The sequence below is a fragment of the Heterocephalus glaber genome, unplaced genomic scaffold (assembly GCF_053883595.1).
Source record: "Heterocephalus glaber isolate CG9 unplaced genomic scaffold, H.glaber_assembly_v1.0 deba00001606, whole genome shotgun sequence".
In the NCBI taxonomy this organism is placed as follows: Eukaryota; Metazoa; Chordata; class Mammalia; order Rodentia; family Bathyergidae; genus Heterocephalus; species Heterocephalus glaber.
The window spans coordinates 14,409,352-14,481,440 of NW_028258377.1; the positions used below are offsets into that span (position 1 = coordinate 14,409,352).

General features: G+C 37.5%; 1 pseudogene; it reads left to right on the forward strand.

The window, feature by feature from the left end:
• Positions 1-24,453: 24,453 nt before the first annotated feature.
• LOC147822945 (solute carrier family 25 member 36 pseudogene) lies at positions 24,454-39,292 on the forward strand (annotated as a pseudogene).
• The last annotated feature ends 32,797 nt before the right edge of the window (positions 39,293-72,089 follow it).

The following is a 72,089-nucleotide window of genomic DNA, read 5'->3' on the forward strand; positions in this document are numbered from 1 at the left end:
CCTGGGCCTTTACCAGGGAATATTATTCAACAAAACTAATAATGAATTACTGATATGTATTAGAACATATGTACTTCAATGTAGTATGATAGGTAAAAGAAGATAGTCACAGAATTATATGATTCCATTAGTTTGGCAAATGTCCAGAATAGGAAAAGCTGTAGAGATGGAAAGCAGATTTAGTGATTTGTTTGGACTGGCAATGGGGCTAGGGTGAAGAAAAGTCCAGTAGGTCTGAAGTGTTTTTTAGAGGCTATCAAAGTGTTCTAAACCTAGATTGTGATGGTTGCAAATATCTGTAAATATACTTAAAAATTACAAAAATCTGTCAATATACTTAAAAATTACATTGTACACTTTAGATGGGTAAATTGTATGTTATAATTTATATATCAATAAAACAAATTTTTTACATTATAAACAAAGAGAAGAAAAGCCAATTAAAATGAAGCAATGACTTAGTAAATGGAAGGTTATAAGAATAAAAGGCAAACACAATAGCCTTCATCTAACAATAACTACTTAGAGAAGAAACAGAAGGCAAGGTCCCACAAATATCAAAAAGAAAAAAGTACTTAAAATTACACTTGGTATGGGTGATCAATTTACATTGGTATAGCAAAATACCTGAGAAAATCAACTTAAGGGAGGAGAGGTTTATTTTGGCTCATGGCTTCAGAGGTTTCAGTCAATAGTCAGCAGGCTCTATTGCTTTTAGGCTTGTGATGAATCATAAACATCATGGTAAAGGAAGGATGTGACAGAGGAAAGCTGCTTGCCTCATGGTAAACAGGAAAAAAAAGATGCATGGGAGGAAGGCAGAGAGGAATGGGCTGGGGCCAAGCTGCAGCTTCCAAGAGTATGTTCCCATGACCCACTCCCTTCAACTAGGTGCCAACTCCTAAATTTCCATCACCTTCCAATAATGCCATCAAATTATCTCATCAATGGAATAATCCACTGATGAAGTTAGAGCCTTCATGATGCAATCATCTTCCAAGGCCCTGCCTCTGCTGCATTGGGAACCTAGCAATCAACACATAAGCCTTTGAGGGACACTTCAGATCCAAATCATAACAGTATGAAATGTGCAAAGCTATGTTAGGAAAACAGGTTGAATGGATAAGGTGGGTATGATTAGAACTTGATATATTCATGTATGGAAATGTCACAGTTAAACCCATTAATATGTGTAATTAATTTATATTAGTAATCATAATAGGAAAAAAAGAAGTGTCAAGGTCTTGGGTAGAATAACTCAGCATCACAAAGATGCAAATTCTTACCAAGGTGACAGATCATTTAACAGTTCTGTTAACAGGTATAATAATATTTTTAATGGAGCCTGCCAAATTGATTTTAAAGTTTATAAAAGAAAATAGCCAGAAAAGTTCTGAAAAGGGGAGTAAATGAGTGCAACACATGATAGATAGATAGAGAAAATATAAGCTCTGTGTATTTGTTAGAGTGGAGTAGGAAATAAATCACACTCCAAATTAGAATAATTAAAAATAGTTTAATAAAAGGTCTATCATAAAATGTAGATAGGTTGTAGGGAAACCAAGGAATTGTGCAGTTTCCCTGATAGCTCTTAAATTGTTGAACATCAAAGAGGCTCCGAAGATGGGAGAGGAGGGAGTGGTTAGTTGGAACGAAAAAAGTGGACTGAGTGGCCACTAGAGGCCTGATGACCTCTGTCAAGAATTACAGACATGTTCATGAGCCCTCGGAGAGAGCCCAGGAGAATCAGTGCCTCACCTTTGGCCTCTTTCCTTTCCTGTCTTCTCCAGCACTCTCCAATAACCAGAAACAACCAAATTCCAAAGGCAAAAAAGACTGACTGAAGTTTTTTCATGCCATCTTCCTGGTGCTGAGGACTTAGGACAGAAAGCTGGGAAATGGACTCACAAGAATAAGTAGAAGGCATAGGATCCAATCTAAAGCAAAACAGTGCTGTTGTCACATGGATAGACAAAGCAAATGTGGACAGAATAGCAAATCCAGAAATAAGACCAAGTACACATGGAAATTTTATAATGGAAAGGAGATGTCTCAAATTACACCGGAAAAGATAGCTTTGCAATAAATGGTGCTGGCACAACTGAATAGACTTTTGGAAAAATGATACAATTGTGTTCATAACTCACACTACCCATCAGAACAAACTCCAAATGGGTCAGAAATTTAAACGTGAAAAACTAAACCATACAAAGATTAAAAAGAGTCATAGATAAATTCCTTTTAACCTGGGAGTGGCAAGAGGTTTTATTTTTTCCTGTGACTCACAATCCAGAAGTATTAAAAGGTTGATAAATTTAACCACATAAAATTTTTAAAGTTTTACATGACAAACCACCATAAGCAGCCAAAAATCAAAGGAAATGACAATGAAAAATATTTGCAACTTACATCATAAAGGGGTAATTATACTAGTACATTTTAAAACCCTCTAAACAGAGACAAAATAGGCAAATGACGTAAATAGATTATTGAATAATAAGGGTTTCTTACACATATGAAAATATGCTCAACTTCACTCACAGTAGGGAGAATGCAAGTTTAAACTACACTAAAATGCTATTTCTTATCAAATTGGAAGAAGTCCAAGAGTGTAGAAACAAATTGTTTGCAGCAAAACCATCGTTTTCATATGTTGCTGGTAGAAGTTTAAAGCGTTAAATCCCTATAAAGGGAAATTTTATAGCATTTAACAAAATCACGCATGTACTTAAACTTTGACCCAGAAAAGCTACTGCTAAAAATTTACCCTGAAGATGTACTTCCTTAAACAGAAAAACATATTCATTTTGACACTATTTCTGAGAGCAAAATGTCTGGAAACAACATCAATTTGCATCACTCAGAGAATGGTTGAAGAAACCAATCTATACTGTAAATTCCTGTGCAGCCCTAAACATAAAAAAAAAGAGCTCTAGGTACAGATTTCTAATGACTTTTTGGCATATTGTATTAGTAAAAAAGTAGATGTTAAATGTTGCTTATGATGTGTTACCTTTTTTGTCAACACCAATGGGAAATATGTATTATTTTTGCAAACAGAACACACTGGAGAGATACATCAGAAACTAAAATATGAGATGTGATTGAGAAATATGGTGAATGGTTAAATTTTTAAAAATTACAGTAAAAGACACACTGCCATTAATTCAGCTTGGGTAACTACGGGAAATAATTATTTAGTTTGTCTTTTAGAATACGTTATATTTCATCTGATTGATTTTTGAAAAGCTTTTCTTTATCAAATATGCCAGGTAATAACTGCAGGACAAATGAGAGAATTAGAAAATCCTAATTTTACAGCCCCGATGAGATAATTTTCTTACATATGGCTATAAAATTCTGCAGTAATACTGGAAATACAGTTAACAAAGGTAGATAACTGGAAAGGGAGTTTTAAGTATGTGGGGGAGTGGTGAGGGAGTGAGACAGTTTGCTCTATAATTTTTGCCCATCTGTCCTCTTTAAAATTTTCACCATAAGCACAATGCTTTTACAATGAAAATTTAGCTTTAAAATATATTGGAAGCTCACATTTTTTGCACATTATTACTTTTTCTAAAGGACTTGCTCAGCTGTTCCCTCCTTTAGGCAAACTTTTGAAGCCTTCCCAAGCACTTATTTGCTGATCTTAAATATTATACTTACCATGTTTTAAAAATAAAATTGATTATTTTTCTACAGATCTGTGCACTAACCTTCCACTAAACTATCAGTTTATTTCACTGCTTGTGGCCTCAGTTCCTGTTGCCTATTTGGCACATAGTAGAGTGCATTGAAAGCACAGTAGTTGCACAATAAACATTTGCTGAGTGTTTAAGAAATGAGCTATGAAAAGGGGTTTGGAATGCTGGTCATCACAACCAGTTCACAGCCTACATTCCACTGGATAAAAATTCTCCAATAAAAGAGATTTAATTGTATAGAATTCAACAAGTAGTTGTTAAATAAATTATGTAATTTCTTTGGACCTTTATTTTTGTTATTTAACAAGGTATGGGGGTGTGAGGAAGAGGAATGCAAGCTGTTGTTAGGAATTACTGGGAAGAAAATGTGCTGTTTGTTGAATGAATAAATGAGTAAATCATGGAATTAATAAATGAGTAAGATCCCTCCCACCACTTCCAGCACAGAGGAAAGGGCTTTTGGGCCACCTTCTGTTCCACCACTCCCGGCCCAGAGGAAAAGGCTTGCAGGCCACCATCCCACTGCTCCTGGTCCAGAGGAAGAGGCTTCCCAGCCACCATACCTCCCGCCACCACAGCCCAGAGGAAGGGGCTTCTGGGCCACCATCCCTACCACTGCTCTTAGTCCATGTCCCACCTCTCTCAGCTCAGAGGAGGTGAGCTGTGCAGGCACCAACAGCATCCCCCTGCCCCCCCCCCAGTCAAAATGAAAAAACACATAAAAAAGTCTCAAAACCAGACTTCCAGATCACCTACAGCAACCCCAAAGGGAAATGACATGGAACACTCTGATACTCAACCACCTGGACCCACTGAACTGGCAACAAAAGGGGATCTGGAAAAAATGAAATCAGAAATAATTTCTCAGATAACAGGAAAAATTGTGCTCCTAGTGCAAGACATGATTAATAAATCTAGAGAGGAGCTCAGGAACATGATGGAATCCCAACATAGAAAACAAATGGAATCCATAAAACAGATGCAAATAGATTTCCAGGAGATGAAAAACTTCACTGAAAGTCTACACAGCAGAATGTGCCAATGTGAGGACAGAATTTCAGATATAGAAGATATGATTGCAACTAATAACCAGGAAAAGAAAAATTGCTTCAAAATTCTAAGGGAACATGAGAAATCAATCCAGCAGCTGCTAGACGATGCAAAGAAGAATAACATAAGACTGACTGGGCTCAATGAAGAAACCAGGAGAGAGTGCAGATGACATAAAAAAACTCTTCACAGAAGTAATGGCAGAAAACTTCCCAAGCAGGGGAAAAGAACTTGACATACAGATAAGTGAGGCACATAGGACTCCAAATAGCCTTGATCAAAAAAAATCTACACATAGGCATATAATTGTTAAGATTCCAGAGACTCAACAGAAGAATAAAGTTCTACAAGCAGTTAGAGAAAAGAAACAAATCACATAAAAAGGAAAGCAAATCAGAATCACAGCAGACTTCTCAACACAAAAAATCAAGGCAAGAAGAGCTTGGAGTGACATATTCCAAGCCCTAAAAGAAAACAGCCTCCAACCCAGATTGATGTACCCTGCAAAACTATTTTTCAAAATTGATGGAGAAATAAGATATTTTCATGACAAAGAACACATTAGGAACTTCGTGAATACCAACCAGCACTCCAAAAATTTTTATACAATATCCTAGGAATAGACATTGAGGATCACAACTCCAGGAAGCAAAGCAGAATGAATCCATCTGTCACAACAAGAAATTAAATGTAAAGGGGGAGAACCCAACAAAAAGAAAAATTCATGGCAATGACAAGTCAATACGTTTCAGTTATAACCATCAACGTTAATGGTCTCAATTCACCAATCAAAAGAAATGGACCTGCAGAATGGGGCAAGAAGCAAAATCCAACAATATGCTGCATACAAGAAACACACTTAATTTGAAATGAAACTCATAGACTGAAAGTTAAAGGGTAGAAAACAATACTCTATGTGACAGGAACCTGAAAAAAAGCAGGAGTAGTTATTCTCTTTGCAGATCAAGTAGATTTCAAACCAACACTGATTAAGAGAGATGAAGAAGGACACTACATTCTTGTAAAGGGAATAATCCAAGAGGAAGAGATGATAACCATAAATATCTATGCACCAAACACTAGTGTGCCCAACTATATAAAAGAAATACTAATGGACATGAAAAATCCTATATGCACTAAAGCAACTACAGTGGAGGACCTCAACCCCACTGTCACAAATAGATAGATCAACAAGACAAAAACTAAGTAATAAAATACTAGAACTCAATCGAACTCTTGAACAAATCAACTTAACAGATGTTTATAGAGTTTTCCACTCCACACAATCAGAATACACATTCTTCTCAGCTGCACATGGGTCATTCTCCAAAATAGACCACATACTCACACATAGAACATGTTTAAGTAAGTGCAAAGGAATTGAAGTTGTCCCCTGTATATTATCAGACCATAGTGGGATGAAATTGGAGATCCATAGCAAAAGAAACTGGAGAAATTTCATAAACGCGTGGAAATTGAACAACACACTTCTGAATAACCAATGGGTCACAGAGGAAATTAAAGAAGAAATCAGACAGTTCCTTCAATTAAATGACAATGACAATACAACATATCAGAATCTATGGGACACAATGGAAGCAGTATTTTGAGGGAAATTCATAGCAGTGAATATGCATATTAGGAAAACAGAATGAGCCCAATTAACCTGATGCTGAACCTCAAGCTTCTAGAAAAAGAAGAGCAGGACAACCCCAGAGCTCATACAAGGGAGGAAATTATAAAGATCAGAGGAGAAATCAATGCAATGGAGACTAAGAGAATGATACAAAAAAATTGATGAAGCCAAGAGTTGGTTCTTCGAAAGAATCAACAAAATTGACAAACCCTTAGCCAACCTTATCAGAAAAAGGAAAGGAAAGGCCAAATCCATGCAATTAGGAATGAAAAGGGTGAAATTAACAACAGACGCAGAAGCAATCCATCTATACCTACTTCCAGAACCTATACATCAATAAGATGGAAAACACAGAAGAAATGGACAGATTCCTAGATACATATGAATTACCAAAGTTGAACGAAGAAGAACTAAAAATTCTGAACAACCCAATATCAACCAATGAAATTGAAAATGTAATTAAAAACTTGTCAACTAAGAAAAGCCCGGGCCCTGATGGCTTCACTGGTGAATTCTACAAGACATTTAGAGAGGAACTGCTGCCACTACTGTTTAAACTCTTCAATGAAATTGAAAGGGAAGCAATACTCCCCAAATCATTCCTGGAAACAAGCATCACCTTGATCCCCAAAGCATAGAAATACCCAAGCGAAAAGGAGAACCATAGGCCAATCTCACTAATGATCATAGATGCAAAAATCCTTAATAAGATAATAGCAAATAGAATGCAGAAGACCATCAAGAAGATGATACACCTTGATCAAGTGGGACTCATACCTGGGATGCAGGGATGGTTCAACATAAGCAAATCAATCAATGTAATACACTATATTAATAGAGCCAAGGGCAAAAACCATATGATTATCTCCATAGACACAGAAAAAGCATTTAACAAAATCCAACATGCATATATGATAAAAGCCCTACAAAAATTTGGAAAACATGGTCTCTACCTCAAACTGATAGAAGCCATCTATGAAAAACCAACAGCCAGTATCATACTACATGGTCAAAACCTGAAATCTTTCACACTAAAATCAGGAACAAGACAAGGATGTCCATTATCACCATTCTTGTTCAATATAGTTCTAGAAACATTAGCCATGGCAATTAGACAAGAGAAAGAAATAAAAGGAATAAAAATAGGCAATGAAGAAGTCAAATTGTCATTATTTGCAGATGATATGAAACTCTATATAGAAGACCCCAAGAACTTCACCAAAAGTCTTCTAGACTTAATAACCAGATTCAGTCAAGTACCTGGTTACAAGGTCAACACACAAAAATCAGTAGCTTTCCTCTACATGAATGACAGACTCACTGAGACAGAAATGGGGCAAATAATTCCTTTCACAATAGCATCCAAAAAACTGAAATATCTAGGAATCAACCTAACAAAAGAAATCAAAGACCTGTTCTCTGGAAACTATAGCACTCTGAAAAGAGAGATTGAAGATGCACAGACATCCCCTGCTCCTGGGTAGGAAGGATTAATATAGTGAAAATGGCCATACTTCCAAAAGTGCTATATAGATTCAATGCAATTCCAACTGAGATCCCAGCAGCATACTTCATGGACCTTGAGAAAACAATCCACAAATTCATTTGGAACAAGAAGAGACCCAGAATAGCAAAAGCATTCTAGGTAACAGAGACATGGCAGGAGGTATCACAATCCCCAACCTGCAACTCCAGTACAAATCTACTGTGATAAAAACAGCATGGTACTGGCAAAGAAACAGACCTGAGGACCAGTGGAACAGATTAGAAATGCAAAACAATTGCAGACACACTCAGCCATCTCATCTTCGATAAAGGAGCCAAACACTCTCACTTGGGGAAGACAGTCTCTTTAATAAATGGTGCTGGAAAATTTGGGTTTCAACTTGTCAAAGATTAAAACTAGACCTCTATCTCTCACCATGAACTAAACAAAAGTCGAAATAAATTAAAGATCTAAATATTAAAATAGAAACTCTGAACCAGTTGGAACAGAGGTTAGGTAGAACTCTTGATGACATTGGTGTAGGAAAAGATTTTGTGAACAAAACCTCAGTTGCATGTGAACTAGCACAAACAATGAACAAGTGAGATCTCTTATTAAAAAGCTTCTGCACAGCAAGAGAAACCACCAGGAGTGTGAAGAGACAATTCACAATGTGGGAAAAAATCTTCACCTGCTCTTCCTCAGACAAAGGTCTACTATCTCAAATCTATAAAGAACTTTAAAAATTCAGACTCCCAAATTTAAAGACCCAATCTGAAAATAGGCATCTGAAATGAACAGACATTTCTTAGGCAAAGAAGTAGAAATAGCAAATAAATACATGAAAAAATGTTCAACATCACTGGTCATTGGAAAGATGCAAATGGAAACAACACTGAGATTCCACCTCATTCCAGAAAGAATGGCTGCTATCATGAAATCAACCAATGACAAATGCTCACAGGCCTGTGGGGAAAGAGGAACCCTGTTCCACTGCTGGTGGCAGTGTAGATTGGTGCAACCATTGTGGAAATCAGTATGGAGATACCTCAAAGAACTAGGACTGGAAGTCCCATTTGACCCTGCTATTCCACTGCTGGGGATCTTCCCCAAAGAATTAAAAGAATCATACCACAGTGATATATGTGCACCCATGTTCATAGCAGCATAGTTTGTAATAGCTAAAACTTGGAAACAGCCCAAATGCCCATCAACTGGAGACTGGATAAAGAAAATGTGGGGTTTTTTTTTAATAAAATGGAGTACTACTCAGCCATAATTTACATTGAGGCGATACTCTTAAGTGAAATAAATAGGACACACATGTATAAATACCAAATAGTTTCTCTGGTGTGAGAAACTGAAAGTGTAAATAAGGACCAAATGTATAATAGATAATGTGAAATAGGAAGAAAAGGGGCAAAGGGGAAGGAAGTGGGAGGGCTAGGGGAAAGGAAAGAAGGGAATGGAATTAATATGAGAAAATGGAAAACTAGGAACAAATCTTTGTAAATAGGGAGAAATGGAGGGGTTGATGGGAGGGCTGGGTAAGGGTGAAAAATAAGAACCAAGAGAGATTATGTAAAGCTGTAAATTTCCAATGATGAATGTCATTATATTGTATACCTAAAATGTACCAATGATTAGAATAAATAATCGATAATGCGAAATAGGAAGAAAAGGTCCAAAGGGGTAGGGGTAGTTGGAGGGGCAGGGGAAAAGAAAGAAGGGAAAGGAAAAATGCTGAGAAGTGGAAAAAATGGACATAAAGTCTTTGTAAATAGGGAAGGGTGGAGGGGGTGAAGGGAGGGCTAGGAATGGGGAAAAAATAAGAACCAAGATGCATCATGTAAAGTTATAAGTTCCCCATGAGAAAAGCAATTGTGTTGTATACCTAAAATGTACCAATAAAAGAATTTAAGAAAAAGAATAAATGAGTAAATGTGTGAATAAAAGAACCCAGATTAAATTAGGAGAGAGAAATGGATTGAGAAAAATGGAGATATGCATGGGTGGACAGATAGTTATATAGATGAATGGAAGGATACATGGATGATGTATAGATGAATGGTTATGTGGATGAATGGATGGGTGGATGACTGGGTAAGTAGATAAAAAAGTGATATCAAATCTAATTTATTATTGGGTTAGGTAAAGCACAGATTGAGCAACAGACAGAGGTCACGAGCTTTCTCCTCTGTTCTTGTGCTTAAGAATGACTAGATGACTGGCTTTGTAGATACCAAATATGTGATTCCTTCCCAAGTCTGGTCTAGATCTAATTACTCATGAAGTGACTCACTTCATTTAACCTGGAATCACCTACAAAGATAAGATTTTTGAGCCCCTTGACTAATGATTGACTATCATTTTCCCAAGTTGAGGAAGATAGTCACAGTTCACTCTCAAGTGATGTAGTTTGATGGGAAGGCAGATATTCTAGGACAGACTTGGATGCCCACCTCTGATTAGTATAAAAGGAAAAAGTAAAATTTGCCAGCTCCTATGAATGATGAGGTATCTTTGCTTTGTAGAGTGAAGCAAACAGAGAAACAGGTCAAATAACACTGTATGCTTTGATAGACAACTCAGTCCAAGGCAGAGGTTTGTGTCCAAGACCTGAACTTGAAGTTAACTAGTTAAATAACCTTTAGCTTGCCTTTCTTTGAGCCTCCATTTCCACATTTGGAAAATCAAGGGGGGTTGGTTACCAAGTTTATGTCTTGCATTCACCTTTTCAAAATAACAGATATTGTTTTGTCTGAGGCTGACTTGCTTTTGAGTTTCTTCTCATGTCTGAATTCTCTCTCCTTTGTGCCAATCATAATTGTGCCCACTTTGCCTCCTTTGCATGGTTGTTGTGAAGATGAAACGAGATAATGGATGTGAAATGCTTTAAAATGGCATAGAGTATGCTGAGAATGTGAGTGTTAGACAAAACTCCGAGGCAGCCCCTGCAGTTCTGAAATGGAGAGATCAGTAAGATGTAGTAGAGAGGAAAATACATTTTGGGAAAGTATTTTGTTCTGTCCCAGAGACCACAGCGGCCTCCCTGTTGTAGTGCCTTTTAAAAAAAATTATTAACCTTATTGATACATTTTAGGTATACAGTATGATGACATTTATCTGGAAACAGCCCAATTGCCTATCAACTGGTGACTGGATAAAGATGTGTTTTTTAAAAATATAAAATGGAGTACTACTCAACCATAAAGAATAAGAAACTAGAGACATTTATAGCTAAATGGATGCACATTGAGGCCATACTCTTAAGTGTAGTCTTCCTTTGAGTGGAGAGTGGCCTGCAACAGTCATCTCAGGTGCAGCAGGCTCACCGAGGGACCTACTAACCACAGGTGAGCTTTCTGGCTATGTATATCCCTGGTTCTGGAGGTCCAGGGCATAATTGGACTGACTTGACCTTGGCCAATTGACACCTCCCCATCCGAAGTCTCAGTTCACACCTGAAAAATGAGAGAATAAAATCTCTCTGTCTGAGTTGCAAAAATCAACTGGATGGCATAGTGAGAGTGTTGTGTAGAATTGGAAGTGGGCTGAGGACAGGAGGTCTTTTCTCAAGCTGAGATTGGATAGCTCACTTGGAATTAGGTAAAACCGTACGTTTAACGCACTATCTTTGAGACTCAGCCACAAAGCAAGACTTCTAAGAATCTTGAGAGTTTCTTCACAGCATCCTGACACTGAAAAGGAGAAAGGAATTTGTTTCAAAAAGAATTATAGATGTGGCTTTTACACTGAAGTCAATCACCATAAGAAACTTACCCAAAGATTTTAAGTGAGTGTTAGCAGCTGGCAACAGAGAAATTTGAAAAAGAAGAGGATTCAGGGCTTCCACATTTCTACGGATAGAAGAGGGTTGAGAAAGCCACTCAATTGCAGCCATGGCCTATTTCATATGAAAAGAAGAGATCTTGAAGAGCCCAGAGCCCAGAGCACAGAAAAGAGCAGAGACACAAAGGGTAGAGACATCAGAAAAGAACAGTGCAGTAGAGAACCATTACCCAATGGAAGTAAACAGGTACCCAGCTGGATTTCAGAACTTCTGTGGATCTTTTTCACATTTCTCAAGAAGAGATGCATCCAAGCAGCTGTATTCAAACAACCTTGTCCTGATGCAGGACATGAGTGCATGGACTGGCTTCATACCTTGGTTGGATGAGACTTTGAGGGTGCTTTTGCTAAACATGGACTTTAAAAATTTTGGTGGTGTTGGAGATTGAACCCAGCATCTCTCTACCACTGAGCTATATACCCAGACATTTTTAGTTTTTTCTTTTAAAACAGGGTCTCCCTAAGTTGCTTAGGCTGTCCTCATACTTGTGATCCTCCTACATCAGACTCCCAAGTAACTGGAATTACAGGGATGCTCACTTGAGCCGCCAGATGTCTGATGCATAACTAAAACTAGATAAGAGCTTGGAATCTTTTACTTCACATCTCATGTCTCCTCTGCTACCTTAAACATTGGGTCAAGTTTCTGCTCAAAACTACATGCAGACATGTTAATCACTTAAGGAGTGTCTATTTAAAACTGGTAATGTGAGTTTAATAAGCCTTAAATTTACCTAATCTCTCTCCTCCTTCTCTCAACATGGAAGACATTAAGATAAGTGTAGCTAAGATATTTTTCAGACTTACAGGAACATCATAACTAACAAATAATCAGCCACTGGCCTTTACAGAATTGTGTATGAGACCATTGGAGTAGTGCTAAGAAGTCTCCAGTCATTGCCTTACACCTGAAGCAGGACCCAGTTACTGCTCAACTAACTCCACTTTGCTCCTTTAGACTATTCTCACTGTGAATCATTTCTCTTTTCCAGGATATCTTAAGTTCCAGGAACAGTGATCCTGGAGGCTCTTATTTCTCCGGGTGGCAGCAGGACCCCACAAAACCAGCCCTGAGGCAACCATAAACCAGACCTCCAATTTTACCAAGACTGCTTTACTATGCATGCTTCTTACCCCTGCTTTTGCTCTTCTTTGCATTATCCTGGAGCTACTATCAGTGCCTGGAAGAGAGATCTTAGGGCCCTAGACCTCTTTGTTGTTACTGATGTAGCCATACTTAAATTCCTTTCCTGCTTTTACCACTTGCTTCTCATTTGGCCTTTTGAGTCAAGTTTCCAGGTCTGCTGGGATTCCTGGAACCAGTCCTTGGTCAGGATTCTAGTAACAAGAAAATATTATGCAAGCAGAGGCTTGATAAAATCATACTTTTTTTCTCTCCACCCTGGATTCATCATCATTTCCTGCCCACTGACATTTTAAAGTTAAATTTATATCTTCATTGTATCTCTTTAGCAAATTACTTACAGAAATAACTGAGACTGAAGGAGGTTATTAGTGCCTTTGAATCCAGCTCAGCACAGAGAAAGACAACTATTTGAGACCTTGGATGGCCTAATTGCTGAAAAATTGGCTTTTTCTATCAGGTTTTGGTGATTTGGTAAACAGCTATTTGTGGGGCAGCCCAGAGAGTAATGGAATATGCTAGATCTCTTGGGGAACTTCCAGAGCATGATGCCAACACAGAGTTAGTTAACCCTCCTTGAAACAACAGGTGGCCTTTGTGTCAGTCCCGAGCTTCATGTCACACTCAGAGCAGCTATAGCCACCTTGGCATTTCCTAATGAGATGTCTTTTGATCTAACAGCAATTCTCAGAAAAGGGGTGCATCTCTGAGCTGTTAGCAGCCAACAGTTATGGCATCTGGGGGGAATATTATATAAAAGAGATGTAAGCAATCACAAATCCTATCTCTGACATCTTTTTGGCTGTTATGGACAGTGGAAAATCCCAAAGAGACTTTAAGGGTAACCTGCTGTAGTAGTAGCTTTTCAATTCACCTACATACACAGGTTGAACATTACTAATCTGAAAATCTCAAGTTCAAAACATGAAACTCAGAAAGTCTCAGATTTTGGAGTAGTTCAGATTTTTGGATTAAGTATTCTTACCTGGTAAAGTCTATTTAAATAGTCCATAATCTAAAAATATCTGACATCTCAAGTCTTCTAGTTGCAAGCCTTTCAAGTAAGGGATCTCCAGCCTGTATTCTATGCTGTGACATATGACTAGTTTTTAGTTGACTTTCCCCTTTGGAGCACTAAGACACATCCTACAATGGTGGCTCTACGTTCCGCGAAGTCGCTGGCTGCATAACACCTCACTCCATATTCCCCTCTAAAGCTGTCTGTAGCCCTTAGGACAAGGGGGTTTGAGCTTTCAGAGAGGCTTGCATCTCAGCAGGTTTTCCATAATAATCGCGATAAATCTAGATGAACCTGGGCTTTTGGTGGAAGCCTTTGCAGAATGGAAGAGAAAGAGCATTTCACAGTACACAGTTCTTTCCAAAAACAAAAGCAAGGTATTAGAGGTTAACATGACCTGAGTGCTCCCTGTGGAATCCCTTCTGTTCACATTCACAGCAACACAGTATGGTGAGCTTTGATTCTTCCATTTTCCCAAAGAAGAAACTTAGAGAGGTGAAATGATTTACCTAAATAGGGGATGGCAAATGCTTTCTAGAAAGGGCTGGACAGTAAATATTTTAGTTTCTTTGGGCCTTACAATCTCTTTTGCAACTTTCACTTTCTAGCATGAAAGCAGCCATGGGCAAACATAAATGAATGGCTGTGGCTGTGTTCCAAAAGAATTTGAGGTAGCAAAGCAGGCTGTGAGTCAAATTTGACTATGAGACCTCTGGCTATGAAATGTTATCCACCTATTAAGAGGCAGAATCTGGATTTAAATCCACACAGTTGAGAGTCAAGAGCCTAAATCATGTTAAACCAGTCTACTAATAATCTCCTAGAAGTTGTGATAGACTAGAGATTTTTGAAAAGAAATAATGAATCGAATATTTGTGTTTCCCACCCAAATTATATGTTGAAGTCCAAACTCTCAAGGTGATGGTATTTGAGAGATATTTGGGGAGGTATTTAGGATAAGATGTGTTCATGTGGGTGGGATCCTCCTGATGGAACTACTGCCCTTATAAGAGGCGATACTAGATAGCTTACTCCTCCTCTTGCCGTGTGAGAAAACAGCAAGAAGACCATCCAGAAAGAGGGACCTCACAGAACCCAAATTGGCTGTATCTTGATGTTGAACTTGTACACTTTAGAACTGTGAGAAGTAAAATTCTGCTGTTTAAACTCATGGAGTTTTGTTATGGCAGTCCTAGTTGACTGAAACAGGAGGATTTCCCAATACTTTCCATGGATCTCGTGGTTTTTCATATAAGGAACATCATAGCATGGTGGACATTATAAGAAGATGAATGTTGAAACTGCATCTGCTTCACAAAGTTACACTGAAAGTTAAAGTAAATAAATTAACATAAGCAGAATGTCTAGCATAGACCTTCAGTCAATGAAGTTTATTTGTTTAAATTTAGCTGATGTTTTTGTGACATCACAGTGCAAGCTTCCTATGTTGATCTCTATCAGACATGCATCCCTCTGTGGGGTGATCATTTGTTGTGTATCTGACTTCCTATTATAGTTTGGACTTCCAGAGTGCGTAATTCATGTGCTTGATCCCGGTGTTTCCAGAAGCTCATGAGTTGCCTGGACTTGAGGGTCATGCAGTTTTCTATTTAAAATGCTGGGGTCTTGAATCAGAGGTGCTTCTGGAACAAGCATCCATTCTTTATTCTACATTTTCTTCTTTAAAAGTATGGGCCATGGAGCCCAGCTGATTGGGTTCCCACCTGCATCCATCATTCAACAGCTGTGCATCATGGGAAAATCATGCAACCTCTCTGTGCCACAGTTTCCTCATCTGTAAAATGGAAAGGTTAACATAATTCCTCATAGGCTTGTCATTGAGAATAAATGAATGCAGGCATGTCAATTGCAGAGGGCTGGGACTAGCATATGGTATGTGCTGAATGAATGGCACTTCTTGCTATCAGGGTGTTACCATTCTAAGCTCTATTCTGCTTTGCATGTCTCTCTGTATACACTACAAGTTATCTGAGGTCTCTAGACCAGTTTAGATCTGAACAAAATAGCCAGAGACCCTCTAGTGCTCCACATGGACCCTTTCCCAGACTCTCTGGGTATTTGGGAGGGAACTGGTTTCATGTTCCGCTTGTGCCACACTTAGCTCCTACTTTCACTGAGTTCCATGAGGGGAACACCTCCCGCTGCTGCTCAGGTTGTCCTCACTCGCCCCACAGTCTCCAGCCACAGTAGGAAATTTAGCTTGTTTTCATTATTCCCTCCAAAGGAAATTCACATGCATGCATCAGCTTGTGAGGAAGACTTCAGAGCTGCACATGTAGATTGGAGCACACACAATATTAAAATTCCTGTTACTCCTGATCCTGGTAGCCCATGGTGATTCCTACCATTCTGCTCCCAGCTACTGGTAATGTTGATTCACCCTTCTTGCTCCTTCTACCCCCTCTTTCTTGCCACCTCGGCTTCTGCGCATTTCTGATCCTTGACTCTCTAATTACCCCTCTTGCTCCCTTGGTATTGCAGAGATTTGCCCTCTGGGCCTCATCTTACCCACAGGATTTTTCCCAGTGACCGTTTCTCTGAAAAAGAAATTCTTCTTAAAAATAGTGAGGATTGTTAAGCTAAAGAGGGTTAAAATAAGGGACACCTTCTTTCCTCTACTTTCTGGGTGGCAGGACAGAGATTGACACAGACAAGAGATCTTTCCACCCTTCTGCTTTCCAGCCTAACACTAGGAATGTCATTCTTCCTCCACCAGACACAGCCACATGCTCCTCAGCCCTGAGATGGTATCAGCCAGCCCATACCAGAGGAACCTGCCAGTGGATATTATTCTACAGGTTCACCTTGCCACATTTCCCCACATTTGGGTGTGAAATTTTTTTTTTTTTTTTTTTTTTGGTACCAGGGATCAAAGTTGGATCTTTGCACTTGCACAGCAGGCGGCGAAACCACTGAGCTAAATCCCAGGCCCCCATTTCCCCACATTTGGAAGCCCAAAACTGCTCTTTTTTGTCTTGTCACTCTTAAAATATATTTATCTTTGTTAAAATACTGGTTAAGATATAGTTCTAAGATACTGCTTTAAGAGAGCTACTTTCCAGAGAGTTTCTTTGTTCTTATGTAATGAACGTGACATGTATTATTAAACTTGTGTTTTTCTCTCATTAATATGACTTCTGTTAATAGGAATCTGTCCTTGCTAAAAATGTATGTGGATTGAGAAAAGAAATTATATTTTCTCCCCTTAATCTCTCTAAAAGACACTGTTGCTGCTAGATGTTAAGATGGTGAATTTCGTTTTTATACTTCCATATCAGAAATGTGGGGTGTTTGTCATAGGCAGGACATGGAAGGGCACATATAAGCTGTCAGCATGTGGATATACCTGGTCTGCCCTATGATGGGTTAGAAGGGATAATTGGTGAAGTTTTCCCAGGTCACACATGCTGGAATTAAGGGTGAAGGTTGGAGAGAGCTGTACTCCTTGATAATATGCATAGCCATTCTGATAATGGGAGGTGGCAGAAACTGGAATTGACTTGTCAAATTACCATGGGGACAGGAGATTTCTCTTTTTTACATGCTCTTGTTCAAAATGTCCATTCTGGAAGCAACAATGAAATACCTATAGTTCTGACTGGACACCAAGAGGTCAATAAAATCTCCTAGTATTCTATGAGCCAGGCTTATGTCTGCTTTTACTTTATTACCCAGTGATTTCCAGAAGGGCCATTGTAAAGGGGACCTGGAGTTGGGCCCACTTCACACAGGGCTAGCATCTGAAGCTGTCATACAAACCAATTAGTAGACATGCTGGTACAAATCCCTTGAGGTTCTCATGGCCCCAGTGAATTTCTTTTTATATTTATCCAGACTTTTTGTGAGTAATAATTTGTTAGCTCTTATCATAAGAGAGAGACCCCCCTCACCAAAGAGGTTTTTTTTTCTGTTTAGTTTCATGAAGTCAAAAACCAAGCCGAGTTGAACACCAACAGCATCAGTTAGTTCAGTGGCCAGAGAACGAAGAAGTGGGAGCCTTGCTGGCAAAGCAATTTCTCAGCTTCCTGGGGATTGTGGCATCATGGAGCAGAAGCAGAGGTGATGAAAGGAAAGGTTAGGATAATAGAGAGCAGGAATATTTGTGTGTTTTCCTTGGGGAGGTGGAGATTTCCTAAGAATTCCGGCTCCATTTATTGTCACTTCTTCTGTGGTTCTTTCCAGCCACGATCATGGCGATTATCATTGCCATGCACTGAGGTGTGTGTATTTAGCATGAAGGTGGAATTCGAGTGAGACTTGAGGTCTGTGAGATGTCATTTAGGTAGCCACTGGCCAGCTCTGGTCAATAATCATGAACAGGAATGTCTAACCTTCAGATATCCTGTTCTCAATAATGAGCACAGTTAGGGCTGGGGAAGAAGCAAGCCAGACTGCTTAGGTATTGCACTAACATTTTCATCTTTTCAAAACAATATTCCCCTTGAGAAACTGTTTCATAAAATGATTAAAAACCCATGATTTGGTGCAGTTAGATCTGGGTTCAAATCCAGACTGTTACTTATTGCAAAATGTACTTGAACTCTGAGTCTCAGCTTCCCCATTAGCAAACTGGAATAATTGGACTTTAGGAAAGGTAAGCAAGAGAAGGTGCACCAACTGTTTGGTCTGATACAAAGTCTGTTACTGGCATTCAGTACACGCTAGTCATTATTATTATCTCTAAGAAGGAGAACTAGAGAAATGTTAAGAGCAGAAAATAAGAGCAAAAACTATGAGAAAAGAAAAAAAAATGGAAATGAAATCTATGTAAATAGGGAAGGGTGGAGAGGGTGAAGGGCGCACAGGTAATGGGGAAAAAAAATAAGAACCAAGATACATCATGTACAGGTACAAACACCCAATGATAAAGGTAAATTAATTGTATACCTAAAATGTACCAATAAAATTAATTAAAGAAAAACAAAAGAGCAGAAACTATTTTCCCCCAGGATTCACCTACCACAAAACTCAGCCCCATGGGAGATAGATGTTCTACGAGTGCATTAGAAACTCAATGGCTTCCAGCTCAGTTTAAAATCAAGTAATTGTCAAAGTAGGTAAATGGATCTTTTATCTTTTGCTTGTTTGATTTGAATCTTATTAATTTTCTACCTAGGGAGCCACCTGCCTGGTGTATCCATGCTACACTCAGCCTGGAGTGTGTCAAAGCCTTTCCCATTATTATGTACCCCAAACCAATTTTCATTTCTAAATCACTCCTTGGAAAGGCCTTTCTCAACTAGTCACCAACTCTCTTTGACCTTGGTAATCTACCAGACATGTATTTTCCAATACCCAGGAGCTTAATACAACTATTGTTCCAAATCACATTTTTTAAATTATCTTGATTACTCTGGTTTCTCTTCAGATCGTATAAATCTTTCGCCTTTTTAAAATTATCTTGATTGCCTGACTCTTTTCACATTTTAGTCTTCATTCTATCTTAACTTGTTCAAGTGTGACATCCTCTTTTTAACTTTTTTCATGTTATGCATTCAATTAGCAAAGCACCATATTCAATTGATGACATCTCGCTGAACATTGAGCGAGATGAAGTCTGTATCTTACCAATTAATTAGTGTCTAACCCATTGATAGAGTTCCTAAATGAATAAACTCCAAACATTTTTCTTGATCATTTATGTCTACTTTTTTTAAAAAAAAAACCTTTTATGTCTTTGTTTTGTGGCACTGTTGCCGTTTTACAGTTGGATATTACAGTGTTTCAAAATGTAGATTAAATAATCTGAAAATATTTGTTGGCATCTCTATGATAGTCAGCTTTCCATGAATATTTTGCATTTAAATTACAGTGCCTTTTACGGGTGGAGAGTTGCCAGTTGGATTTCTTCAAGACAAATGTTCAAACATAGCAACTAGTCTTGGGTCAAGTACCATGCATGTGATCTGCAGAAATTTTCTTAATGTTGTGCTCTCCTGCATGCAGTGGAGCAGGGGACTATTTCTCAAGCACTGACTGTGCTGTATTCACCTCCATGGTTCCTCCCTCAAACTGAGACCCACAAGTTCTCCACTTTTCTACTTTTTGCTGTATCTCTGCTCACAGTAAATAAATGTGTTTTATGTAAGGATGGCCCAGCCTTCCGTTCATTGCCCCTTGCACACACCTGTGACAGAGGAAGCAAGAGGGCCATGCTATGTGAAAGTAAAGCGAGGGCCTGAGTCCATAATCCTGACTCTGACTCACTGTCTGAGACATCTGGGGCAGAACACTCCACCGATCTATGTTCAGATGATTCCTGACTGACGATGTTTTGATTTACAATTTGTCAACTTTGCAACAATGCAAAATTAACACAAATGCAGTAGAAGTCATACTTCTAAGTTGGAATTTGGAACTTCTCCCTGGTGTGGTATGATATTATCTCTTCATGTGGAGTAACAGCAGCAAGCTAAAGCTCCCTGCCAGCTCTATGATCAGAAGGGGAACAATCAAGACTGTGTGCCATGTTGTTAAGCTCAGCCATTTGGTAAGTTAGGTATATTAAATGTATTGTAGATTATTAGTATATTTTCAACTGATACTGGGATTATTGCCTATTGTAAACCAAGCAGAATGTATAATAGTATCGTTGATCCCTTGTTATTTGTGAACTCTGTATTTGCAAATTAACCTACTTACTAAAATTTATTTGTAGTCCTTAAATAAATACTCAGGATTTCTTGGGCATGCAGAGTCTTGAAAAGTTTGAGTCATTGGCGTGCAGGTTCAAAGCTGAGATTTGGTAAGGTGAAAAACTTCTTTCTTCTTTCAGTTCTTGCACTGTCAGAGTGTCCTTTTTGCAATATAGTTGGTGCAACATTTTTCTCACTTTTAAAACTTATTTATTTACTTACTTATAAAGGTAATTTGGCCATTTAAAATGGTCTACAAGCCTGGTGTTGAAGCTTTGTTTAGTATTCCTAAGCAAATGAAAGGCTACATGATGTGCCTTAGGGAGAAAGCACACAGTAGATTAGCTTCATTCAGACATGAGGTACATTGCTGTTTTCTTTGAGTTCAGTGCTAATAAATCAACAATACCTTTTTGTTATGGTTTGGGTCTAGATGTTCCCCCAAAGCCTCATGCGGTCATACATGGGTGAATCTAGTATATGATGCTAGGATTAAGGGTGTGTGAATACTAAACTACTACACTTGAGTGATTGGTTTGGCACCACCCTAATCCCAGTAGTCTGAATAAAATAAGAGGAGGAGAAAGAAACTGTTACAGTCTCTTGTTGCTTTTGGTGTCTTCCTCCGCCATGAACCTTTGCCTCACCGCCATTCTGCCTTGGAAGCCAGCCAATTATGCACTGAAACCACTATGAACTGTAAGCCAAATAAATCTTTCCTCCTTTAACTTTGTGTGTCAGGTATTTTGTCTCAGCAACGAGAGAAAAGTAACTAACACTTTTAAAGAAGGTCTTATTTAAACAGAAACATACAGACAAGATTACACATTCATTCCCTGACAAACATATAAGCAGACTCATACGAACCTAATTCTCTATTTCTCCTAGGTTTGATGGTTCAGTATTTGTCCAGTCAGTGTTCATGGAGCTTTCATAGAGAAAACTACCAGGAATAATGAAAATCAACTGTACTGGCTATGCAGAGACAGAAACAAATTAATGCATATAGGTGTTTAGAACCTGACATACAGTAAGCATCAATAAATAGTAGCTTCCAGTTTTAGTTACCTGAAAAGCCCGTCTTTATCATTTGGCCCATAATCTATAATTCTGCCTCCTCTTCATACTTTGTATGGTCTGAAGCCCTGGGAAAAGTGCTCCATGCTTGTCTGAGCACCCACCCAACTGCTGTGGGTTTGGACAAATGTTTCCCAAAGGCCCATATGTTAAAAGCTTGTCTCTAGGGCAGAACAATTGGGAAGTGGTGGAACCTTTAAGAGGAAGAGCTCAGTGGAGGAAGTTATCACTGACAGTGTGCCCTGAAGGGAACTGTGGGACCTTGAGCCACTTCCTCTTTTTCTTTCTTCCCTGGCTCCCTGGTTCATGATGAGGTAGGAAGTTTTCCCCCCGCCACATAGTCTCACTATGATGGGCTTCCTCTCCATAGGCCCAAAGCCACAGGGACAATCACGGGCTGGAATCTCCAAAACTGTGAGCCATAATAAATCATTTCTTTTCATAAATTGATTATCTCAGTTATTTGGTATACTGACAGAAAGCTGCCTAACACACCACCTACTTCAAAAATGTAGGAGCTGGGGATTTAGCTCAGTGGTTCTGCCGCCTGCTTCACAAGCACAAGGTCCCGAGTTCAATCCCTGGTACCAAAAAAAAAAAAAGGAAAAGAAAAATGAACTGTTGGACATTCTACCTTGGATTAGAGTTGGCCATGTGTGCATCATTCTCTTTGACTCTTGAACAGTTTGTTGGGCCTTGCACCAAATAATCTGGATACCCTTGAATTCTCAGCACAACACTAGGGTGTGAGTGTGAATGCTGTTTTTCGGAGGAAAGAAAAAGCTCCCTCCAGGATGGTAAAGGAAACCATGCCAGCCATCATGCGGTGGTTGAGAGTGACTTCAGTTTTATTTGAAGATTTAAATATTTTTACAAGGAAAATATCTCTGTGCAGTTAGAAACTTGCATTATGTAATGAACAATCCTGCTCCCACTCTCTCAGTCTGTTCTCCACAGAGTGTCCTGAGTGATTTTTTAAAAACTTTAATGAGAACGTGTCACTTTCTAGTTCTTATTCCTCTGGTGGCTTCCTGCAACACCTACAGTGAAGCTTAAGCTCATTACCAAGGCCCCTGTTAGAGTCTGGATCAGATTGGAAACCTCAGTATTTTTGTGCCCCCGAAGTCCAGAGCTGTTTTGCGATCAGGAGCAAATAGTATTGGCTCCCAGGCCTCTCAGAATGCCCTGGTCTTCTGGAAAGTGCAGTTTTAGAAATCAGTCATAACTGAGCTCAGGTCTCCGCTGCCCACTTACTACCTGTAGATCCTATGTGCTGCCCCCGTGGCCTCACTGCCTACATGTAGCTAAGAGCATGCACCTGAATCCTGCTTTTCCACTATGTATATGTTTCCAAGTCTGTAACGTGGGGAGAATGACAGACTTTTATGCTTAGCGTTTTTTGAAGATTAAATCAGATAAAGCTTGTAAAAGCTCTAAGCACCATGCCTGGCATATGGCAGGGACTCAGTAAATGCCACCAATCACCACAATAACTGGTGCTTCAATATCTTTTGCTGTTATTGTTAGCTGTGAAATGGACTTGATAACCATTCCAGGTGTCTCTGAGAAATAAATAAGAACAATAGGATTCTTTAGCATGGTAGGCAACTGTTCTACCACCAAGTTCTACCCCAGCTTCCCTTCCACTCCACAGCAAAATTATCTGTTGCACAAGTCAGGCCTGAGAGAACTTACTGTTACTTTCAGTGTACATCAAGATTGGGTCTAGGCTCTGAAATTTCTCAAGAAAATAAAAAGTTGTGCCTATAGCCTGGAAAAGTGAGTTCTCTGGAACTGAATTGGTAGCTTCCACGTGTTCTCTCATTTTTCAGTTGGTTTTAGATATCATTGATCACCCAGGCCAGTTCAGGTGATTGTGTGAGTGGAAAGGCATAGGTGAGGAAGAAGGAATCCTCAAGATGGAGAGCTGAAAACTCTCTTATTAAAGCATTGTTTTATGAAAGTTTATTTTATCCAATTCAACCAACAGGTCATCTACAGGGCCACCTGCTGCAGAAGGGCCCTCCCAGCCTGCACCAGGGTTTTCTCTCTTGTGTCTGCACTTAGAAGAAGGACTGAGGAAAGACCAAGATGAGGAGGCTCTGCTCAGACACCTAGAGGCAGGGGCTGTTCAGCTCCTACAAAAGCCTTCAAATGTGCACGTGGCAAGGAGCCAGCTGGAGCCAGAACATGTCTCTGAGGGATGGGATTGCCAAGGCTGAGTGCTGAGTGTTTATAATTTCATGTTACCTCAGCATTCATTATTAAATACTACATGTTTAATGTTCCCATAACTGGAAGCAGGGTTCAGTCACCTTTGGCCCATTTTACAATTCTATATCACACCCACATTGCTTAGGCAATGGTTAAGAGATGAGCTTGGAGGCAACGTTCCCACTATGGCCTTTAAATGAGCACATCCTTCAGACATTTTGGCCTGCAGGATACTGAGGGGGACCACTTCTCAGACACTGTGTGACCTCTGGGACTTGTGCTTGCTTGTTTTAGGTCCACCGATTAAAGCTCCCCTAGGACATCTGTTTGAACAATGCCCCTGCACCTATGAAAAGTGTTGGCCTATGGCCCTCCTTCCCTATCTCTACCGTCCTACCTCCTCCCAAGAGTCCGATCCCCATTTGGTGTTTTTTCTGTCTAGCCCTTCGTGGCTACTGGGAACAGTGACTACCAGCTAAGTTAGTAGAGAAACTCAGAGTTTCACCCAAAGCAGGCTGCTTGAAAATGCGTGTTACATTTTCCATCTTTTTGAAATGGACTGAGAAACTCAAGCTAAACAGATTTGAGCCCAGATGCTGGTGAGCTTATTGTGATCATGACGATGGAGATGATGAGGGTGGTGCCTGCTGCTTTGGATGGGAGCTGGTTTAAGAATGCTCCAGGCATTATGTCAATCTGCTGACATTTTTCAGAGGAGGTAATAGAAGCTCAGGATGGTCTGTCCAATGGCCAAGTCCTTGTTAACCATCATTTGGGACTTTAGTATGTATCACTCCACATAATCTTCACAGTAGCAGTAAAGTCATCCCCCAGTGCCCTCCAGAGCTTGGCTCCAGATTCCCATGGGTACCCAAATCTGGATGCTCAAGTTCCTTTTAGAAAGTGGTGCAGTGTTTGCTTATAAGTGATGTACTTCCTCCTGTAGGCTTTAAGACATCTCTTGATTTATAATGCCTAATGCAATGTAAGTGATATATAAACAGTGGTTACACTGTATTATTTGGAAAAATGACAAGAAAAAGTCTGCACACATTCATTACAGATGGCATGCTATTTGAATTTTTTAGTCCATGTTTGCTTAAATCTGTAGATCCAGAATCCATGGGCATGGAAAACCAACTGTATGTAATTAATCTTCACTTAAGAAGTGTAGAAACTACGACTTGCAATTCCTTGAATTGAATGAAATTCCTTTATTAGTAAATAGAAACCTTACAGCCTGAGTCACTAGGTTCTAAACACTGTTCTTCCTGCCACCTATCAACGCCAGCTCTTATGTGCCTTAGGATGGTGTTGTTTTGGAGAAGAATAATTGAGATTGTGGGTTTATACTTGTTAAAAACATGTCATTTTTATTCTCTTTCACCAGTTGGCACCTTGGTCAGAGGAAACTTGGCAACTTCCCTGGAACCACACCCTTGGTTGGAGAAAGCATTTTGAAGAGTCCCTATCACAACCTTCCCTCTCTTTCTGGACTTGCCAATGTCCCAGAGAGCATCTGATTGCAGAGACCACGCAGCAGAAAGCTCTCTGCGATCCATCCTCATGGCAGTGATGGTCAGGGGGCTGGTTCCCTGAACTACAATCTTGACTTCTTGAGACTTCTCTCAAGTTCCCTCACACATCACTCTTGATATGCTGCTGGACTTCAGGACTTTCACAACAAACTTCTCATCTGCCAGGGATCATATCTCCCCAGCAGCATCCTGTGTGCCATGGCACACACTAGGTGTTCAATAAATGGTTACTGAGTCAATCAATCCATGCATCTCTATCTTGTTTTCCTCAAGAGCGGCCAGCAGTTACTGACACACAAACAGCAGGCCTTGCTTAGGTACTTAGCAAGTGCCGGATTTAAGGTGGAGCATTGTCTTAATTACTTTTTTCCTTACTGAGACAAAATACTCAACACTCACAAATTAGAGGAGGAAAGGTTTATTTTGGCTCACAGTTTGTGGAGATTTCAGTCCATAGTTCGTGGGGTACAAGGCGGGGTGGCATGGCAGAGAACGATCACAGAGAAGAAACAGCAAGCAGCCTGCCTTTCCCCTTTATCCTGTTCAAGCCTTTTGGGTGGTGCCACCCACACCCAGGGTGGGGGCTTCTGTCTTCAGTAAATCCATTCAGCCACACCCAGAACTCTGCTAATTCCAATCAGTGGACAAATTAGTACCACACACCCTTAATCACAGTATTACACTCCCTTGATCCAGCCAGCTCCAAAAAGCCTCACCTATGAGTGCAGGAGGCTTTGGGGGGCCATGTAGATAGGACTCATAACAAGCATCTATTAGGAATTTGCTCTGTACCAGGCATCATGATCAGCTCATTGCAGCCACAGTCATTTAACTTCTCCAACAGGTCTGTGTTTTTATGGAAGATAAATCTAAAAGTCAAAAGATGCACGCTGAGCTTATAGCAGAATTTAGGTTCAGGTCCAGTCAGTTTTGGTGAAGACGCACTTTCTTGGCATGTAAGGGGCACTCAGTGAATGGCAGCTGCCATCAAGTCATCTCTATTATTAAAACAAGAAAAGGATTTGAAGTCAGGGAGATCTGTATTTAAAACTGGGTTCTGCTGCTTAGTAACTGCATTCCCTTGCATAAGTCATGTACCCAAGCCAGGCCTCTATTCTATATTATATGGGTTAATGTTTGGCTGGCAGTGAGTATAAGAAAAGCCAAAGAAACAACAGCTTAAACAAGACAAAAGTTTATTCCTTTATATGTAAAGGTCTACAATTAAGTAGTGTAGGAATGGTTGTGTGATTTCAGTTTTTAGGGATTCATCTTTGCCTCTTTCTGCTTTGACATGAACAACCGGAAGCTTTCATCTCATGGCCCAAAACAACTGCTAAGCCCCAGCCACCACATTTTATTTCTACTAGTATGAAGGCATAATTAGCATAATGGGGTTCCTTAGCTCTCTTTAAAGGATGTTTCACAGCATCGCAGAACCACTTGGCTTAGAGCTCCTTGGGTTGAATTTATCACATGGCCCTAACCAGCAACAAGGAATTCTGAGGAATACAATCTATTACAGCAGCTATGTGCCCACCTAAAACCAGGGCCCAGTGCTAAAGTAAAAGGAGGAGAACTACTGGGGGAAATATGTCATCTCTACTCCACTGTCACACGGGATAGTCTGTCGTGCCGGTTAATGGAATAACCTCCATAAAGTTTCAGACAGGATTTGACATTACATTATACTGGGCTTAGCCTGACATGCTCTCGTTTCTGTATCCAGGCATCAGTCCTGTCTTCCAGAACGGTCTTTTCCCCTTATACACAGCTTGTGCCTGATTCATTTGGCACAAGTCAGACCCTGAGACCAGCCAGCTCAAGGATGGAGCGGTGGGACAGTGCAGCTTCCAGGGAAAAGCCCAGACCTGGAATTTCCCCTCCATCCCTGATCTGGCCTTCTCTGTGACATCCCTTGCACTCTTTCTACTACTGTGGATTTCTGCCTTTCCCTGAGCTTCAGCCACAGAGTGATCCTAGGCCCACACCCTGAGCAGAGACCCTTGCTGACCACACAGAGTATCTATTGTCCATCTGGATAATGGGCCTGCATCCACCATCTGCTTATTTACTATTGCAAAATATTCCTCCCTTCACCACTTAATTTCAATCCTTCTAGTAACAAGTCTTTTAATTTTCTTTGAGAAGAAAGAACAAGACCGATGATTCTAAAGAAAATTCAACTGAATGAGAAAATGTATTCTTTCTGAGCATTCTAGCTGCCGTGTCCCACCTCTGCCATCTACTATATGCAGACCTGTGGGAAATTGCTTGTTCCCTTTAAACACATATTTTCTAAATGTAAAGGAGACGAGTAGGCACATGGAGCCATTAAAACGACTAAGTGAGATAATCCAGGAAAAATCCCCAATGGGCATAGGTCTAGTGGAGAGTCAGCAAGCTATTTCTGTAAAGAGTCAATCACAAATGAATAGGCATGTTTCCATAAAACCTCATTTATGAATGCTGAAAATTTAATTTTTATACAATTTTCATGTGTCATGGAGTGATATGTGCCTTCTGATTTTCAAAAGTGTTTTAAAGTGAAGGAAAGATTTATATCTCCCTGATCCTACAAACAGAGGTGATGGGCTAGATTTGGCCAGTGGGCTCTCGTGTGCCAGCCCCAGAGCTAGGTCATAGAAGTGAATAAACAGAGCCACTGTGACAAGAGTTTCCTTCATGAGTCTCTGAGTCCTGAGAGGAACAAATCCTCTAGCACTTGCAGCCCTTTTTACTACTCTCCATAAATAGTCTGGAACCACAGTTCTCAAGATCCTCCATAGAAAAACAAAGAGACTCCATCCACAGAGATGTGGGTCAGTGAGAACGCGGACTGCTGACTGGACAGAGGGCCTGGAGCCAGGGAAGCTGACTGGGGTTCAGCTGGGAAATTTAACTTGGTCACTACTTTTGTGTCTGTTGTGCTTAGAATGGGACTAGAGATAATAATAATAATAATAACAATAATAAAAATGATAACATTAAAAGTAGTTAAAATTGTTGATCCAGGTACTATGGTTTACTTGTACAAATTCACTTAATTCTCATAATAATCCTGTGGGTGCCATCATTCTGTTAGTCCTTGAAGTTGCTGAGTGTGTGTGGGTGGAGGGAAAGCTGGGAAAGGGTCAGGAAAAGCTTCAGGAAAACAGCTTTTAAGACAGATCTCTTGACTTGGCATTTAAAGCTCTTCACAGCAGTGATTCAGTTTACATTTCCAACACCCCATCCTATTTCTTTGTTCACCAAATGCATTGTCCCCACAATACTAGGCCACTCATTTTCCTTCGGGAGAGGTGATCTATAGACAAGAACAGTGTTGGCAAAGCTTTCATCATTATGTGGCATAAAAAGGCATGCATGAGGGACTTTGGAAGCATAAGACTACAATTGTTTAGTGGAAGGAATACACTTTTGTTTTTTTTACTGTTTCCCTGCTTTGTGGAAATAAAACACCTTTCTTTTTAGAAATGCTGCGAGGATAGATGATAAGTTTTATTTTCTGTTAATGATTTCACTTCATATTCTTACAAATACCAAAGGTTGGAGTCTTACTACATTTGGGATGCTATAACAAAATATCACAAAATTGGGTAGTTTGAAAACAACAGAAATTTATTTCTTACAGTTCTATGGGCTGAAAAGTCCAAGATCGAGCCACTAACAGATTCAGTGTCTGGTGAGAACCTGCTTTTGGTTCACTCACAGTGGCTTCTCACTATGATCTCACATGGTAGAAAGACAAAAAGGACTTTCTCAAGCATCATTTATAAGGGAACTAATCCCATTTATGAAAGCTCCACCCTCCTAATTTAATCACCTCTCTATTGAGGTGTATTGAGTACTGTATTGCGCTAAATATTAAGTGGTACTCACCTCCTAATACCATTGCTTTGGAGGTTAGGATTTCAGCATATGAATTGAGGGAGACAGTGATAGATATTTAGAACATAGCAACTGCTCACTCTCACCATGTTTTAAGGTATTGGTTTGTGAAACAACAAAGTCTTTGACCATTGTCTTATTTACTCTTTAGCACATTTTCCCTCTGGAATGCACTGGGTATGATTGTTCCTTCTACTCATACTACTAGGGAACTATCCCATTAAGATCTCAGCCGCTGGCCAATCTACCCTCTTCTCGTGTATATCATACCTACTTGATTGTCTACCCAAATTCATTGCTGTCCTTTGTCATTTTCTTACAGAGCCTGTGGCCTACTCCATGCTCCAGATGTTTATGCCTATTTCCTCTAGCCAATGAGGAAATCATGTGACTCACTTCGAGCCAATGATAGATCTGCTATAGGACTCTGGAAACAGTCTGTTATCCAACGAAAAGAGCATTCATTTTCTTTCCTGCGCCTCTCCTCATACATGATTGGGGCACATTTTTACCAGAATGTGGTTGCAGTACTATGTGAGGTCACAGCAATTTTACTACCAAGAGAATCCCAGAGAAGCCAGCCCTAGAGTTCTGATATCTCTGCACTGCTGAAGTAACATCGCACTACAGACTTCAACTGAATTACCATAAATCAGTTTCAGCCTAATTTGTTCATAAACCTAACCTTTGATTCTTAGCAAAAAAAGAAAAAAAAGAAAAAAGAAAAAAAAAGAAACTTGATCTTTTGGGATTGAACCTAGGGCTTTTGGACTGAGCTTTATCTCCATTTCTTTTTGTTTTTTATTTTCCAGCAGGCTTCACTAAATTGCTAAATTTCCCAGGTTGAGTTTGAGCTCATGATCATCCTGCCTCTCAGTCTCTCAGAGTGCTGAGATTATGGGTGTGCACAGCCACTGATCACTTTAGTGGAATGTTTCTATCATTGAGAGAAATACAGAGACCAATGTAATGAATACTTAGGGACTCATAATTCAGCCTTGTAAAATCTTAGTATCTATTTTTTTAGATTCCTTGATCATTTTTTTCATTTTTTTTCTTTCCCCCATTAACTTTATTGGTACATTTTAGGTATACGATACAGTTACATTCATCATTGGGACCTTGTACCATTACATGAGTCTCTTGGTTCTTATTTTTTTCCCCTTCCTTTGCCCTCCCTTCACCCCTTCCACCCTTCCCTATTTGCAAAGACCTTGTTTCCATTTTTTTCCTCTTCTCATATTTTTTCCTTTCCCTTTTTTTCCCTTCCCCTACCCCTCCCAATTCCCCTGCTCTTTTAGACCTTTTCTTCCTGTTACACAATATCAGTTATACATTTTTAAAATTACAATATTAAGATCTAGGAGACATTACCACAGATTTTACAGAATTTAAAATGATATAGAAAGCATATCACAAAAATCTTTTTTGAAATAAATTTGACAACGTCTAAGAAGTACCTTGGAAGGCAAATTAATGAAACTAACTCTGGAGGAAATATAAAATTTGAATAGCACCTATTAAAGAAAGTATATTCCTAGCTTGAAAACCTACCTACATGACAACAGTAGGCTCATAAACATTTTAACTGATAAATTATATCAAACAATTAAAGCAGAAAAAAGAAGGAACACTTCTCCCCTCATTTTAGGAACTCAACATTGTGCTAATCCTAAAATTGGATAAAGATAATAGAAAAAAAAAGTATGAACATAGATAGATATTTGTTTAACAAAACAAACTATTAGAAGTCAGATCTGGCAGAATGTAGAAAGTGGTTTTGTTATAGGGATGGCAGTGTTGGTTCAGCATTGGAAGATCCACCCCCAAAAGTCATCATTTTAACAGAGGAAAGGAAAAAGCCATATGATCCTGTCAGTAGTTGGAGAAAAAATATTGGACCAAATTCTACAGCTGTTCATGGTAAAAGCTATCAGGAGACTAGAAGTAGAGCAGAACCTTTTCAACACATTAAAGACATATACTCCATACTTCCAGCGAGAATGCCTTGCATGAATGGAGAAGATACAATGCTTTCTCCTTAAGGTGGGGAACAAGGGCAGATATGCTTACTCTTTATCTGTCCATTAAACTTTGAAACCTAGTCCCCACCAATACAGTCTGGCAATAAAATGACACAGCTAGGATAGGATTGGCACGGCAGAAGCAAAATCTTTATATGTAGATGAAATGATCATCTACAGAGAAAATACTAAGAAATCTCTAGGAGCCCCTAGAACTTGTACTTGAATTTAGCAGGGTTAGAAAACACAAGGTATATATAAAAATTCAGGTCTGTGTATACTTGCTATAAATGAAGAACTGGATATTGAAATTTTAAAGTTATGTAGGAGTACAAAGGACCCAAAAAAGCCAAAAACAAAAACAAAAACAAAAACAGTGTTGCACCCAATTTTAAGACTTCTTCTAAAGCTACAGTAATCAAGGCAGTGTTGGTGTAAGGAAAGATATATAGATCATTGGAATAAAACAGAAAATCTAGAAATAGAACCACACATATAGGGTCCACTGAGTTTTGAAAGATTATTTAACATTAGCATTTTATAGAATATAAACTTGATTCAAGAGCCGAGGAAGAGAAAGTGTCTTCAGCAAACGGCACTAGAACACCTGGTATCCGTATATAAAAAATTAACCTCAACCCTTTATTTCCATACATGAAAATAACTTGAAGGGATCTATGAACCTAAATAGGAAAGCCTAAAAGTATAAAACTTTAAGGAGAAATTATAAGGGAAAATATTTATGAATTCAGGATAGGCAAGAACTACCTAGGATACAAAAAACATGATGTATAAAAGAAAAAAATTGATAAATGAGATTCCATCTAAATTTAGAACTTTAAATGACATCATTAAAATGAAAAGTAGTCCTTAAACAGACCATATTTAAAATGCATATAACCTATGATCAGAATATATAAAGAATTCTTAGAGCTCATTAATAGACAACCCAATTAAAATGTAGACATAAGAAGATGATAAATAGCCAGTATAGCACAAGGAATGGTGTGCAACTCTAGAATCAGAAAAATACTAATCAGTATAATAATAAGATTGAATTATCACTCATTAGGGAGATGAAGTTCAAAGTTTTAAAAGCCTTGTCATGACTTTTTCTTTTTGTTGGATTCTCCCCTTTTGCATTTAATTTGTCACACCCAATGGATTCGTTCTGTTGGGTTTCCTGGGGTTGTGATCCTCATTGTCTTTTTCCTAGGGTATTGTCTAAAATTTTATGGAGTGCTGGTTTGGTATTCATGAAGTTCCTGAGGTGCTCTTTATCATGAAAGTATCTTATTTCTCCATCCATTTTGAAAGATAGTTTTGCAGGGTACATCAATCTGGGTTGGAGGCTGTTTTCCTTTAGGGCTTGAAACACACCACTCCAAGCTCTTCTTGACTTGAGGGTTTGCATTGAGAAGTCTGCTGTGATTCTGATGGGCTTTCCTTTGTATGTGATTTGTTTCTTTTTTCTCACTGCTTGTAGAATTTTGTTCTTCTGTTGGATTTCTGGAATCCTAACTATTACATGCCTATGTGTAGATTGTTCTTTGATTAAGGCTAACTGGAGTCCTATATGCCTCACTTATCTGTATGTCAAGTTCTTTTCCCCTCCTTGGGAAGTTTTCGGCCATCATTTCTGTGAACAGTTTTTTTATGTCCTCTGCACTCTCTCCTCTTCCTTCATTGACTCCAATCAGTCTTATGTTATTCTTCTTTGCATCGTCTAGCAGCTGCTGGATTGATTTCTCATGTTCCCTTACAATTTTAAATCAATTTTTCTTTTCCTGGTCACTAATTGCAATCTTATCTTCTATATGTGAAATTCTATCCTCACACTGGTTCATTCTGCTGTTCACACTTTCGATGGAGTTTTTAATCTCTTGGAAATCTGTTTGTATCTGTTTTATGGATTCCATTTGTTTCCTATGTTGGGATTCCATCATATTCCTCAGATCCTCTATTTTTTCATCTGTGTCATCTCTAGATTTATTAATCATGTCTTGTACCATGAGCAAAATCTTTGCTGTTATCTGAGTAATTATTTCTGATTTCATTTTTCCCAGATCCTCTTTTGTTGCCAGTTCAGAGAGCCCAGGTGGTTGAGTATCAGAGTGTTCCATCTCGTTTTCCTTTGGGGTTGCTGTAGGTGATCCAGAAGTCTGTTTTTGAGGCTTGTTTATGTGTCTCATTTCCACCGTGGTGGGGGGGGCGGTGCTTCTGGTGTGCACGTGGGTCACCTTCTCTGCCCTAGAAGCTTGGGATGGCAGCAGGGGAGCTTCCTTCTGGGTGCTGGGACCGGCTGAGCTTCACTGCCCTAGGAGCAATCATTTTTTTCAAACAAAACATCATGGATAGAATGAAGTCTCTCAGTGCTATCCCCCATCCTGGACCCATTTTCTTTGTGCCTTTTCTCCCAGAGGTAACACCTAACCTGAAGTGAGTGTATATCCTTCTGTCTTAGTCCATTTTCTGTGACCATAACTACATGCCACAGACTTGCTAATTTATAGAGAATAGAGGTTTATCTATCTCAAAGTTAGCTCAATTTTATAACAAAGCCACTACCTTGGAAACCTATTAATCTGTAAATGGATATATCATTTATGTGGGCAGAGCCCTCATGGACCAATCACATCCCTAAATTCCCACTTCCAAATATCATTAACCTATCATTTTATGTTTTAAAATTTCCATACATGACATTAAGGAACCTAAGCAAACTAATGCCTTTCTATATATATATTTTTTGTACTTTTACTCCTTTTGTAGAAACCCATAAATAATATATGGTATTAAATAAATTATATTTAAAGCCAGGAATTGTTTTGTGCTTCCCTCTAATTCAATATTATGTTTTAAAAATGTATCTATGTACCTGTACACATCTTATTTGCATATATGTTCTATATTCTTTAGGTGGGTTTCTGTTGGAGAATAAGTGTGATGTTATGTTCAGAGGAAATCAAGAAAATACATGCCCTGGATGACATAGACCCAGCTTGGAGCCTGCCCTGTTCTTCTTTCCTCTCTGAATAAAAGCCTTTTGTGTCCAAAGACATCTATGGATGATGCCTAAGCAGAAAGAAATGAAGGGCAACAAAGGAAAAGTAAGGCCAGCATTTGCCACAAAGAGCCAAGTTTGGGTCTTGATTGAAGAGAAAATTGTATTGCCCAGAAGAGCACAGAGGTGGCCTCCTCTTTGGGAATCAGATTCTAATTTATTTTCCTTTAGATACCTTGCCCTGAAGACTGAGCCAAGCTGCTCAGCCCTGGGGCTGGAGGCCTATGGAATCTACTCAAGATACTGCTCTGAAGAGATTTGCAAAACCTCTTTCCCCATGGCTATTGATAATTTGCACAAAGTCCTTTGTGAGTTTCAAAAGTCAGTCTAGACGCCAAATATTTGAGGCAGTTCAATTTTAGCTCCTCCTGTCTTCTTATAAAAGTTAGCTGTTTATAAGAAATGTGAAATGTTCCTTTTCCCCAGAATAATTCTCTTTCAGCCTTGAAATATTCTCATCTAGTGGCATATTCATAGGGTATTACAAGTGAGGTCGATCAAAGGACTTGTCCCAAATTTGATGTCCCTAAAATTATCCCTCGACTTTCACTGTGAGATTCAGTACTGTTCTCCAGCTTTTTCTCCTTACCCCAGAGACTGAAGGACTCAAATCTCATGTTATGTGCTTCTAACTCTGTCTTTGTGGAGGGCAGGCAGAATCGCCACAGCTCTACAGGAATGGGAAAGAAGGGAAACTTTTCAGGGACCTGCCTTCTACTCCTCTAAGTCTTTAAGCTTTCTATTCAAATCCTTGGAGCGTCACATCTTACTACAGTCTGAAATTGAGCCCTACCTAAATGAGAAAGGTATTCTTTGATGTCTCCCCAGGGAGCAAGGCAGGAATTCTGAGAGTCTGTGGGTAGATTAAAGCAGCTTTTGTAAACTCTAGTTCTAACTATTTCACCTTCCTGTTTCAAATTTATTCATAGTTTCCCGTGGTCGATGGTAAAAAATTGGAGCTTGACATTCAAAGCCCTCCATAAACTGGTCCTGCTGACCTCTCTAATCAACTTTTCATTTATTTCCTTCTTACACTATCTTCCTATTCACATGTATACAGCCTTTCCAGCTTCTCACACATGTGCCTTTGTAGTGCTTTTCCCTCTGTCCAGAATATTTTCCTTCCTTCTCTCCTGTATCTTCAATTTCCAACTCATTTTAAGGCTCAGGTCAACTGGCCCTTCTCTTCGTCTTTCTTGCTACCTCATTCATCTGCTTGCTGTCATGTTTGTCACGTGTGTCTTTGTGTCTGTAGCTCTAACTAGACTGAAAGTTCCATTGTGCAGGTTCATGATTCCTAACTTGAAAATCTAAAATTCAAAGTGCTCCAAAATTTGAAACTTTTTGAATGTTAACATAAATCCACAGAAAATTCTATATGTGACCTCATTTGACAGGTTACAGTGAAAACACTGGTATTCTTTACCAGGGTGGTCAAAATATACAGGGAATATTTAAATTAAAACAGTGGAAGAAGAAATTAGACAGTTTTTGAGATTAAATGATAATGCCAGGACAACATACAGAAATAATGGGACACAATGAAAGCAGTTCTACAAGAGAAATTTATAGCAGTGAATGCCTACATTAGGAAAACAGAGCGAGCTCAAATAAACAACCTAATGCTGAATCTTAAGTTCCTAGAAAAATAAGAGCAAGATAAATCCAAAGTTCATACAAGGGAGGAAATTATAAAGATCAGAGCAGAAATCAATGTGATGAAGACTAAGAGAACAATACAAAAAAATCAAAGAGATGGTTTTTTGAAAGAATAAAGAAAATTGATAAACCTTTAGCCAACCTTAACAAAAAAAAGGAAATAAAAGGCTCAAATCCATGCAATTAGGAATGAAAAAGGTGAAGTCACAACATATCCACCAGGAATCCAGAGGTTCAGCAATACCTACTTCGAGAATCTGTATTCTAATAAAATGGACAACACAGAAGAAATGGACAGATTTCTAGATACATATGAATTACCAAAGTTGAACGAAGAAGATATAAAAATTATAAACACCCCAATTACAATGAGTGAAATTGAAAACATAATTAAAAATTTACCAACAAAGAAAAGCCAAGGTCCTGATGTCTTCACTGCTGAATTCTACAAGACATTTAGAGAAGAACTATTGCCACTACTCTTTAAGCTTTTCAATGAAATTGAAAGGGAAGCAATACTTCCAAATTCATTCCTGGAAGCAAGTGTTGCTTTGATGTCAAAACCAGGGAAAGACCCAACCAAAAAACAGAACTATAGGCCAATCTCCCTAATGAACATAGATGCAAAAATCCTCAATAAGATACTGGCAAACAGAATACAGAGGGTCATCAAGAAGATCATACACCCTGACCAAGTCAGATTTATCCTAGAGATGCAAGGATGGTACAACATATGTAAATCAATAAATGTAATATTCTATATTAGCAGAGCCAAGGACAAAAACCATATGATCATCTCTATAGATGCAGAAAAAGCATTAGATGAAACTCAACACCCATTCATGATAAACGCCCTGTAGAAAATTGGAATACAGGGTCTTTAACTCAACTTGATAAGGGCTATCTATGAAAAACCAACAACCAACATCATACTAAATGGTCAAACACTGAAAACCTTCATGCTAAAATCAGGAACAAGACAAGGATGTCTACTATCATCACGCCTGTTCAATATAGTTCTGGAAACATTAGCCATAGCAATTAGACAAGAGAAAGAAAAGGAATAAAGATAGGAAAGGAAGAAGTTAAACTGTCATTATTTGCTGAAGATATAATATTCTATATTGAAGACCCAAAAAACTCCACCGAAAGACTTCTAGACTTAATTGACAGATACAGTAGAGTAGCTGGATGCAAGGTAAACACTCAAAAATCAGTAGCCTTCTTGTACACACATAACAGTCTCACTGAGAGAGAAATTAGGCAAACAATCTCTTTCACAATAGCATCCAAAAAAATAAAATATCTAGGAGTCAATCTAATGAAGGAAGCAAAAGACCCCTACATTGAGAATTACAGCACTCTGAAAAATGAGATCCAAGAGGATATAAGAAAATGGAAAGACATCCCTTGTTCCTAGGTATGAAGCACCAATGTATTGAAAATAGCCATACTTCCAAAGCGGGTATAGAGACTCAATGCAATCCCAATTGAAATCCCAACAGTATATTTCACAGATCTAGAGAAAACAATCCAAGAATTCATTTGGAATCAGAAAAGACCTAGAATACCAAAAGCAATTCTAGGCAACAGAGATATGGCAGGGGGTATCACAACCCCCAACTTGAAACTATACTACAAAGCTACTGTGAAAAAATCAGCATGGTACTGGCAAAGAAACAGACCTGTGGAATAGACTAGAAGATACTGAAACAACTCCAGACATACTCAGCTACCTCATCTTTGACAAAGGAGCTAACCATCCTCACTGGAGTAAAGATAGCCTCTTTAATAAATGGTGTTGGAAAAACTGGATTTCAACTTGCCAAAGATTAAAACTAGACCCCTGTCTTTCATCATGCACTGAACTAAAATTGAAGTGGATTCAAGATCTAAATATTAAAACAGAAAAACTAAACTTTCTGGAAGATAAGTTAGGTAGAACTCTTGAAGACATTGGCATAGGAAAAGACTTTGTGAACAAATCCTCAGTAGCACCGAAACTAGCACAAAGAATCAACAATTGGGATCTCATCTTATTAAAAAGCTTCTGAGCGCGCTGGGAGGGCTGCGCGGGTTGCCCTCTGCAGCCGCGTCTCCGCCATCCCCTCGCCGTCCCGGGGCGTTGTACGTCTCCTTCCGGGACCGAAGCCGCCCCCAGTAATGGGCAGCCCCAGCCGCGCTCCCCCTCAGCGCCCGGAGGACATGCTGGAGAGAGAATGAGCCAGAGGGGCACGCTGGTGCATCTGTTTGCCGGGGGAGAAGCAGAATAAGGAAGGATGCTAAAGGACATCTGTGTTAGACCCTCAAAATAGGAGAAAATACTCAGATGTAAAAAGTTCACATACCTAAGGTCAAACAGCTTTTCATACATGTAAATGAGGATGTGGTGGCACAGTGGGAGCTATTCTGACATGTCCACTGGAAGTTGTAAAAACAGGGCTGCAGTCGTCTTCTGTGACACTTTATATCTCTGAAGTTCAGCTGAACACCATGGCTGGAGCCAGTGTTAACCGAGTAGTGTCTCCTGGACCCCTCCATTGCCTAAAAGTAATCTTGGAAAAAGAAGGGCCTCTTTCCTTGTTTAGAGGATTAGGCCCCAATATAGTGGGGGTGTCCCCTTCCAGAGCAATATACTTTGCTGCTTACTCCAACTGCAAGGAAAAATTGAATGATGTATTTGATCCTGATTCTACCCAGGTTCACATGATTTTGGCTGCAGTGGCAGGTTTTACTGCAATCACTGCAACCAACCCCATTGGGCTTATAAAGACTCCGTTACAGCTTGATGCAAGGAGCCGTGGGGAAAAGCAAATGGGTGCTTTCGAATGTATCCGTAAAGTGTATCAAACAGATGGACTTAAAGGATTTTACAGGGGCATGTCTGCTTCCTATGCTGGCATATCAGAGACTGTTATCCATTTTGTTATTTATGAAAATATAAAGCAAAACCTACTGGAATGTAAGACTGCTTCTATGATAGAAAATGGTGAAGAGTCTGTAAAAGAAGCATCAGATTTTGTGGGAATGATGCTTGCTGCTGTCACCTCAAAAACTTGTGCCACAACTATAGCATATCCACATGAAGTTGTAAGAACAAGACTACGTGAAGAAGGAACAAAATATAGATCCTTTTTTCAGACACTGTCTTTGGTGGTTCAAGAAGAAGGTTATGGATCCCTCTACTGTGGTCTAACAACTCATTTGGTGAGACAGATTCCAAACACAGCCATTATGATCGCCACCTATGAGTTAGTGCTCTACCTCCTCAATGGATAGCAGCATAGGCTGCCACACTGAAAGAGGGAAGACCAAAAGATTACAGTGGATCATGGAATATTGGAGTCAGCATGGTGGACAGAAAGAATAGTAGTTTGGGAACATGTACCATAATATGCCCAAGTGGAAGTTTGGTGAAGATAGCTACACCACATTACTTAGTCTTTCAGTAATGTGGAAAAACCTTAGCCACCTCTAAAGGAAATGTCTTTGGAAGCACTCCTTTGTCAAAATTGCCATTTCTCTACCTTGTCCACCAGATACAGTTGTGTTTTATTGACCTATAACATTGAGAGTGTAGTGTTTATTCCAAGAGGATTTTTCAAGTCTTCTAAACAAAGCCATCCTTAAATATGTACTGTACTGTAGATAACATAAATATCTAACTTCTGACTTTTAATTCCTGTAATACTGTAGGATAACAATAATTGGTAGATTCTCAGTATTCCCATTTTGCTGAGATGACTTGGCACAATATTTTAATTATTTGGCACCAGTAATCACTTTTTGACAACCAAGGAACTGTAGTCTAAATATCTAAATATCTAAAATGTCTGAGTCTCTTCAGCTAACAGGTGCTTGATGTTTAGCATAATGTAGACTTCAAATTGTTACTGTATAAAACTCACATAATACTTTGCAGATTAAAACATTAACCAGTAAATTATTGATTCTTGACCATTTCAGTGACTTGAACATGCTTATGGAACATGAATGAATGCATTTGTCTTTTCAGTAATTTACTAGTTTTGAACATGAATTATCATCTGTCATACCTAGGTATCATTTACTTAAATTAGAAAAATTTACTGCTTCTCTTTACTTCACATTACGAATTTGGGCCTGAATTTATTTCCAGGTCAGTATAGATTACACTTATTTGGTAGAGAAAATGGTAATTTTCAGTTTGACCCTTAAAATTTTTTTGAAGGTGATACTAATATCTGGGACAAAATAAATACTATAGAAGAGGGGCTTTCTGCTGTCTGATTCAGCAGGCAGTGTTTTTAATTGACTTTTGTAAATGAACAAGGTGATTTTGATAAATTTATTCTGACCTAGTTTCCTTGAATGGTATATCATAGATTCAGGTTTATTTGGGTTAAATGTGCTAATAGGATATAGTTTTTAAATTTTGCTGTTGAGTCATCTATACCTTTTAATACTTTAAATGTATCATATGTATGACCCTTATAAAGATGTTTGCTGTAATACTGTTAGGAGACTTTGTCTATGGATATTGCTCTCCCGGTGTATGACACTTCTACAATTAAACTCCAGTGTGTTATTCATTTCAGTATACCTTAACTTCATATTTTGTACAATGGCTTTATCTTAGGACTGACTTTTGTGAATGCACTTTGTGGCCTTTTTGGGGGGTAAGAGCGTTAGGAGAGAATTTCATGTTAAGACTTTAAAAATATATATATTGGTCATGTACTAGGCAGAAACAGTATGTTCATACATTTTTCAGGGTTCTGGTTATGTTTTTTTTTTGAAGATCTTAAAACGTGTTAAGTATTCTGTGTACACTGTAGTGCCACACATTATGGAAAAGCAGCAAGTCATTGCAAGCTTTTTTTGCTGACACCAATGAACATAGTACCCTCTTAAATTTCCCCACCTTGATTTCCGTGTAATCAACAAAACTGGATGCTTTTGAGGTGCTCAGTTGGAATTTAAAATATTCCTATCTATTGGAGACCAAAGGCAAATTTAGTCATTACCTTTGGAATTATTAATATCTTTTATGATAAATTTCAGCTTTGAATTTATTGTGAGAGCATACCAAAAAAAAAATCCCTCCCCAAATGAGTTTCTAACTTCAGTCTGTAGAGAAGTCTGTAATGTTTGCCTTTTCAGGTGCCATTTATACTGCCTAATACAGTGCCATTTGCCTTGTGATGATCCATAAGTATTAATTGTGTTGAATGTAGGACACTCTCCCTAGTCTTACTCATCTCAGTGGAAGTAGAGCTTACATTGACCTTTAGTGCATTGTATTCAGCTTTTTTTAAAGTACAGTGGATCCTCCAGTTACAACCAGGCTGACATATGAACAACTTGGGTTATGACCAGAATTTTAGTTTTAACTTATGACCAAAGTCTTGAGTTATGACCTAATTGCTGCCGCTTGTGCTTTCAGAGGTCTCAGATACTGATTTAACCCCTAAAGAGTTCTGGAAGGAACATTACAACATCCTTTTCTGTGGAGTTAATTGAGAAATCCTGGGCCAGTGTCTCTCTAAGGACACTGAGATCTGCCTGTATACAGGAGAGAAAATTTGTAGCCTGTATAGAGGAGCCCGAGCCTTCATTGACCAACTTGAGTTACAGTTAGCCCTCAGGAACAAATTGATTTCATAAGTCAAGAGCCCACTGTGTTATGTATGTACTGGAAGGAAAAGAGATTTTAGAGTTTCAGATTTTATTTGTGCGGCAACTGGAAAGGAGCAGTGAAGTCTTTACTGGTTTGTTTCCTCCTGAGAACAATCTGCCATAGTTTACAAATGACAGTTCAAAAAAGAAAACTATGTATAAAGGTTATATATAGTTTGTCTCTTAAATATTTCTTTGAAGATTTAAAAATTGATTGTTTTTAGGAAGAAATACATACTCAAAAGTTATTGGAATTGTTTTTAAAACTATGGGTTGTATTCATTTGTTTGCTGTCAGATAACTTTAAAAATTTCTAATACAGAGGTAGTCAACACTCCAGATTGGTATGTATTTTTATTACAGAGTTTTCTTAGAAAATTGAACTGAACACACTTAGCTTCAAGCAGTAGATACTGAAAGTACACCCTCATAGAACACCCTCCTAGCTAGAACTCTTCTACCCATAACTCCTAGAAATGGTTCCACATCCTGAGGGTTTGCCAACCCTGTGACAGTGCTTTTAATTCCAGAGGAAAGAACTGCCACTAAACGTCTGGCCAGGATTCCCATGTGTAACTTTGTAGAACCAACCTTACTAGGTGAGGCCCAGATAGATTTGTAACTCTGAAAAACCATGATAGAGCCTTTTGTCTCCTAAAACCTAATACCCACTGGATATTAGGAAGAGCAGAGTTTGAGTTGTTCAAAATAACGAATGAGGACTGGGAATTTAGCTCAGTGGTGCCACACCTGCCTCACAAGCACAAAGTCCTGAGTTCAATCCCTGGTTCAAAAAAATAATAATGTTTACTCTTTCACTAGAGTATAAACATTTTGGCACTCTTAAATATGTTTTTAGTTACAAAGTATTGATTTGAATTTGAAGGAGTTAAGTGCTAGAAATCAATCTGTCCCTTCATCTTCTAGAATTCTTTATGCCTGTCTTTTGTTGTTTACATGCTCATCTACCCAAACTTAGCATTATAGGGACCTCTTTGGGGCTGATAAATAACAGCCTTTTTCTCCTATAGTATTGATCATGACTTTAGCATTCCTAAGAATATACATATTTCTGAATGATTTAAATTGAAAGAAATTTTAATATATAAAATACAATGTGCTTTCTGTCCGTTCAAATCTCTTCTCCATCATTTGTTTATATTTCCCATTAAATCTGTACACTGATTTTTTTTGCTACTCTCAAAAACTAAAAATTCTAGCTCTGTTTTTATGTTAAACCTTTTGAATGTGTACCCCAATGTATGTGAACAATTATGACACATAAGTCATAGCTAAATAGTGAACTTCAAAGAGTTGATAACTTTTGCCCATTCATGTAAGTTTTGCTATTGCATTTATGTACATGGCTATAAATTGTGTGCATTTATTCTGTATTTATGTTAGCTAGCTGAATTTAACTTGAATTGTTAAAATTCAAAAAATTAAAATAAGCTTATGAAACAAAAACAAAACAAAACAAAAGCTTCTACACTGCAAGAGAAACCATCAGCAGAGCTAAGGGACAACCTACAATGTGGGAAAAAAATTTTACCAGCAGTTCCTCAGACAAATGTCTACTATCTAGAATATATAAAGAACTCAAAAACAAAAAAAACAAACAAAAAAAAACAAATCAGGCCTCTCAAATATAAAGATCCAATTCAAAAATGGGTATCTGAAATGAACAGATATTTATCAGACTAAGAAGTAAAAGCAGCAAATAAACATATGAAAAAATGTTCAACATCAGTGGTCATTCGAAAGATGCAGATGAAAACAACACTGAGATTCCACCTCACCCCAGTAAGAATGGCCACTATCAAGAAATCATCCAATAACAAATGCTGGCATGTTGTGGGGAGAAAGGAACCTTTCTCCACTGTTGGTGGGAGTGCAGACTGGTGCAACCACTGTGGAAATCAGTATGGAGATACCTCAAAGAAATAGGACTAGAGGTCCCATTTGACCCAGCTATTCCTCTGCTGGGTATCTTCCCAAAAGAATCATACCATGGTGATATAGCCTCACCCAAGTTTATAGTGCCACAGTTTGTAATAGCTAAAACTTGGAAACAACCCAAATGCTCATCAACTGGAAATTGGATAAAGAAGATGTGATTTTTTTTTATAAAATGGAGTACTACTCAGCCATAAAGAATGAGAAAATAGAGACATTTATAGCTAAATAGATGCACACTGAGGCCATACTCTTTTTTTTGTATTTTTAAAAACTCTTTTATTGGTACATTTTAGGTATACAATAAGTTTACATTTATAATTGGGTGCTTGTACCTGTACATGATGTATCTTAGTTCTTATTTTTTCCCCATTACCTGTGCACCTTTCACCCCCTCCACCCTTCCCTATTTACATAGATTTCATTTCCATTTTTTTTGTTTTCTCATAATTTTTCCTTTCTCTCCTTACCTTTCCCCGTCCCTTCCCACCACCTGTACACCTTTGGACTTTTTCCTATTTCAAATTATCAGTTATTCATTTTAATCCTTACTTACACTTTCAGTTTCTCACACTAGTGAAACTATTCGGTATTTTCACATGTGTGTCCTATAATGCCACACTCTTAAGTGAAATAAATAGGACACACATGTGTAAATACTGAATAGTTTCTCTGGTGTGAAAAACTAAAAGTGTAAATAAGGATCAAAATATATAATTGATATCATGAAATAGGAAGAAAAGGTCTAAAGGAGTAGGGGAAGTGGGAGAGGTAGGGGAAAGAAAAGGAGGGAAAAGAAAAAATACGAGAAAAAGAAAAAAATGCAAATAAAGTCTTTTTAAATACGGAAGGGTGGATGGTGTAAAGGGAGGGCAGGGGAATGGGGAAAAAAAATAAAAACCAAGATACATCATGTAAAGGTACAAGATCCCAATGATGAATATAACTGTATGGTATACCTAAAATGTACCAATAAACTTGAAGAAAAAATAAATTAAAACAGTAGAACATACATTGCCATTAATCCCCTGAATATTTTTCCCCTGCTTCAAACACATTTATCCTATAGTTCTTGCCACTTTCTGAAGTTGATTTGGAAGTCCACTTTCATGTCTGTGTTGAAGTGTGCTCAAAAATATGATGAATGCTGCTGCCAAGTGCAATCCAATGTAAAGGCAGGCTCATGAACACAGCATAATGTGTCCTCATCCACTTTACCAGATCTGGCACCATTTACTGTAACTACCTTCAGGCTATGCATATAAGGATTTAGGAAACACATATGAATTTCATGTTTATACTTGGACTCAACACTCAATATATCTTACTATGTATGTGTAAATATTCCAAAATCTGAGATCTGAACATTAATCGATATGAAAGATTCAACTCATCCTCATATTTCTAGGACAGCAGTCTTATGGTTTCAAAGTTTTGGAGTTCAACAGGCTTTGTTTGGTTTCTGCCCCAGCTACAGCACATATAAGCTGTGTAAGCTGGAATAATCACTTAGACTGCCTTTACTTGCAGATTTTACATTTATAAAATGAGAACAATTGTAGAAGGAACTTTATAAGGAAATTGTAGAAGTGCAACGAGTGCACTTATGTCATACTAGGAAATGCTTAATCAATGTAAACTATATTGATGAAGTAGTCATTTACTTACAGTACCTAACCTGTTTCCTGGTATATAGTAGGTGATCAATTAATATTAGTTACATAAATGATATGGTCAGAATTCAGATGAGCACCTGAAATATCCAAATATTGGGGCTATTTTAATAGTAACCAAATAAATGCTCAGTTAATGAATGCTCAATTGTCTATGCATTTAGTTTTTCTGTCAATCAAAAATCAGGGGCTTTGCATTCTGCTTTGAATCCTTGCTTTGAAATCCCTGGCTTCCTTTTCTTTATCTGACTAGAATTTTTGTAAAATTTTTTTTACTGGATTCTGGGGAATTTTAACTCCAAATTATCACATCACTGAAATATCCTGATATGACAGGTGCTGCTTTGTGCAGTAATATTTCAACATTTAGGAAAAGTAATCAGTGCACTTAAAGATGTTGGTGATATGCCTGATGGTCATGAAGAGAAAGCTACTCTTGCAGAATTTTAAAACCCTTAAAATAATAATGTTAATTAATCTGAGAATTTGATCTGTGCCACTGTGACCTGATACAGTACTTCTCCTACTGCTGAAATGGACATCTGAAGACTTTACGTGGGTTGTATATTGATAAGAAAGATTCATAGTGTGTCATTTCTATGAAGTAGTGATTTATATGACAGTTAAACTCATATATTTGGACAATGTAGACTACTAGGAATTCAGGTCATTACAAGAATATATGATCTTCATAGTCACTGCTGGTGATAGCACAACCGCCAGGGTAATAATTTGGTAGTATATAATAAAGCTGAAGGAAATTCTCAGAAATTTTACTTCTAGCTGTTTTCTCAAGAGTAATGGTTTCTACGTTTTTTGATCATATGCTTAATCAGTTAAAAACTCTTAGCATGCAGTCTCAGTACAAGTATTGTTTTTTACGCTCATTAAGTTTATTGGTACATTTTAAGAATAAAATACAGTTACATTCATCATTGGGATCTTGTAACTTTACATGGTGTATCTTAGTTCTTATTTTTTCTCTATTTGCCTGCCCTCCCTGCACCCCTCCACCCTTCCCTATTTACAGAGACTTTGTTTCCATTTTTTCCTTTTCTCATATTTTTTCTTTTTCCTTCTTTTCTTTCCCCTACCTCTCCCATTTCCTCTACTCCTTTAGACCTTTTCTTCCTATTTCACATTATCAATTATACAAGTATTGGTTTTTATTTATAAACTATGCACACATATTCTCTAATTAATATTGTTGTTTAAATAATTTTTACTTGTACATATTTTCAGTACATAATAGATACATTCATCATAGGGAGTAGATGTATATGCATATCACATCTTTATCCTTTCTTCCTTTCCCATCTCCTCCCCTCCTTCCCATCTCCCCCCATTCTTAGGGCTTCTTCTCTTTCCACAAAAGTCTATCTCCACGTTTCCTATCATCTATCTTTTAATTTGCTCTTTAAATTATTTATATTTTCTAATATAACAGAAACCATGCGGCATTTAATTATCTGTGCCTGATTTATTTCACTTAGGATTATGTACTCAAGGTGCATTTATTTTCCTACAAAGGACTCAAAGTTATCCTTCCTTATGGGGAACTAAAACCCCATTGTGTATACATACCAGATAGTTTTATCCATTCATCTGTTTATGGGCATATAGCCCACTTCCAAAATTTAGCTATTATGAGTTATGCTGCTATAATCATGGCTATGTATGTATTAGAGTAGTATGATGTCTTTAACTCTTTTGAGAAGATACCAGGAAGAAATATAGAGGGTCAAATAGAATTTCTATTTTTATAGAAATAGATTGAAATTTTGAGAAATCTCCATACTGATCCCCATAGTGGTTTTAATAGGTTACATTCCCAACAATAATGTAGAAGGTTTTATTTTACTCTACAACCTCACCAGCATTTGTTGTTTTCTGAGTTCTTGATGATAGTCATTCTTTCTTGAGTAAGATGAAATTTTAGTGTAGTTTTAATTTTCATTTCCCTAATTTCCAAAGACACTAAACATTTTTTCATGTAACTATTGGCTGTTTGTACTTTATCTTTTGATAAGTGTCTATTCATTATACTTGCCTGTTTTTTATTATTTTATTTGGGGGTTTAATTTTTTGAGTTCTTTATATATTCTAGATATCAGTCTTCTATTCAAGGTATAATTGGCATAAATTTTTTCTTATTCTGTAGATTGTTTCTTCATTCTGTTGGTTGTTTCCTCTGCTGCATGGAAGATTTTTAATGTCATATAATCACATTTGTTGATTCTTGATGCTATTTCTTGTACAACTAGGCATCTGTTCAGAAAGTCCTTCCTATGCCTATGCCTTCAAGAGTCTTACCTAGTTTTCTTCCAACATGTTCTATTTTAATATTTAGGTTTTTTATCCATTCTGATTTGATTTTAGTACAGGATGAGCTATATAAGTCTAGATTCATTCTTCTACATGTTAATGACCAATTTTCCTAGTACCAGATGTTAAAAGGGCTATTTTTTTCTCTACTGCATACTTTTGGCCCTTTTTCAAAGATCAGATAGCTGAAGTAGCCTGGGGATTTTTCTGCTTATTCATTGCTGTTCCAATGATCAGCATGTTTATACTTGTGCCAGTACCATGCTGTTTTCTTCTTTGTAACTTTGTAAAATAATATAAGATATGTACACAGGAATTTTTTCCAAAATAGATCACATTTTAGGTCATAAAGCAGGCTTAAATAATATAAAAGAATTCAAATAATTGCTTACATACTATTAGATGACAGTGGCAGGAAACTAGAAATTAACAGCAAAACCCCCCACAGAAGTTATGTGAACACAGGGACATTAAAATATTACATTATCAAATAATCAATGGCTCACAGGAGAAATAAGACAATAGATTAAAAATGTCCTAGAATTAAATGACAGCAGAAGTACATGTCAAAACTATGGGACACAGTGAAAGCAGTCTTAAGAAGAAAATTTATGATTTTGAACATCTACATTAAAATAGAGTGACCCCCAAGTAAACAACCTAATGATGCATGTCCAGGTCCCAGAAAAACCAGAACTATCTAAATCCCAAAACAAATAGAAGCAAAGAAATTATAAAGTTCAGAGTAGAAATTGAAAAAAATTAAGATTACAAAAGCAATGTAAATAATCAATGAATCAAAGAATTGGTTTATTGAAAACATAAACAAGATTGATGAACTGTTAGTCAAACTTATAAAAAGAAAAAAATCCCTTCTCCCTACAACCCTGCTAGCATTTGTTGTTGGTTGATTTCCTGATAACAGCCATTCTTTCTGGAGTGAGGTGGAATCTCAGTGTCATTTTCATCTGCATCTCTTGAATGACCAGTGATGTTGAAAATGATGTTTTATATGGTTATTTGCTGCTTTTACTTCTCTGTCTGAGAAATGTCTGTTCATTTCAGATGCCCATTTTTGAATTGGGTCTTTGCATTTGGGGGGTCTGATTTTTTTCAGTTCTTTGTATATTCTAGATAGTAGTACTTTGTCTAAGGTACAGCTGCTAAAAATATTTTCCCACATTGTAGGTTGTCTCTTAGCTCTGTTGGTGGTTTCTCTTGCAGTGCAGAAGCTTTTTAATAAGATGACATCCCAATTGTTCTTTGCACTAGTTCCCCTGCTATTGAGACCCTGGTGCAACCAATGTGGAAATCAATATGGAGATACCTCTAAAAACTAGGATTAGAGGTCCAATTTGACCCAGCTATTCCCCTGCTGAGTATCTTCCCAAAAGAATTAAAAGAATCATACCAAAGTGATATATGCACAACCATGTTTATAGTGGCACAGTTTGTAATACCTAAAACTTGGAAACAGCCCAATTGCCCATCAACTGGAGACTGGATAAAGAAGATGTGGGTTTTTTACATAAAAAGAAGTACTACTCAGCCTGCAAAGAGTGAAAAACTAGGGTAATTTATAGCTAAATGTTTGCATATTGAGGCCATAATCTTAAGTGAAATAAATAGTACACACATGTGTAAATACTGTATAGTTTCTTCAGTGTGAAAAACTGAAAGTATAAATAAGGAGTAAAATATATACTAGATAATGTGAAATAGGAAGAAAAGGTCTAAATTGGAATCAGTCCTGGGAGAGGTAGGGGAAAGGAAAGAAGGAAAAGGAATACATATGAGAAAAAAAATGGAAATAAAGTCTTTGTAAATAGGGAAGGGTGGAGGGATTGAAGGGAGGGCAGGAGAATGGGGAAAAAATAAGAACCAAATTATATCATGTAAAGGTACAAGATCCCAATGATAAATGTCATTGTATTGTATACCGAAAATGTACTAATAAACTTAATGAAAAAAGAAAAAAATTCCACGCTAACACAATTAGAACTGAAAAAAAGTGAAATCACAAGAGACAACCCTGAAATCCAGAGGATTATGAGAAAGTATTTTGTAAATATACATTCCAATAAATTGGATAATCTTCAAGAAATAAATTCCTAGACATATGAATTTTCAAAATTTAATGAAGATACACAGACCTTGGACAGACTAATAACAGGCAAAGATATACAGGCAATAATAAAAACCCTAACAACTAAGACAACCCCAGAACCTGACAGACTCACTGCAAAATTCCATCAGAACTTCAGAGATGATATAATGCCAATTCTTCTCAAACTCTTCCATGAAAATGAAAAGGAAGGAGCACTGCCAAAGTCCTTTCTAAGCCCTAGTATTATTCTGATACCAAAACTAGATGAGAATGTAACAAGAAGAAAGAAACAAAGAAAAAAAAAAGAAACCAAAAAAAGAAAAGAAAAAACTAGAAGCCAATCTCACTAATAAAAAAGGAGGAGTACTACTCAGCCATAAAGAATGAACAACTAGAGTCATTTACAGCTAAATAGATGCATATCAAGGCCATACTCTTAAGTGAAATGAATAGGACACACATGTGTAAATACTGAATAGTCTCTCTAGTGTGAGAAACTGTAGTGTAAATAAGGGTTAAAATGATTAAAACGAATAATTGATAATTTGAAATAGGAAAAAAGGTCCAAAGAGGAAGGAGTGAAGGGAGGGAAAGGGGAAAGGAAAAGAGGGAAAGGAAATACTATGAGAAAAGAAAAGAAAAGGAAATGAAATCTACGTAAATAGGGAAGGGTGGAGCAGGTGAAGGGTGCACAGGGAATGGGGAAAAAAATAAGAACCAAGATATATCATGTACAGGTACAAACACCCAATAATAAATGTAAACAAATTGTATACCTAAAATGTACCAATAAAAGAACTAAAAAAAAATCTTCAAAAAAATACTGGCAAACATAATGCAACAAATCATTAAAAAGCTAATATATCATGACTAAGTTGACTTCATCCCAGGGACCCAAGGATGGCTCAACATATGCAAATCAATAAATGTGATACATCAAATAAACAGAAGAAAGGGCAAAAATCACAAGATCATCTCAATAGATATAGAAAAAGCCTTTGACAATATCCAACATCTATTTGTGATTTTTTAAAACTCTGATGAAAATGTTGTAGGACCTTTTGTCAAACTGATAAAAGTCATTTATGACAAACTCACTGCTAACATCACACTAAATGGGAAAAACTAAAGCATTCCCTCTAAAATGAAGAATAAGGCAAGGATGTCAACTCTTTCCACTCCTGTTCAATACAGTACTCAGAACTTTACCTGGAGCAGTCAGGCAAAAGAAACAAATAAAAAGGATATATATGTAGATATATGGATATATATCTATATATATCTATATATATAGATGGATATATATCTATATATATCTATATATATAGATATATATCTATATATATCTATATATATAGATATATGGATATATATCTATATATATCTATATATAGAGAGAGATATATGGATATATATCTATATCTATATAGATATATATATAGATATATATAGATATATATAGATATATATAGATATAGATATATAGAAGAAGTCAAATTCTCTTTATTCACAAATGACATGATCATTTACATAGAAAATCCACAGAACTCCTCCAAAATACTCTTGGAATTGAGACACTAGAAAATATCAATTTGGGCTAGAGAAAGAAGGAGATGTATCCCTGAGATCTGGGAAGGATCTGATGGGAAAACTGGAGCCTACAGAGAAAGTGAAGAGACAGACCTCAATGCAGAAAAAGGAGAAGGCAATCTGCACTTTCTCCCCAGCTTCTGGTCTGTGGAGAGAGAGGATCAAAACTACAGAGATGTGGTGAGGGTGGGTGACTCCAGAAGCCTCTGATGAGAAACATACCAATGGAATAGACCATTGGAATGACTCCAGTCCAGGTGACTGCTGTGTCCTCTAGAGAGAGTCCTTTGTTGGATGCCATTTTAGGGAGGGGCTAATTGAATGAAGGACTCAGAGCAGCCATGGATTGGCTTCATCTGAGGGCTCTCAGTGCTGAAATACCAGAGTTACTTGGTGAGGAATAACAGTGGGGGATCAGAGAGCTGGTGAGAGACACCCAGAATGTGTAGACTGGAAGACTCAGGCCCCAACACCATGACAAGAGGCCAGGATCAGCCTGAATTTCTCTGGATTTGAAAATATCAGAACTGGTACTGCCATACCCTAATCCAACTGAAGGCTTACTGGGATTGTCCAGCATGGATCTGGGCTCTAACTGACCACCTTTGTCTCAGCGAAAGCAGAGTCATGCCCTGAATTGGACACTGCCATAAAACTATAGACCCCAGAAGATAACCACAGGCTTGAAATCACAGAAAAATTAGGTTTTTTTCTTTCCTTTTTGTTCATCTACTGAGATGATCTTGTGCTTTTTGTCCATGGTTCTGTTAATGTGATATATTACATTTATTGACATGGCTATGTTTAACCATCCTTGGATCCTTAGGATGAATCCTACTTGGTCATGGTGTATAATCTTCTTGATGATTTACTGCATTCTGTATCTTACTGAGGATTTTTGTATCTATGTTCATTAGAGAGATTGGCCTGTAGTTCTCTTTTTTGGTTGGATCCTCCCCTAGTATGATCCCTCTGATCTGATAACAATGTATGGGATAATTTCAACTCCTTTACATTTACTTATGCATGTTTTATGAGCTAGTATGTGTACTATTTTGGAGAAAGTCCTGTGTGCTGCTGAGGAAATGTGTATTCTGTTGTTGTTGGGTGGAGCACTATAAATATATAATAAGTCCATTTGTCCAAAGGTTTGTTTCACCTCTGATATTGCTTTGTTGATTTACTTGTCTGGCTGACCTATTTGTGACAGTAGGTTATATTTTTAACTTAAATTCTTTTGTTGGTACATTTTAGGTATACAACACATTTACTTTTCTCGTTGAAAAATTGTACCTTTACATGATGGATTTGGTTCCTATTTTTTCCCCATTCCTAGCTCTCCCTTTACCCCCTCCACCCTTCCCTACTTACAAACACTTTATTTCCATTTTTTCCAGTTCTCATAGTTTTTCCTTTCCCTTCTTTCCTTTCCCCTGCCCCTCCCAATACCCCTACCCCTTTGGATCCTTTCTTCCTATTTTGCAGTATCGATTATTCATTCTAATTATTGGTACATTTTAGATATACAATATAATGACATTCATCATTGGAAATTTGCACCTTTACATAATCTCTCTTGGTTCTTACTTTTCACCCTTGGCCAGCTCTCACTTCAACCCCTCCATCCATCCCTATTTATGAAGATTTTATTTCTATTTTTCCATTTTCTCCTATTAATACCATTCCCTTCTTTCCTTTCCCCTAGCCCTCCCACTTCCTTCCCCTTTGCCCCTTTTCTTCCTATTTCACATTACATATTATACGTTTTAGTCCTTATTTACACTTTCAGTTTCTCACACCAGATAAACTATTTGGTATTTATACACGTGTGTCTTATTTATTTCACTTAAGAGTATTGCCTCAATGTAAATTATGGCTGAGTAGCACTCAATTTTATAAAAAAAAACCCCACATTTTCTTGATCCACTCTCCAGTTGATGGGCATTTGGGCTATTTCCAAGTTTTAGCTATCACAAACTGTGCTGCTATGAACATGGGCACACATATATCACTGTGGTATGATTCTTTTAATTCGTTGGGGAAGATCCCCAGCAGTGGAATAGTGGGGTCAAATGGGACTTCCAGTCCTAGTTCTTTGAGGTATCTCCATACTGATTTCCACATTGGTTGCACCAGTCTACACTCCCACCAGCAGTGGAACAGGGTTCCTCTTTCCCAACAGTCCCACCAGTATTTGTTATTGGTTGATTTCATGATAGCAGCCATTCTTTCTGGAATGAGGTGGAATCTCAGTGTTGTTTTCATTTGGATCTTTTGAATGACCAGTGATGTTGAACATTTTTTCATGTATTTATTTGCTATTTTTACTTCTTTGTCTGAGAAATGTCTGTTCAATTCAGACGTCCATTTTTGGATTGGGTCTTTAAATTTGGGAGGTCTGATCTTTTTAAGTTCTTTATAGATTTGAGATAGCAGACCCTTGTCTGAGGAAAAGCAGGTGAAGATTTTTCCCACATTGTGGGTTATCTCTATACACTGCTGGTGATTTCTCTTGCTGTGCAGAAGCTTTTTAATAAGAAGAGATCCCACTTGTTGATTGTTTGTGCTAGTTCACGGGCAACTGAGGTTTTGTTCACAAAATATTTTCCTACCCCAATGTCTTCAAGAGTTCTACATAACCTCTGTTCTAGCCGGTTCAGCATTTCTATTTTAATATTTAGATATTTAATCCATTGCAATTTTAGTTTAGTGCATGGCAAGAGATATAGGTCTAGTTTTAATCTTTGGCAAGTTGAAAACCAATTTTTCCAGCACCATTTATTAAAGAGGCTATCTTTCCTCCAGTGAGGGTGTTTGGCTCCTTTATCAAAGATAAGATGGTTGGGCGTGTCTGGCCTTGTTTCTGCATTTTCTAATCTGTTCCACTGGTCCTCAGGTCTGTTTCTTTGCCAGTACCATGCTGTTTTTATCACAGTAGCATTGTAGTATAGTTGGAAGTTGGAGGATACCACCTACCATGTCTCTGTTACCTAGAATTGCTTTTGCTATTCTGGGTCTTTTCTTGTTCCAAATGAATTTGTGGATTGTTTTCTCAAGGTCCATGAAGTATGCTGCTGGGATCTCAATTGGAATTGCATTGAATCTATATAGCAATTTTGGAAGTATGGCCATTTTCACTATATTAATCCTTCCTACCCAGGAGCAGGGGATGTCTGTGCATCTTCAATCTCTCTTTTCAGAGTGCTATAGTTTCCAGAGAAGAGGTCTTTGATTTCTTTCGTTAGGTTGATTCCTAGGTATTTCAGTTTTTGGATGCTATTGTGAAAGGGATTATTTGCCCTATTTCTCTCTCAGTGAATCTGTTATTCGTGTAGATGAAAGCTATTGATTTTTGTGTGTTGACCTTGTAACCAGCTACTTGACTGAATTTGGTTATTAAGTCTAGAAGACTTTTGGTGAAGTTGTTGGGGTCTTTTATATACAGTATCATGTCATCTGCAAATAATGACAATTTGAATTCTTCATTTCCTATCTTTATTCCTTTTATTTCTTTCTGTTGTCCAATTGCTGTGGCTAATGTTTCCAAAACTATATTGAACAAGAATGGTGATAGTGGACATCCTTGTCTTGTTCCTGATTTTAGTGTGAAAGATTTCAGGTTTTGACCATGTAGTATGATACTGGCTGTTGGTCTTTCATAGATGGCTTCTATCAGTTTGAGGTAGAGACCATGTTTTCCAAATTTTTGTAGGGTTTTTATCATATATGCATGTTGGATTTTGTTAAATGCTTTTTCTGTGTCTATGGAGATAATCATATGGTTTTTGCCCTTGGCTCTATTAATATAGTGTATTACATTGATTGATTTGCTTATGTTGAACCATCCCTGCATCCCTGGGATGAATCCCACTCGATTAGGGTGTATGATCTTCTTGATGGTCTTCTGCATTCTGTTTGCCATTATCTTATTAAGGATTTTTGCATCTATGTTCATTCGTGAGATTGGCCTATGGTTCTCCTTTTCGCTTGGGTATTTCTATGCTTTGGGGATCAAGGTGATGCTTGCTTCCAGGAATGAATTTGGGAGTATTGCTTCCATTTCAATTTCATTGAAGAGTTTAAACAGTAGTGGCAGCAGTTCCTCTCTAAATATCTTGTAGAATTCACCAGTGAAGCCATCAGGGCCCGGGCTTTTCTTAGGTGATAAGTTTTTAATTACATTTTCAATTTCATTGGTTGATATTGAGTTGTTTAGAATTTTTAGGTCTTCTTCATTCAACTTTGGTATTTCATATGTATCTAGGAATCTGTCCATTTCTTCTGTGTTTTCCATCTTATTGGCATATAGGTTCTCAAAGTATGTATTGATGATCTTCTGGATTTCTGCAGGGTCTGTTGTAATTTCACCCTTTTCATTCTTAAGTGCATGGATTTGGGCCTTTTCTTTCATTTTTCTGATAAGGTTGGCTAAGGGTTTGTCAATTTTGTTGATTCTTTCGAAGAACCAACTCTTGGCTTTATTGATTTTTTTGTATCATTTTCTTAGTCTCCATTGCATTGATTTCTTCTCTGATCTTTATAATTTCCTCCCTTGTATGAGCTTTGGGTTTGTCCTGCTCTTCTTTTTCTAGAAGCTTGAGGTTCAGCATCAGGTTTATTAATTGGGCTCGTTCTGTTTTCCTAATATGCATATTCACTGTTATAAATTTCCTTCAAAAGATTGCTTTCATTGTGTCCCACAGATTCTGATATGTTATATTGTCATTATCATTTAATTGAAAGCGCTGTCTGATTTCTTCTTTAGTTTCCTCTGTGACCCATTGGTTATTCAGAAGTGTGTTGTTCAATTTCCACATGTTTATGAAATTTTTCCAGTTTCTTTTGCTATGGATCTCCAATTTCATCACACTATGGTCTGATAATATACAGGGGATAACTTCAATTCCTTTGCACTTACTTAAACGTGTTCTATGTGTGAGTATGTGGTCTATTTTTGAGAATGACCCATGTGCAGCTGAGAAGAATGTGTATTCTGATTTTGTGGGGTGGAAAACTCTATAAACATCTGTTAAGTTTATTTGTTCAAGAGTTCAATTGAGTTCTAGTGTTTCATTACTTATTTTTAGTCTAGTTGATCTATCTATCTGTGACAGTGGGGTGTTGAGGTCCCCCACTGCAATTGTATTAGTGCATATGTGACTTTTCATGTCTGTTAGTATTTATTTTATATAGTTGGGTGCATTAGTGTTTGGTGCATAGATATTTATGATTGTCATCTCTTCCTCTTGGATTGTTCCCTTTACAAGGATGTGGTGTCCTTCTTCATCTCTCTTAATCAGTGTTGGTTTGAAATCTACTTGATCTGCAAAGAGGATAGCTACTCCTGCTTTTTGGGGGGTTCCCTTTGCATGGAATATTGTTTTCCACTCTTTAACTTTCAGTCTATGAGTTTCCTTTTGAATTAAGTGTGTTTTTTGTATGCATCATATTGTTGGATTTTGCTTCTTGACCCATTCTGCCAGTCTATTTCTTATGATTGGTGAATAAGACCATTAACATTGATGGTTATAACTGAAACGTATTGACTTATCATTGCCATGACTTTTTCTTTTTGTTGGATTCTCCACCTTTACATTTAATTTCTTGTTGTGACAGATGGGTTCATTCTGCTTTGCTTCCTGGGGTTGTGATCCTCAATGTCTGTTCCTAGGATATTGTGTAAAATGTTTTGGAGTGCTGGTTTGGTATTCACGAAGTTCCTAAGTTGTTCTTTGTCATGAAAGTATCTTATTTTTCCATCAGCTTTGAAAGATAATTTTGCAGGGTACCTCAATCTGGGTTGGAGGTTGTTTTCCTTTTAGGCTTGGAATATGTCACTTCAAGCTCTTCTTACCTTGATGGTTTGTGTTGAGAAGTCTGCTGTGATTCTGATGGGCTTTCCTTTGTACGTGATTTGTTTCTTTTCTCTAACTGCTTGTAGAACTTTGTTCTTCTGTTGAGTTTCCTGAATCTTAACAATTATATGCCTATGTGTAGATTTTTTTTGATCAAGGCTATTTGGAGTCCTATATGCTTCACTTATCTCTATGTCAAGTTCTTTTCCCCTTTCTGCCATTACTTCTGTGAAGTTTTTTTTTTATGTCATCTGCACTCTCTCCTGTTTCTTCTTTGACTCCAATCAGTCTTATGTTATTCTTCTTTGTATCATCTAGTAGCTGCTGGATTGATTTCTCATGTTCCCTTACAATTTTGAAGCAATTTTTCTTTTCCTGGTCATGAATTGCAATCTTCTCTTCTATGTCTGAAATTCTGTTCTCACATTGGCTCATTCTGTTGTCTAGACTTTCAGTGGAGTTTTTCATCTCCTAGGAATCTATTTGCATCTCTTTTATGGATTCCATTTGTTTCTTATGTTGAGATTCCATCATGTTCCTGAGCTCCTCTCTAGATTTATTAATCATGTCTTGCACTAGGGGCACAATTTCTCCTGTTATCTGAGAAATTATTTCTGTTTTCATTTTTTCCAGATCCCCTTTTGTTGCCAGTTCAGTGGGTCCAGGTGGTTGAGTATCAGATTGTTCCATCTCGTTTCCCTTTGGGGTTGCTGTAGGTGACCTGGAAGTCTGGTTTTGAGACTTATTTACATGTTTTCTCATTTCAACTGGTGCGGGAGGGTGGTGCGATGCTGTTGGTGCCTGTGCAGCTGACCTCTGAACTGGGAGAGGTGGGACAGGGGCCGGGAGTGGCAGGATTGATGGTGGCCCGGAAGCCCCTTCCTCTGGGCCAGGAGTGGTGGGACAGCAGCTCTGAAGCCCTTTCCTCTCAGCCAGGAGCGGTGGGACAGATGGCAGCCCAAAAGCCCTATCCTCTGGGCTGGGAGCAGCAGACTGGATTGTGGCCCAGAAGTCCCTTCCTCTGGGCCAGGAGTAGTGGGACAGTGGCCCAGAAGCCCCTTCCTCTGGGCCGGGAGCAGCTGGGCAAAAGGTGGCCGAGAAGCCCCTTCCTCTGGGCTGGGAGTGGAGGGCTGGATGGTGGCCCAGAAGCCCCTTCCTCTGGACCAGGAGCAATGGGACGGTGGCTCAGAAGCCCCTTCCTCTGGGCCGGGAGCGGCGGGACAGACTGTGACAATAGGTTATTGATGTCCCCCTTTACAATTATATTAGTGCTTATCTGATTTTCCATATCCATTGGTGTTTGTTTCATATAGTTGGGTGTGCTGGGTTTTGGCATATATATATATATATATATATATGATTGTTATCTCTTCTTCCTGGATTGTTCTCTTATCTAGTATGTAGTGACCTTCTTTGTCTCTTCTGGTGCATCTTGGCTTGAAATCTACTTGGTCTGTAAATAGAACATCTATCCCTGCAATTGACAAAAGAAAGAAATGAAAGGAATATGGATAGGAAAGGAAGTTAAATTATCATTTGCAGATATGATACTCTACATAGAAGACCCCTAAAACTCCACCAAATAGTCAGAATTAATAACCAAATTGGGCTGCATAGCATGATACAAAGTCAACACTCAAAAATCAATAACATTCTTGTACATGGATAACTAACTGAGAGAGAAATTAGGGAAACAACACTTTTCACGATAACATCAATAAAAATGAACTATTTAGGAGTGAATCTAACAAAGGAAGTAAAAGACCTATACATTGAAACTATAGTAATTTGAAAAGGATATTCAAGTGAATATATGAAAATGGAAAAATATCCCCAGAGGGAAGGAGAGAAATATAAGAGTAGATCAGGTAATGGTATGCCCCCAATGACCTAACTTCCTCCAGCTAGGCACCAACTCTTAAAATTTCCACCATCTCCCAATAGCACCATCAGTTAGGCACCAAGCCATGAACAGCTGAGCTTTTGAGGACTGCTTAACATCCAACCATAACAAATGCTTGCTTGTGCAAAGTAGAGCCTCACAAATGGTCAGATATTTAAGAACTTCTGGTAGTAATTTTCTTCAAGAGACAGAGGGGAGTAGAGTCAGAGAATGTCACAAAGGTGACATTAAATAAATTCATTTCTTATTCACCTAATAGTCTTATTGTTGCTCTTTTGAACATAATATTCATTTTATTCTCTATTTAGAAGATTCTTTCTGCCTTTGGTTTTCAGTAGTCTGATTATGATTATCTAGGTATGGTTTTATTGTTAAGACCTGGAACATTTCTTGAGCCTGTAGCTTTTGTCACTTTTGGAAAATTGAGTGTTATCTTTTCAATATTGACTTTGCCCCATCATCTCTCCCTTTTCTTTCTGGTTCCCCAAATATAAACATTTAGTTCTTTTCAATGTCTCCATGTCTCATGTCTTCTATGTCCTTTTCTATATTTGGCATGCTGTTTTTCCTCATGCTTCAATTTGAACAATGCAAGAATGGAGATAACTCAATCAAAGCAGGTTCAGCAAGAGAAAGTATAACTGTGCACTATTTGGAAAATGGCTATCATGTCAACAGATATAAAATTCACAATTTTCCAACCTTTTAGATATGCCTAGTTATTTAACACCCTGATTAATTCTCCACTATCTGTTTTCTCTACAAAGTTTAGATTTCATTTATTCATTCATTCATTAAAAAAATAGATTTGAGCTGCCCTTGGTGTGTTTGGAGTTGTGTCTAGTAGACAATGAGGAGCAAGAAACAACTCTATTCTCAAGGAATTTCCAGTCTGTGGTGGACATAGATAAACAAGCACTACAGAGTGTGCAGAATGCTCTGCTATTAAGAACACAAGGAGCTCATGTTCCCTAGCCCAGGGAAGATGAGAAAGGCTTCTTAGAAAACCTGAAGCCCAATCTGAGAGCTGAAGGGAAGGAGCACAATTAGGATGGAAAGAATGACCCAGGAAGATGGAACATAATTTTCCAAGTCTCTGAAGGTAAAAGAGAACATACCAGTTATATTGGTTTCCTAGAGCCCCATAACAATGTACCCCAAACTGAGAGGCTTGCACAATGAAAATTCATTGTCCTGGATGGTAGAAGTTCAAGATCAAGGTCATCTGGATTGGATCCTTCTGAGGTCTCTGAAAATATCTGTTCCATGCTGCTCTCCTACCTTCTGTTGGTTTGCTGATATTTTGTCATTTGTTTAGCTTCTCAATGAATCACTATGATCTCTGTGTTCATGTTCACATAATGCTTTTTTCTATGTTTGTGTGCATGTGGGTGTTTTTCCTCTGGAGTGTTTGTCTCTATGTGTCTATATACAAATTACTACTATTTTGGAAGCACATCAGTCATATTGGACAAGAGCACATTCAGCCTCACTTTAACTTGATTTTCTCTGTAAAAACCCTTTAAATGAGGTCACATTCTGAGGTACTAGTGGTTAAGACTCCAATATATTCTTCTTGGGAAGATGTTATTCAAATCACAATTGTCTGGTTTGTGACTCTCCAAAATTCATGGCTTTCTTGTGTAAAAACTGCATTCTGCCATTGCAAAATCTTACAAATTCATTTGACTCTAAGTCCAAAATCTCATCTCAGTATTTTCAAGTCAAAGTTTCAAATTTCATCATCCAGATCATCCAAATAGGTGAGTCCTCACCAAAATTCCTATTTGTACATTTGTGAAAGCAAGGAGCAATATGTCACTATATTCCAAAATACAAAGTTAAAAAGGCAGAGGATAGATATTCCCGTCCCAACAAGAACAAACCAGAAGGGCAAAAGGTATCATGGGTCTAAAAAATGTTTAAAAAACCTATCAGAAAAATTCTATTAATTTCTAAGCCTTCTGAATAATTGCCTTTGGCTCTCTGCACTATTGTAGATGTGATAGGGTGGTAGCTCCTTCCCTCAGCCCTAGTGAAATCCTGTATATCTGACAGTCTTTTTCCTTCATTCTATTCCATCTCTTTCCTCTTCAATTCAAGCTGTCAATGTTTCTTCTGAGGTGACTGATTGGATGTCTATTTAGCAAAAGAGTTGTCCAGTCATACCCTTGGTATGACCCTCCTGAGGACTCCAAATGTTAGTATTCTCTCCTGAGGACTCCAACTCATTTTTGCAATATGGCTAAACTCAAAATTTTCCAAATCTTCAAGTTCCCATTTCTTAATGCTTAATGATTCCCTCTTCAATTTATCTCCATCCTATGGCCTCCTATTACATTGTATAAATTCTATGTCTGAATTAGGTCACAATCTGAGGTACTAAGGGTTAGGACTCCAACATACTGTTTTTGGAGGGAGCACAATTCAGCCTATAATAACATGCTTAAAATGTTCATTATGTATGGAAGTTAGAAAGCAGTGGTCAAAAAACTTTATAAATTGCTCATATAACAAAAATGTTGATACAATCAGTAATAGACCTTGCATTGAGTCATTTGTGTTGACTTAAATATTTAGTTACAGAGGAAAAGTTAGGCAAATGCTTTATCAAGACTGAGCAACTGAAAGAAGGACTTCATGATTTACCACATAACAACATCAGAAGTTTGGGTGGAAAATGCTCGACAGGTTGGGGTGGGCAGGTCATGTATACCATCGTCTTAACTTTGCCTTCAGGAAAGTCTGGATTTTATTTAGCACTGGTTTCAGGAGGTCTTTGTGTAGGTCAAGAACTTGGCTGATGACTGATGCATATTTTCCATTTGCAACAGCGTATGTGGTGGCTTGGAAAATTCCTTTTTATGAGGTTTTTTGGTGTATATATTTTTGTTTCATATTTTCCATGAAAATTTATATCAGGTAAGGCTGTAATACTTTTTAGATAGATAATCATTAAGATTTCTTTACAAAGCATTATGTAAGAATTAACATCAAACTACTCTTAAATATAAGCTTTCTATTACTTTTTTTTAAAAAAACAAACCTTTTATTTTAGATAGTTTAGGCTTACAAAATATAGTGAAGATGGCCCAAAGAGTTTCCATATACTTATTACCCAGCTTCCCCTATTATTAACATCTCATTTAAGTATCATATATTTTGTTAAAATTAATAAATCATTACAAATATTACAAAAATTCATTATTTTATCCAGGCTTCCTTAATTTCAATCTAATTCCCTAATTCTGCTCTATGATTCAGTGTAGGACACCACATGGCACTTTGTTATGTTCCCTTCAAGTCTGTTTAGCTGAGACAGATTCTCAATTGTCCTTATTGTTTTATAAACCTAAAATTTTGAGGACTGCTCAAGTATTTTATAGGAGGCCTTACTCCTGGTATCTGTTTTATATTTATCTAAGGAATAGAGTAGGGTAATGTGTCTCAGGGAAGAAAATCATAGGGGTAAAGCACCATTTTTACCCTATAATGTCAAGAGTAAACACTGTCCCTATGACTTTGCTGTCCATCCCCACCTGCTGACCAGCCCACATGACTAAGGACATGTATTACTTTCCTCTTTGTGGAGCCACTCCCTGCCCTCTTCCCCTTTCAACTTCACTCTTTAGAATAAAACCAATAAGTACAGCCCATGGTTAATGAATGGAGAATTATGTTCCACTTTCTTGAAGGCAGGATATTTGTTTACATAAGTTATTTGGAAACTTTTGCTTTGGAAATTTGTCCATTCTGTCCCTTTTATTTATTTGTCCAGTTTTTATTTTTATCAGTACAAACTGGTGGGTGCTTATTTAATACTTTGGGATATAATCCAATACTACTTTATTTTGTGCTCAAACTTTCCCAGCTCTGGCCATAAGGTACTATTTCCATTTGCTCTTGTGTTCCTTATTTTATTATCAACATTGCATGTTTTTTAAAAAAAATAATTCCTTACTTCTTGGAGCTACAAGATTCTCTAGGCTTAGCTAGTATGTTCCCTGCTCTAGTACTAAAATCACCCTTATTCTGGTTCATTTAACTGAATGGTATTAGGAACCAAGATCTTGGCTTAGGTGTGTTCATTGCTGTTGGGATATCACTGCTTTTAGACCCCCTTGCTAATAAATCAATGAAATACACCTGTGTATACTAACCTGTATTATGTACATATCTCTCAAGATTTCAATGTGTAATATCTATATCTATATAAAGCTAATCATGAATTCATATTGATGTCTTCAACTCTAATCCCTTACCAAGTGTCATGTTAGCCTTCTCCCTTTGCTTAGTTTTAATAATCTCTGCTTTTACACAATGTCATATCTGTAATAGTTCTCTCGAGGCTGGGGATGTAGCTCAGTGACACCACACCTGCCTGTAATATCTGTGGAGTATATGATCCAAGATCCTAAGTCAATGCCTGGTACTATGGATGGTACTGAACCTTATATAGAGCCTTGGATGGTACCTTTTCCCTTAACTTCTTCAACTCTGCCAGAAATGTGACAACAGCTTCTTCGTTGGCAGATGCAGATTCTCCAGCAAATTTCATGCTTCTCATTCCAAATCTATTCCTGAGTCTGTGTAACCACCCCTTCCTTGTAGTCCATGGTTTGGTGTCAGTTTCAGGGTATCCCTTGCTGAAGAGTTTGTATGGGCTCAATGCTTTCTGGAGCAACACATTGCCATCAATCAGGACACATTTTATGTTCATGTTGTCTACAAATTTAATGCTTTTTCCATATTAACTAAGCACTTATTGTACACTTTACACATCAATTTTGCAGTTTGAAGTGCAAATGAAATACTGGCTTGAATTTCTAAAAAGAAATTGTGAAAAAATACTTTAAAAAGTGAAAACACTTCTGCACAATTTCACAGATAGATTTTTTTCTTACTATGTGTCTCAGTAATCTCTGCATGAAATATTTTTCTTTGCTTATTAAGTCAAGAACTTTCATCTTTTCACATAAAGAAAGCATTTATGGCTTCCCTTTGCCATATGCAAATCACCAGCATTTCTACTCTTGCATTTTGAGACTATTCATTTTTGTTTGCTTTTTTTTTAAATTAATTGAGTTTATTGGTACATTTTAAATATACATAATGATCACATTCATCATAGGGAATTTGTACCTGTACATCATAAATCTTGATTCTTCTTTTTTTCCCATTTCCTTCCCATCTCTTCAACCCTTCTTCCCCTCAATTACAAAAGCTTTGTTTCCATTTTTCCTTTTCTCATTTTTTCCCTTCTTTCCTTTTTCCTTTCACCCTCCCTAGTCTCCCTTTCCATTTAAACATTTTCTTCCTATTTTGCAATATCTATTACACGTTTTGGTCCATATTTACACTTTCACTTTCTCACTCCAGAGAAACAATGCAATATTTACACATATGTGTCCAATTTATTTCACTTAAGAGAATGGTTTCAAGATGGATCATTTACTTAGAAATGAATCAAGTTTATTCTTCTTTATGGCAGAGTTATACTCCATTGTATATAAAAACCCTACATCTTGTTTATCCACTCTTTGGTTGATGGGCATTTGGGCTGTTTCCAAGATTTAGCTATTACAAACTATGCCACTGTAAACATGGGTGGGTATATATCTTTGTGGTATGATGCTTTTCATTCTTTCAAGAAGGTACCAAGACAAAAATAGCTGGATCAAAGAGAACCTACAGTTTTAGTTTTTTGAGGAATATTCAAACTGATTTCTACAGTGGTTGCACCAGTCTACATGCTCACCAACAGTGGAGAAGGGTTCTTTTTTCCTTAGAGCCCCACCAACATTTGTTATTTGTTGATTGCTTAATAATAGGGATTTGTTCTGGAGTGAGATGGAGTCTCAGTGTTGTTTTACTGTGCATCTCTTGAATGACCAGTGATGTTTGATACTTTTTCATGTATTTATTTTCCATTTGTACTTCTTCATCTTAGAAGTGTGCATTCATCTCAGATGCCCACTTTTGGATTGGGTCTTTAAATTGGAAGGTACAATTTTTTTTGAGTTCTTTATATATTCTAGATATTAGTCCTTTGTCTGAGGAACAGCTAACAAAATTTTTTTTCCCAATATGTGGGCTGTCTCTTCACTCTGTTGGTGATTTCTTTTGCTGTGCAAAAGTTTTTGAATGAGCTGAGATGTCAGTTGTTGATTCTTTGTAATATTTCCAGTGCAATCAGAGTTTTGTTCATAAAACCTTTACCTACTCCTATATGTTCAAGAGTTCTACCTATTCTTTCTTCCAGCAGATTTAGTATTTCTGTTTTAACATTTAGATCTCCGATCCATTTTTATTTTTGTTAGATTCATGGTGAGAGACATGGGTCTAGTTTCAGTCTTTGGCATGTGAAAAGCCAGTTTTCCCAGCACCATTTATTAAAGAGGCTATCTTTCTTCCAGTGAAAGTGTCAAGAATAAGGTGGCTGAGTGTGTAGGGAGTTGTTTCTGTATTGTCTAATATGTTCCATTGATCCTTGGGTCTCTTTTTTTGTTTGTTTTGTTTATTTGTTTGTTTGCTGGTCTCTTGTTGTGTTTAGAATAGTAGCTTGGGAGTATAATTTCAAGTCAGGGATTGTGATTTCTCGTGCCTTGCCTTTGTTGCCCAAATTTCTTTTGCTATTCTAGGTCTCTTCTGGTTCCAAATGAACTTCAGAATTGTTTTCTCTAATTCTGTGAAGTATGCTATTAGTATTTAGATCAGGATTGCATTAAAACTGTATTACAATTTTGGAAGTATGGCCATTTTTGTTTATGTTGGGTCTTCCTACCCAAAAGCAAGGGATATCTTTCCATTTTCTGATATCCTTTTCAAATATCTTTTTCAGAGTGCTGTAGTTTTCAATGTAAAAATCTTTTACTTACTTTGTTAGACTGATTCCTAAGTATTTCATTTTTTTCAAAGCTATTGTGAGAGGTATGGTTTCCCTAATTTGTCTCACAGTGAGCTTATTATTTTTGCACAGAAATGCTATTGATTTTTGAGTATTGACTTTGTATCCAGCTATGCAACTGAATTTGGTTACTTTAGCTACTTTAGAAGTCTTTTTGTAGAGTTTTTGGGGTCTTCTATGTAATGGGATATCATGTCATCTGCAAATAATGATAATTTAACTTCTCCCCCTTCTATCCACATTCATTTTCTTTCTTTCTTTTGTCTAATTTCTCTGGCTAATGTTTCCAAAACTGTATTAAATAGGAGTGGTGATAGTGGACATCCTTGTCTTGTTCCTGGTTTTTAGAGTGAAAGCTTTCTGTTTTTGACCATTTAGTATGACATTGGCTGTTCTTTTGTCATAGATGACTTTTATCAGATTGAGACAAAGATAATCTATTCCCATTTTCTGTAAGATTTTTAGCACCAATTGGTGTTGTCTTTGTCAAAACCTTTTTCTGCATTTATTGAGATGATAATGTGACTTTTTCCTTGGCTCTGTTGATATGGTGTATTACATTTATTGATTTGAGTATGTTGAACCATCCTTGCATCCCTGGGATGAGTCTTCCTTGATCATAGTGTATAATCTTCTCAATGACTTGCTGTATTCCGTTTACCAGTATACTATTGAGGATTTGTTGGTCTATGTTCATTAGGGAGATTGGCCTATAGTTCTCTTTTTTCAATCTTTCTCTGATTTGGGTATCGGAGTAATACTGCTTCCAAGAATGACTTTGGGAATACTGCTTGCCTTTCAATTTCATTAAAGAATTTAAGGAGTAGCAGCATTAGATCTTCTCTACAATTTCTTGTAGAGTTCAGTAGTAAATACATTAGGACTTGAGTTTTTTGTTGGTAGGTTTTTAATTACATCTTCAATTTTATTGACTGATATTGGGTTATTTAGAATTTTTATCTTTTTGATTCAGCTTTAGTAATCCATATATATCTAGGAGTCTGTCCATTTCCTCTGTGTTTTCCATCTTATTTGAGTACAGGTTCTCAAGGTAGATATTGATGATCTGAATTTCTGCAGGATCTTTTGTGGTTTCAATCTTTTAATTATTAATTACATGGATTTGAGGTTTTTTTCTTTTTTGATAAGTTTGTCTAATGGTTTGTCAATTTTATTTAATCCTTCAAAAAACTGATGCTTCAATTCATTGATTCTTTGTATTGTTTTTTTAGTCTCAATTGCATTAATTTCTGCTCTGCTCTTTATAATTTCCTCCCTCATATGAGCTCTAGACTTGATTTGTTCTTCTCTTTCTAAAAGTTTGGGGTTCAACATTAAGTTGTTTATTTGAGTTCACTCTCTCTTCCTGATGAGAATTTACCACTATAAGTTTCCCTCATAGGACTGCTTTTATTATGTCCCATAAATTCTGGTATATTTTATTGACATCATTTAATTGTAGAAACAATCTAAAATCTCTTTTACTTCATCTATAACTTATCAGTTGTTCAGGAGGATGTTATTTAATTTCCAGATGTGTATGCAGTTTTGTGGTTTCTTTTGACATTTATTTCTAATTTCATTGTATTATGTTCTGATAATATGCATGGATAATTTCAATCCCTTTACATTTAATTTACTTAAGCATGTTTTATGGGTTAGTATATGGTCTATTTTGGACAACTTTTCATGCACAATTTAGAAGAATATGTATTCTGATGCTGTGGAGTGGAACACTCTGTAAACATCTACTAAGTCTATTTGTTCACAGGTTAGGTTTGGTTCAGTTGTAATATTTCTTTACTGATTTTTTTTGTCTAGTTGATCTGCGTTTTTGTGAGAGCAGGGTATTGAGGTCCCCCATTACAATTGTATTGGGATTATTTAATTTTTTATGTCAGTTAATATTTGTTTTGTATAGTTGGGTGTGCTAGTATTTGGTGAGTATATATTTATGATTACTATCTCTTCTTTTTGAAGTTTTCTCTTAACAATTATGTAGGGACCTTTGTTGTCACTCTTGATCAGTCTTGGCTTGAAGTATAATTGGTCTGCAAATAGAATAGGTACCTCTGCTTTTTTTCAGGTTCCTATAGCATGAAATATTGTTTTCCATCTTTTGATTTTCAGTCGGAGTTTTTTGAGTTAAATGTGTTTCTTATATGCACTATATTATTGGATCTTGTTTCTTGATCCATTCTACTAGTCTGTTTCCTTTGATTGGTTAATTGAGACCATTTACATTGATTATAACTGATATGTATTGGCTTATCCTTGTCATATTATTTTTCTGTTGCTGGTTCCTTTTCTTTCTCCTCTGTTTAATTGTTTTCCTTGCCTGGTGCCTGGTGGATTCTTTCTATTGGTGTTCTTGGAATTATAGTATTCATTATCTCTTTTTAAAAACATCCTTCACAGTATTTTTGAGTGCTGGCTTGGCAGTATGAATTTCTTCAGGTGTTCTTTGTCATGGAAGTGTCTTATTTCTCCATTGATTTTGAAAGATAGTTTTTCAGGTTATATCAATCTGCATTGGAGGTTTTTTTCTTTGAGAACTTGAAATACTTCACTCCAAGCTCTCCTTGTCTTAAGGTTTGAGTTGAGAAGTCTGCTATGATTTAGATGGGCTTTTCTTTATAGGTGATTTTTTTTCTCTAACAGCTTTTAATATTCTGTTCTTGGGGTGAATTTCTGGAATCTTGATTATTATATGCCTTCATATAGGTTTATTTTGGTCATAGCTAATTGGAGTTTTATATGCCTCACTTATTATGTGTACAATATTTTTCCCTGGTTGGGAAGTTTTCTATCATTACTTCTGTGAACAGGTTTTTTTATGCTATTTGTGCTGTCTCCTCTTTTTCATTGACTCCAGTCAATCTTATGTTATTCTTCCTTGCACGATCTGCCAGCTGTTTGATTGATTTTTCTTGGTCGCTTGATGTTTCTAAAAAATCTTTCTTTTTGTTATTGCTAACAACAATACTATCTTCTAGATCTGATATTCTCTCCTCACCTTGGTTCATTCAGCTCCACTTTCAATGGAGTTTTTAATCTCAACTTTCAATGGAGTTTTTAATCTCCTTGATATCTGTTTAAATATGTTTCATGGATTCCATTTCTTTTTTATGCTGGGCATTCATGCTTTCCATCATTTTCCTAAGCTTCTCTATTTTTTAATTTGTGTCAACTCTCAATTCACTGAGCAAGTCCTTCATTTTTGATTGTCACCTACTTTTTTACTTGAGAGATTATTTCTGATCTGATTTTCTTTATAGTCTCATTCATTTGATTTTTTTCCTGCTACTATCATTTCAGTAAATTCAGGTGAGTGACTTCTGATTGCCTCTATCTTATTGTCCCCTGGACTTGCCCTGGGCAGGCCGGAGACCTGGGGTTGCATTTTACTTGTGTATCTTTTTATTTTCTATTTTTTATTTCAATTTTTTTCTGTGTTGATGCTTGTAAATTGCTAATGGTAGGCAGCTTTGTTACTAGTATGAAGACTTCTCTGGCAAATGTTTATTCCTTAGAGATGTCTTCTAGGTGTAGCTGGTTCTTGGCCTTTATGTCTGTTTCAAAATCATGTCTTCCAAATTTATTAGGGGTGAGAAGTTGTTATCTATTTGGTCCAGCACCCAGTCCTTTAGTATTGGACTGTGGTGATGCTTATGACCCCAGAAAATTACAGTGTTGTCATGCAAGGGAGAACAACTGATTAAACAGGTATGACATCCTGGTTAAAGTAGTACAATTAGCAATAACAATAACATCAAGCACAGCCTAAGGACTGACAAACTGTGGTAACTATTAATTTGGTACCTTTAATCATAGGAGCAAGATATACAGTTATATAACAAAATCCAACATAAACCAAGAACTTGTATGTAGTGAATTTCCCCTTAACAGAGTGGTATTACCCTGGTGTGTGTGAGAGCAGGGGCAGCTTAAGAGGGCTAGAGGAAAATAGAGAGACAAATGAAGAAAAATATAGTAGAAGTAAGGTTGAAGGAGAATGGATGATCATCCAAGATTTGGGAAACTAGAGAAGAGGACAGGAGAGAAAGAATGAAGGAGGAAGCAAAAGAATTTTGAAGCAAACCAGAAAGAGTAGAGACAATGTTCACTAACATAAAAATTATCAAAATTTGAGGAGGTGAGCCACTTCCAGCACCCAGGAGGAGGCTTCTGGGCTGCCATACCACCACCAACCACAGTGCAGAGGAGCCTTCTTGGCCACTGTGCCACCAGCACCCCCAGCACAGAGGAGGTGAGCCACTCCCAGCACCCAGGAGGAGACTTCTGGGTTGCCATGCTACCACCCTCCTCAGTGCAGAGGAGGTGAGCCACTCCCAGTGCCCAGGAGGAGGCTTCAGGGCCATGGTACCACCACCACCCCAGTGCAAAGAAGGTGAGCCACATGGGAGGCAGCAGCACAATCCCCCCAGGCCCCTGTCAAAAAATGAGAAGACACGTAAACAAGTCTCAAAACCAGACTTCCAGATCACCTAAAACAACTACAAAGGGAAAAAGTATGGAACACTATGATTCTCAACAAGGTGGGTTCCCTGATCTGGCAACAAAAGAGGACCTGGAAAAAATGAAATCAGAAATAATTTCATGGCTAACAGCAGAGATTCTGCCCATACTGCAAAACATAATTAATAAATCTAGAGATAAAAAAAAGTAGACGAGCTGAGGAACATGATGGTATTCCAACATAGGAAACAAATGGAATCCATAAAATAGATGCAAATAGATCTCCAGGAGATTAAAAACTCCATTGAAAGTTTACACAGCAGAATGAGCCAATGTGAGGACAGAATTTCAGATATAGAAGATAAGATTGCAATTAGTGACTAGGAAAAGAAAAATTTCTTTAAAATTGTAAGGGACCATGAGAAATCAATCCAGCAGCTGCTAGACGATGCAAAGAAGAATAACATAAGACTGATCTGAGTCAATGAAGAAACAGGAGAGAGTGTAGATGACATAAAAAGGACTGTTCACAAGAAGTGATGGCAGAAAACTTCCCAGAGGAAAAGAACTTGACATACAGGTAAGTGAGGCATATAGGACTCCAACTAGCCATGATCCTAAAACATCTGCACATAGGCATATAATAGTTAAGATTCCAGAAACCCAACAGAATAAAATTCTACAAGCAGTTAGAGAAAAGAAACAAATCACATACAAAGAAAAGCCCATCAGAATCACAGCAGACTTAATGCAAACGCTCAAGCCAAGGAGAGCTTGGAGTGATGTATTCCAACTTCTAAAGGAAAACAGCCTCCAACCCAGATTGATATACCCTGCAAAACTATCTTTCAAAATTGATGGAGAAATAAGATACTTTCATGACAAAGAGCACCTTAGGAACTTCATGAATACCAAACCAGCACTCCAAACAATTTTAGACAATATCCTAGGAAAAGACAATGAGGATCACAACCTCAGGAAGCCCAGCAGAATGAATCCACTGGGTGCATTCCCCAAATGTGAAGGAGGAGAATCCAACAAAAGAAAAAGTCATGACAAGGATAAGTCAATATGTATCAGTTATAAGCATCAATGTTAATGGTCTCAATTCACCAATCAAAAAAATAGACTGGTAGAATGGGTCAAGCAGCAAGATGCAACAATATGCTGCATACAAGAAACACATTTAATTCAAAAAGAAACTCATAGACTGAAAGCTAAAGGGTGGAAAATAATACTCAATGTGACAGGAACCCGAAAAAAAGCAAGAGTAGCTATCCTCTTTGCAGATCAACTGGATTTCAAACCAAAATCTGAAACACTTCTGGTCCCAAGAATTTCAGATAAGTGATAGTCAACTTGTATGTACAAATCTATTGTAAACATGTGTTTTCATTCCTCTTCAGTAAAAACTTAAGAACAGAACTGTTGGTTCTTAACAGTAATGCAAGAAATTTCTATATTGTTTTCCAAAATGGTTTTGTCATTTTACATTCACATTAGCAGTGTTAGATAGTTCTAACTGGTTTCCACCTAAGGTACATTTGTTCTTGTAAAACTTTTAACTTCATCTCCCTAATGAGTGTATAATATAATCTTGTTATTGTACTGATTAATATTTTT